This window comes from Crinia signifera, chromosome 7 (genome assembly GCF_055691185.1).
Source record: "Crinia signifera chromosome 7, ASM5569118v1, whole genome shotgun sequence".
Lineage (NCBI taxonomy): Eukaryota > Metazoa > Chordata > Amphibia > Anura > Myobatrachidae > Crinia > Crinia signifera.
In genome coordinates, this window is record NC_139223.1 from 90985937 (window position 1) to 91058025 (window position 72089).

At 44.3% G+C, this 72089-nt stretch overlaps 2 protein-coding genes across 3 annotated transcripts in view; both read left to right on the forward strand.

Annotated features, from left to right (window-relative positions):
• Positions 1–7580, forward strand: part of NABP1 (nucleic acid binding protein 1) — a 15788-nt gene extending 8208 nt beyond the window's left edge. Inside the window, exons 3-5 of one of the 2 annotated variants that reach the window (XM_083153491.1) lie at positions 5924–6014; positions 6925–6964; positions 7150–7580. In XM_083153491.1, coding sequence (XP_083009617.1) covers positions 5924–6014; positions 6925–6964; positions 7150–7340 — 322 coding nt within the window. In that variant the 3' untranslated portion in view covers positions 7341–7580. The remainder of the gene's footprint in view (positions 1–5923; positions 6015–6924; positions 6965–7149) is intronic. The other variant, XM_083153490.1, reaches the window with a different exon arrangement.
• Positions 7581–49864: 42284 nt separating this feature from the next.
• LOC146020392 (uncharacterized) lies at positions 49865–57354 on the forward strand. Its single transcript, XM_083153492.1, has 2 exons — positions 49865–50304; positions 54633–57354. The coding sequence occupies exon 2, from the start codon at positions 54991–54993 to the stop codon at positions 56974–56976; it is 1986 nt and encodes a 661-aa protein (XP_083009618.1). The 5' UTR covers positions 49865–50304; positions 54633–54990; the 3' UTR covers positions 56977–57354.
• Positions 57355–72089: the final 14735 nt, after the last annotated feature.

The following is a 72089-nucleotide window of genomic DNA, read 5'->3' on the forward strand; positions in this document are numbered from 1 at the left end:
TGGGCCACCTAAAAAAATCCAGTGAAGCCCGAGGGCCACTAAACTCTACTGCAGTATTTCGGACAGCCCCATAGAATCACAGCTCTCCTATAACGTCAGCACAGTCCTTCATAGATAATTGGCACAGCCGCCCATACTCAGCACGTAACCCCCCCCCCCACACACATACCCCAATAGTCATCAGCAGCCAATTTGGGTTCCAGTGCAAACAGTAAAATATGTGCCCCCCCCCCCATATATAATTTGATATTGAATAAATTGCACGCGCCGTAGGTGCGCTCCCAAAGAGGGGTGTGGCCTTATTATAAGGGGCGTGGTCTAATTCTAAAGAGTGTGAACTAGCAGGAAAACAATTACCTGACACCTCTTTTGCAACCTGCATGACCAGGCATTGGTTACCGCAGGAATGGTCGTTGTCCTCACACGCTTAAGTTGACTGAAGGCTGCACAGTGACATATAAACATGAAGGCCCACACAGTGAAATAGTATGCCTCACAGATCAAGCCCAAACAATGAAAGGCTACTTAAATCAATATACACTGTTTATCCGTAATGCCCATTACACATTGTGCATCACACCATAGTGTCCATTAGACATTATGCCACACACCGTAATACCTGTTGTACTTTGTCATACACCGTAATGCCCATTACACATTATGCCGCATACGTGATGCCCATTACACATTAATCCACACAAAATTATGCCCATTATGCCACAGACCATAATGCCAGCAGTACTCCTGCTTATACATATGATGCCCCAGCAGTGCCCCTCACCCAATGCCTCAGCAGTGCCCCTCACCCAATGCCCCAGCAGTGCCCCTCACACACAATGCCCCAGCAGTGCTCCTCACACACAATGCCCCAGCAGTGCTCCTCACACACAATGCCCCAGCAGTGCCCCTCACACACAATGCCCCCAGTAATGCCTGCAGCTTTGCCAGGCCCCCTGCTCCCGCCTGCTGTACCTCCTCAACCTGCAGCTTTGCCGGGTCACCTGCTTCCACCATCCATGCCGCCTCCTGCAGTTTCGCCGGCTCCCCTCCGCCAGCTGTGCCTCCTCCTCCTGCAGTTCCTGCGCCAGGTCCCCTGCTCCCGCCAGCTGCGTTGCCTCCTCCCGAAGCTTTGCCGGGTCCCAGCTCCCACCAGACGTGCCTCCTCCTCCCTCAGCCACACTGGATACACTCCTCTGCCCTGCCTGCAGCCAATGAAAATCGGGTAGGCGGCACCCGGGGGGACTCCATTACGCTGCCTCCCTCGGCAGCATTTTCTTTTACTTTACTGTGCATGGCGGGCAGGGGCCACTGAGATCAGCTCCGCGGGCCACTTGTGGCCCGCGGGCCATGGGTTGAAGACCCCTGTTCTAGACCATATTGGCATTTTTTTCAGGTGTTGACCTATTTCCTGTCTACAAACAGTGGTCGGCCTAGACATTGTCGACCTGTTCCACACCCGACACTCTGGTTTTCTACTAAATTATAATACTGTACATGAATTTCCAAGATCTCTCAAAAGTAGCACTTTTTTTTTTTCTGGGTAGCCCATGTGTGGCTCTTCTGCAGTTTGTACAAGGGCATTTAGCCTGGTCAGCCAGGTGTCTACTTATACATTATACCAGGCATTCCCAACCACGGTCCTTAAGGCACATCAACAGTGCAGGTTTTAGTGATATCCAGGCTTCAGCACAGATGGTTTAATCGGTATCACTCGGGTACTAATTAAGTCACCTGTGCTCAAGCCGGGATATCACTTAAGACCTGCACTGTTGGTGTGCCCTGAGGACTGTGGTTGGGAATGCCTGCATTATACTGTCTAGCTCAGGCATGTCCAAATTGTGGCCCTCCAGCTGTTTTGAAACTACACATCCCAGCATGCCTTGCCATATTTTTAGCATTCCCTAGTAACCACTGAGGCAAGGCATGATGGTACTTGTAGTTTCAAAAGAGCCTGAGGGCTATAGTTTGGACATGCCTAATATGGGAAAAATTACACTGTAAAGCAATGGAAATTGTGTACTTTGATTTGTGACTCACTCATCAATTTAGTATCTTTAACGAATTCCTGAGCACAAGCATAGAAGTTCAGATTTTATCTAATTCAGATTTGAAGTGATTAAGCAATCACTAGGAAGAACTGTGCTTTAACAGGAAAGAGGTTTAACTTCAAATCTGAATTAAAATGGACTAATTTGGTTAATCAATAGGTTTTAATTTTCTGTGTTTGTTAGACCTTCTTTCATATGATCACTTGTTCACTATAATTTCATTTGACTTTTTCTTTACTGTGTAAACTGGTTAATGTGAAAGGACTGACAGTGTGGAAAAATGAAGTCCTCTATTTATTCACAGGCCAGGTACGGTGCAGGCAGCCGCAATGCGAGCTTCCACACACTACCCTGACCGGAGGGACCACCCTCTAGGGCTGTAAAAAAGGTAACCCAACTACCATGCTAGCTCTATCCTGTTTCAGTAATGTTGAAATAATTTGGATGGTTTAGCTGGATGATGTGCTTGATGCGCTTACATTGTAAATGGTTTGTGTGTACAATTTTTTTTTTTTTTGTATTTTTTTTTTTGTTACTAATAGAAGGGAATTTGACATTTAAAATCACAGTATGCTTAAGGTTTTTGATTCACAATATAAACATTGCAGGTTGTGAGCTTGGATGTGAAAGTTTTCAGGTGATTAACTGGCTTTTCCATACTTCATCCACTGTCAATTAGCACAGACAAACTTTAACCCACTTCTTGATAGGCTAGTTCAGTGGTTCTCAAATTCAGATTCAAAATCAGGCAGGTCTTGTTTTCCAGGCTACATGTGGTATTGTCAGGTTGCTAATATACTGGTGCCCTTGGTGATCTTGAAAACATGAAGTGTTTGGGGTCCTGGGGATCAAATTTAATAACCAGCGTTAAAGGATTTTATTTTATCTTATTCATAGTTGCAACCAAAAGTTCTCTACTTATGGTTGCCTTGTAGATCCCATGCAAGATGAATCTAATAGAAATGCAGTTCGCTAGAGCTGATCCTAAACTTTAATAGAGACATATGGGAAGTATTAATAAATCTATAGCTAGCAATCAGAATCTAGCCAATGTAATTTAGTTTTGGCAACCAGATTGTAGCAAGTACTGAGCAATAGGAAACCTTTCCACTAAAGCCCCATACACACTAGAGCAGTGGTTCTCAACCTCGGTCCTCAGGGACCACCAACTGTGCAGGTTTTGCAGGTCTTCTCACAAAATCACAGGTGAAATAATTAGCTCCACCTGTGATCATTTAAAATGTGCCAGTGAGTAATTAGTGCACCTGTGTATGTGAGGTGACCTGGAAAATGTGCACCGTTGGGGGTGCCTAAGGACTGAGGTTGAGAACATCTGCACTAGAGGATATTTGAATAGATATTGCTCAAAGGGGCTTCTAGTTTATATAATTTTTTAAATTTTGTGTGTGTGTCGTTAACTGTGACCCCTCCTGTGCATCATTAACAATCCTTCTGTGACTGAAGATACTGATCAGTTTGGATATATAGCCAACAACCTGTGTGTTCAGTGGGTCCTCGTGATGTCAATGAATGATATAGTTCACTGCTATTCAGTGTGTAAACTTATTTCCCTGCTCTTGTACAGAATACTAGATTGGCTGCAGTGCAGGTCGTGTCCTGTGTATCTGGCTATAGTTTGTTAGTCAAAATCCCTGATTAATTTTGTCAGATTGCCATTTTACGCAAGGAATACACAATCTTATTGGAGTTTTTCTGGTACTTGTGTATTATCCGGGCGCCCGATACATCGCATCGCATGCCACTACTTAAGGCGTGCGATGCAATTGTACCCGATTTTGAGCCTTTCCCGGGAAGAGTGTACAATTTTAATATCGCATCGCATGCCTTAACTAGTGGCATGCGATGCGACGTGATTATACCCGATAATACATTGTACAGGCACCCTGATGCCTGATTACAATGTTAAATGCACCCCCATACCCGATTTTTTTTTTTTTTATTTTTTTATTTTACACCCACCCTGATGGGCGATTACTATGTGAAATGTCCCCCCCCCCCTGTTAACGCCACCCCAGTTTCAACACCAACCCAAAGCGTGGCGAGCGCAGCGGTACGCGTCCTCCAACCTTTTCATACCCCCACTATCCACGTCGGCGTGGAGTTGATTTTATATAGTGTGGCGAGCGCACGCGTATTACTTCACATGTATTCCGCGTCCCCTCGCTGCGCTCGCCACACGATATAAAATCAACTCCACGCCGGCGTGGATAGTGGGGGTATGAAAACGTTGCGGGCTCGCTGCGTTCGCCATGGTTCGGGTTCGCGTCGATACTGGGGTGGCGTTAACAATGGGGGCCATTTAACATAGAAACATAGAAATCACCCATCAGGGTGGGAGTACAATCAATTATCGGGGGGGGGGGGGGGGGGGCATTTAACATAAGAATCAGGCATCTGTGTGCCTGTGCGATGAAAATTCGGGCTGCATCGCATGTGATATGATTGGATGCGATGCAACATGATTTTTTAAGGTGCGATGAAAAAATCGGACGCCCGGATACTGTTTTTCTAAATGTTTAACTTTAGCTGGGGAAAACCATCATTTTGTTCTTATCCTGTGCCATGATTTCATTTTAAAAAGGTCAATTCAGAAATAGTATTTGACAAACCTAATGAGAAATGCCTTAAGTTGGCACTTATTTCTTTGCTGGAGCAAGTGCAGGAAAGAGGCATGCTCTTCCTGCTTTCTCTAATAGCTAAGCACTCTCCAGTTGGCCTAGAGTTCATGATCTGGTGCATGCAGTGGAATAACAATGGGTTCAGACCTCTTTTGCAAGTGCAAAAAAATTACCCGTCCCCTCACTGGCGCAGCTCTTGTTCACTTGGAATTGTTCTGGCATTTACATAAATACAAGTAGGAAATATATAAAATAGATAAAGTTGCTTTTAATCTCTAACCTAATGGCAAAGGTCAACCTAAATGTTCCAGTTTACAATTGTTTTCTCCAAATATTAAAAGGGATTGTATCTTGCTGCAAACTAGCCAGGGATAACTAGTTGTAATTGCTGTAATGTCCTTGAGATGAATACCCCTTTTTTCCATTTACAAGCCGGGTCGCACCCGGATTTTGTACTCTGCTCCAACCTGGCTTGTGAACCCTTTTCCATCTTTCACCAACCCGCATAATGCCGGGCAGGTGACATCATTGGGAGGCGTGGCTGGGGCGGCGCTGGGAGATGAGAGCATTTCCCGCTGCTTGCTTTTGCATTGCAGTGAACAGGACCTGGGTCGCATCGGTTACCAGATTACACTGCACAGTGACCCAGGTTGACTCGGTGTCAAACCCTGGTCGCTACCTGGGTTGGAACTGCCGGGTCTCACGACCTTTCAACTGGGAGCGTTTCCACCTGTCTACAATCCTGGGTTTGGCGCGCTCTGGATAATTAGGCTAGTAGAAAAGGGGCATTAGATATACAATGTACTGATACATGTTTGCAAGTTGAAGATAATTATGGCATCACAAAGACAGTTTTGCCTTTTTGTTCCTTGTTCTCTATCGAAAGTGTTATGACACTTCATTAGCCATTCTAGAACTTCAAATATAAAGTCATCAATTAAGTGAGGGCTGAAGTATTTAGTAACTTGTGCTTGGCTTTCCTGTAAGAGTACCTTTTGGTGCATAAATGTTGAAGATATTCTTTTGCAGCTATACTGTTACAGTACCAGTGTATGGGAATTAGGAACATTTCTTAGCTAATGCTATTGGTGGTCAGAAACGAACTTGAGTAAAGGTAATTCTACAGGGCCCGGGGATATACACTGTATTTGTAAGAATTTACATTATACATTAGATCCAATAACTTGTACAGGTTTTGTTGCATTATGCCTAAATGTTTTTTTTTCCCCCACTTAGATTTTGTATGGTGTATTCCGAAGTGCCTAATTTCAGTGAGCCAAACACAGACAACGCTGGCCAGCCACCAAAGCCAAATCAAAACAAAGCTGTAAGCGATAAAAAATTTGTTGTGACTTTACATTAAAGAGCCATTTAAACAGGAGTCCTGACAAATTTTGATCTATTGAGTAAATTAATCTGTTTAGGATACTTATACTCCTTTCCCACTGCAGCTCTTAAACGGTAAATTACCATTTTATTTTTTTTATAGCCTTTTTTAAAAGGGTAGAGCTGCAGTGGGAATGCTCCAGGTTGCTTTACCTGTTTAACAAATACCGGTATTTGTTAAACAGGTAAAAAGCAGTGTTTTACCTGTTTAAAAGCCGGATTTTTTTGGCAGTGGGAAAGGGGTATTCATTCTACCCGTAAAAAAATAAATAAAAAAAAAATCAGCATGGGCCAGCGGGGCCTTTAATGCCCCGCATGCTGGGACTTGTGGTTCTCCAAGTCCCAGCGTGTGGGGGAGGCTTGCTGGGACTCATAGTTCCACAGTATAAGACAATAGTTTGTTCTATTTATTTCTTTGTTCTTAAAATACGGGGGGGCCCCTAGTCATTTTGTCCCTCGTATTTTGGGAACCGGCCCTGTCTGGTTTCCTGTGTGTTTTTTAAGTGTGAATGTGCCAAAAACTGCTTTTAAACGGTAATTTACCATTTTAAAGCTGTAGTGGGAAAGGGTCTTTATGGCTCTTACCCATTTAAAAATAATGGGTCATTACCCGTTTAGGCAGTGGGAAAGCAGCATTAAACATTAAATTTTGACTGAAATGGTCACTTCGTGTTTTTTTTTCCCAGTGAATATTAATGCCAAATTTTCATTCAATTGTAGCCAGCATTACTATTTTCATTAGTGTTTTCTTTGTGTACATGTTTCCATAGAGCACTCATTTTTGTTTTTGCGTTTGATACAAAATTGTATGTAGTTGCAACTTGTTTCAACGTCTTCCCTTTTTTTCCCAGGTACATGGGGATCAAGGGAATAATTCCCCTCCAAACTCAGGTAAGAACTCCTAGTTTAAAACCTTTCCCTGGGAATACTTAGGAACCATGTCAGTTGGTGGCACCCAAATTTGAGGCAACTTTTTTTTTTTGCGCCCCCTCGGGTCTCTGATTTATGTCCTAACTTCTTGTAAGTCTTTTATTGGTGGTTGCAGTTCACCACTTTAATTCTATCCTTCTATGCAGGTAATGGCCCACAGTCTTCATCAGGATCCATGACTTCATACTCTAATAATGCAACATCTTACAGTAACAATAGTAGAATAAATGGACGAGGACCTTCAGCTCAACTGCTGAGCACTCCACCAGCTATTATTGCTCAGACAGGAATTGGCAGTATGAGCAATGGGAGAGATCCAAGAAGAGGCAAAAGATGACATGTATAGCTCATGACGCTACACTCTGTACTCTACTTGAACACTTTGTGCACTTTTATGTATGGTAAAATGTGAACAGTTGTATATTTTATTTTTTTCCCCCTCTTGTATAAAAATACCCGGTACTTGTGAGTTATCCGGGCGTCCGATTTTTAAATCGGGTCGGATCGGGACATCGCATCGCATGCGACCATCGGATGCGATGCGATGACCCGATTTTTCCATAGGAATCAATGTTAAAATGGACTGAGTCCATTTTAACATGGAATTCAATGGGAAAAAGGGGTCCTTTTCATACCCCTACTATCCAAGTGGGCATGGAGTTGGATATAAACCTGTGGCGAGCGTAGCGAGCCACCGAGCCCGAAGCGTGGCGAGCGTAGCGAGCCCCGCGAGGGGACACGGAATACCGTCCCCTCGCGGGGCTCGCTTCGCTTGCCACGCTTCGGGCTCGGTGGCTCGCTACGCTCGCCACAGGTTTATATCCAACTCCATGCCCACTTGGATAGTAGGGGTATGAAAAGGACCCCTTTTTCCCATTGAATTCCATGTTAAAATGGACTCAGTCCATTTTAACATTGATTCCTATGGAAAAATCGGGTCATCGCATCCGATGGTCGCATGCGATGCGATGCGATATCGTATCGCATCGCATCTGATTGTATGCCTTAACTTAAGGCATACAATCAAAAAATCGGACGCCCGGATAACTCACAAGTACCAAATACCCTTAAGCTGCAGACTGACTAATACTATTGCAGCATGGTCATATTAGAAGATAATGTTTAATTTCATCAGAATTACTATAAAGTTACACTAAATCCATTGAGGATGCAATCTGTATAGTTAATATTACTGTTTGGATCTGTCAATATAGATATTGCAAAGTCTATCAGGCTACATCAAGATCTAAAATGAAGATTGTTTCTATCTTGATGTTTGTTTTTTTTCTTTTCAAAGAGAATGTACTTACTGTAAAATAAAGCATATATAGGGTTAATTTTATATTTTTATTTTTTTTATTTACAACCTGGTGGTATGTAATCAACTGTCATAAAATGAGTGATACTATTACACAATTCTGGTCTAGCGATCTCATATGGTTGTTTGCAACCTTATGTACAAGTTCTTGGAACGGACCATTCTAGTGTATTCTGCAGCCCAATGAAGACCAGAGGTAATTATCCAATATAAGCTGTAACCTTTTAGTCAGAATGGGCTAGACGAGGCATGGGCAACCTGTGGCTAGCCAGTTGTTGTGGAACTACACATACCAGCATGCATTGCCACAGTTTTCGCATTACCAAATAGAAAAACCATGGTGAGGCATGCTGGGACTTGTAGTTTTACAATAGCTGCAGAGCCACAGCTTGCCCATGGTGGCAAGGCTTCACTTTTTTTTTTTTTTCTGGCATTTATTTCAACAAATATTAACCAACTTGCGGAAGCCTATGTGTTAAACCGTTTTCTGCCTATTAATAAACAGTTATTGGAACCAAATGCAAAATGTTGCTCTTCATTATTTCCGAAATCTTCTATGAAAGACACTGCTTTTTAAATAGCCGAGTGAGATTTACATGATCATACAAATGGATACAATACCACTGCATACTCCGTTATCTCCGATTAAACTGGTCCAAACTCTGTGTTTTAGAAAAACCTCATGCTTAATCCAGTTTTCAGTAAATCCTGTGTTTTTTACTGGGGTGTGCCGTTTTTGTCTTGGGTGACTGAATAATCTACCCTAGGTGAAAAAGACTATGGAAACATTGGTAGAAATCACAAAAATGGACTGGTTTTGCTTCCGATGTTCAAGAGGGCACTTAAAAAGACTTTGAATAATACTGTGTAGTTGGATGGAGCTTGTTGGTGCTGTATTGGAGTATAGACTTTGTGGAATATACTGTATAAACCACACCATATTACACAAACCTAATAATAATGCCTCATTTTTCATTGTGTGCTGGTTTAAAAATTGAGGCTAATTACTATAATTGACACCTGTCTAGTACAATCTAAGAATATAAAGGTCTTCTCTACACCTACAGTATGAGCAAAGCATTTTGATAGTTCATGTGGAGTTGGATACATGTTGCGACTAATCTCAAACGTATAAAATGCATTCCAGTACAAAATTTCACATTTGCTAGACTAAAAAATGAGATTGGTTCAACTTGGTAAATGCTATGTCACCCATACATCAAAATGTCCGGAAGCCCTGACAGTCAGGCTGGAGAAATAGGAATATTTAAACAGGTTTTAAATCCTCTATTCCCCTATCAGAATATGGTTTGGAGTGGCAAACATGTTTAAAATAACAGTTTCAATATCCCAAATGATCAATGGCTGCCAAACTGGTCCGGTTATTGGGGCTGCTGATTACTACTGCTTACTCCAGCAGTTGTGCCTAGCATAGTACAGGATGGTGTTTATTTACTAAGATGGGATCCTCTTATAAGGTCTAGAAGGTGCTTATAAATATGTAGATTCTGATTGGTTGCCCATAGGAACATTCCATCTTAAACCCTGAGGTGTGAGTATCTCTCACACCAAATACAGGTTGAGTATGTGTGTGTGTAAAAAAAAAAAAAAAAAAAAAACGTAAAAATCCCTTATCCAAAATGCTTGTGGTACCAAGCATTTCGGATAAGGGCTTTTTACGGCTCCCTCGGCGGCCTTCAGGATCTTCAGCGGTCCCAGTGGTGCATTGTGCGAGTTGATGTCACTGGTGCACCTGCGCAATGCACTCCTGGGGCTGGAGAAGATCCTGAAGGGCGCTGTGGACATAGGGGGACTTGGTAATCTGAAATATAAAAAAACAAAACTTGTTTTTGGATAAGAGCTCTCCGGATACGGGAAACGCTACCTGTAGTAACAAATGCACAAACATTCATGGCTGTAAAAGTAAATATGTAGTTAACTAGGTAGTGACATTGAAAGAAATATAATTATAATTAAAGGGATTTTGTTTTTGTTTCTGAAAGCCTAATGTTTCAGAATATTTTAAGAATAAAGTAGAACTTGTATAAGAATCATCTTTGTCAGTTTAGAGTTACACCATGTAGAAAGAAAACCTTGACCAAGAGGAAAAGGGTTGTGTTGGTAGGTGCACTAAAAGGGTTTTTAGAACATCCCTTTTTTTATTTTTTTAGGAAGAACATTAAAAAAAAAAAAAAAATATATATATATATATATATATATATATATATATATATATATATATATATATAGATAATAGCCTGGCACTCTCCTTGTTAAAGGTCTCTGTGGTCCGGTGCTCTCTGTCCCTTTGGGGGGAGGTATATGCTGCAACGAATAGGCACTCTGGACACTTTCAACATTCAGTCAAATAGAAAATAAGACACAGCTGACACTAGCTGCAGTTGTCAACGTTTCGGGTTACTACCCTTTATCAAGACATAAAAGAAATACAGAGTGGTACTTACATATATAGCCTGTGGCTGTGACAAAAACCCGTGCTGTACAATTAACTCTAACACGCTGCAGCAGGGAGCCGGGTGACGTCATAGATGCGACTGGGCGTCGACGGTTCCGGACTCCCACTAGTGGGCGTGTCAGAGGGTGTGAGTTACCATCACCTAGGTGATACAAAAATAACAAATACATTTAAAATTTTCAGACAGTAGCAGGATAACCGTATCATGTGTATAACAATGCTCTAATGACTCACTTTAAACGGACTCATCAATGATTATACTTATGTAGCTAGAACATATTATGAAGACAAAGTAAGTGGTCCGTGGTATAGAGATAAACTATAAATTAAATAGAGACACTAACGGAGGGAAAAGCAGTATGACACAAACTGACTGGGAGCAATTACAATGTTGCTCAGGCTGAGGTGAATGATGGGCTTAATTGGAATCAGAACAAACCAGTGCAATGACCTTTAAGCAAATGGGCTGCACAGCTGTAATCAATAATCACCTTATTACAAACGGAAAACATGAATCAAATGTTGAAGCTAGGATGAGGCAGATTCACAGAAAGCAGGTGTATGAAAAATATTCATTTAAACCAAGTGGTTTTACTGTTTGTAGCCTATATATCCATTTTGCTTCTAGTTGTAATAATAGACTGCCTCTGTCACCTCCTCTACTATTAGGTGGAATGCAGTCTATAATTTTGTATCTGAGTGTGGGCAGAGAATGTTTAAATTCTTTAAAGTGTCTGGCCACCGGTTGGTCAGACCCTTTGCCATCCAGGGCTGCACGGATACTTGATCTGTGCATGGCTATTCGCTCTTTGAATTGCCTAATGGTCTTTCCTATATATAGGAGACCACACGGACACTTTATATAGTAGACGATGAAACGGCTGCTACATGTTAAAGGATGTTTGATCGAAATTCTTTCACCAGATCTTGGATGGAAAAAGTGGTCACCAACCTCAAGGTTGGAGCAAGTAATACAGCCTAGGCATTTAAAGTTGCCATTTTTGCGGCTAAGGAAATGGACATTGGCAGTTGGTTTTAACAGGCTAATATCATTGTGTACTACTTTATCTTTGATATTCTTGCCTCTCCTGTAAGAAGGCAAGATCTTAGTATTTTTTAAGGCTGGTAAATTCCTATCGGTGGAAACAATTGGCCAGATTCGTTTCGCTGTTTGCATCAGCGCTTCACTCTGTGTGGTGTACCGCTGGGTCCACACAATCCTGCTGTCATTATTAGTGTTGGTAGTGGAGTTCAGGGTCGTTGTCCTGTCTAACTTGAGTACTTTTAATTTAGTATTCCTCAAGAGTTTGTATGGATAACCTCTGACTAGGAAGTCTTTGGTCATTCTGTCTATTTCAATTTCAGCATCAGCAGTATTACTGCAGATCCTGCGTGCTCTCAGAAATTGGGAATAGTGGAGACCCCATTTGAGGGAAGGTGGATGATGACTAGAACCATGCAGAATTGTGTTTCTGTCTGTGGGTTTTTTGTGTAAAGTGGTGATTATTTCACAGGCTTCATTTATTGTTATTTTAACATCTAAGAAGTTGAGTGTCTCAAAGCTACAAGAGTAGGTGAATTTAATGGATTGGTCCTGCGTGTTGATCAATTTCATGGTGTCATGGAAGCTGCTCTCATCTCCTGACCACAGTATGAAAATATCAATAAATCTCAGATATAGCTTGATGGATCTGGCAACAGAGGGATTGGCAAAAAATAAATCTCTTTCTATATCATACATGAATATATTTGCTAGGCTCGGGGCGACACAAGAACCCATTGCCACCCCAGAGCACTGCAAATAATATTCACCGTCACACATAAAGTAATTCCTTGACAAGGCCAAGTCAAGCAATTGTAGAAAAAAGGAAACATCAGGGCCACCAAAGCACTCACTGGAAACAACTGCCCTCCTTACTGATTGTAATCCCCTATCATGGGGGATACTGGTATAGAGGGAAACAACGTCAACAGTACATAGTAAATATTTTTGATCAAGGGGTGACAACTTAATTAACTCTTTAAGAAATGAATTAGTGTCTTTTAGGTAAGTGGGTTGTTTTTGCACCAAGGGCTGAAGAAAAAGGTCAAGGAATTGGGCCACAACATAGTACAATGAGTCTCTGGCCGAGATGATCGGTCTACCTGGTGGATGAAGAGGGTCCTTATGGAGTTTGGGGATAGTGTACAATATCGGAGTTTTAGGGAATTCAATTTCTAGAGCTTCACCAATCTTGTCGGGGATAGTTCCATTTTTCACTGCTTCTTGCAGAATCTGGTCAAGTTCCTTTTTGTATGTCGCTGTTGGATCACCTCTTAGTTTCAAATAAATCGATTGATCTGCCAATTGCTGCCGAATTTCTGCTTTGTAATCCACAAGATTTTGGACAACAAGGGCCCCCCCCCTTGTCAGCCGATCTCACAACTATGTCATTGTAGGATCCTAGGGCTTTTAGGGCTGCTGATTCAGTTGAAGTCATGTTGATATTGCTGTTAGAGGTTTTGTCATCCAGATGTTCTATGTAATTGTCCATGTACGAGGTAAAGGATTTGATAGAGATGTTTTGCGAGCTGGGATCAAATAAGGACTTTTTCTTTATAGTAGGTGCTGGCATCTGCGGGCTGTTGGACTCTGAAAAGTATTCACGTAGTCGTAAACGTCTGTCAAATTTATAGAGGTCCACTTTTTCTTCAAAGCGATCTGGTCGGCTTGTTGGAACAAAAGAAGTCCTTTATTAAGAACTGAAAATTCATCAGCTGTTAACTCTCTGTCAGAGAGATTGAAGACTAGGTCCTCTGGGTTTCTGCCCTTTTTCGCGATCCTGACCCACTGGCCTCCACGCCGGGTTCTAGCTCGTCGTTTGGGCCTCGTCTCGCTCGTTTTAGTACCCCTAAAGGGGGTCTCTGTGCTCCTCTGCTCCGGGCTCGCTGGTTTGGGGCCCCTGCACATTCTGTATCAGAGGAAGATTGGCCTCCACTCGATCTCTCAGTATCGTATGGTTGCCTACGACGGTAGGTTCTTCTTTGATTATATTGAGGTCCTTCGCGGCTATAGGCCCAACTGTACACTTTGTATTCAGTGTAGTCGCGGTTGACCACTTCACACTTCTTTTTTTTTAAATCTATCAATTCCTTGCGGTATTGGTCTATTTGTGATGTCAATTTGGCCAGCCAATCTGCTGATTTATCAGCTTTGATGTTGTTGTTGTGTGAATGTTCAAAGATATCGATTTTGGAACGTACTAGGTCCAGCTCACGTTTGGACTCCTCAACCACTAGCAGGATTAAATCGTAGGAGCATTTATTGAGGACCGCAGTCCATTTGCGGCAAAAGTCAGGATTGGTTCTTCCTATTGTGGGTATGTTTTTTATCCGGAAGCCTCTGGATATTTTTTTCTTGCGGAAGTAATCTGAAAGAGTAACTCCGTGGAGGTAGACGCCAAGTCGCATCTATGACGTCACCCGGCTCCCTGCTGCAGCGTGTTAGAGTTAATTGTACAGCACGGGTTTTTGTCACAGCCACAGGCTATATATGTAAGTACCACTCTGTATTTCTTTTATGTCTTGATAAAGGGTAGTAACCCGAAACGTTGACAACTGCAGCTAGTGTGAGCTGTGTCTTATTTTCTATTTGACTGAATGTTGAAAGTGTCCAGAGTGCCTATTCGTTGCAGCATATACCTCCCCCCAAAGGGACAGAGAGCACCGGACCACAGAGACCTTTAACAAGGAGAGTGCCAGGCTATTATCCATATATTCATCCGAGTCAGCATCCAGTGCAGACACGGAGCCACGACACCCCCATACTCTTCTTGCCTTGAAGTGACCATATCCCGTTCTTCAAAGACCAATTTTTTTTCCTGAACAGTGGTTATTCGCATCCACAAACCAAGGAATGACAAACCAGGATACAGTACCCGGTTTCAGAGACATTACCCTCCCGGTGGGAGAATCATTGGTACTAACTGACTCTGATGCTGAGCAGATTTTGTTCACAGACAAACTCAAAGACGTGGGATCCGGAGATTCCATTGAACAACTTGTTGCACAACTCATCCATCTGAAAAAGAGAGAAGTAGATTTCTACCTCCACGGAGTTACTCTTTCAGATTACTTCCGCGAGAAAAAAATACCCAGAGGCTTCCGGATAAAAAACATACCCACAATGGGAAGAACCAATCCTGACTTTTGCCGCAAATGGACTGCGGTCCTCAATAAATGCTCCTACGATTTAATCCTGCTAGTGGTTGAGGAGTCCAAACGTGAGCTGGACCTAGTACGTTCCAAAATCGATATCTTTGAACATTCACACATCAACAACATCAAAGCTGATAAATCAGAAGATTGGCTGGCCAAATTGACATCACAAGTAGACCAATACCGCAAGGAATTGATAGATTTAAAAAAAAAGAAGTGTGAAGTGGTCAACCGCGACTACACTGAATACAAAGTGTACAGTTGGGCCTATAGCCGCGAAGGACCTCAATATAATCAAAGAAGAACCTACCGTCGTAGGCAACCATACGATACTGAGAGATCGAGTGGAGGCCAATCTTCCTCTGATACAGAATGTGCAGGGGCCCCAAACCAGCGAGCCCGGGGCAGAAGAGCACAGAGACCCCCTTTAGGGGTACTAACACGAGCGAGACGAGGCCCAAACGACGAGCTAGAACCCGGCGTGGAGGCCAGTGGGTCAGGATCGCGAAAAAGGGCAGCAACCCAGAGGACCTAGTCTTCAATCTCTCTGACAGAGAGTTAACAGCTGATGAACTTTCAGTTCTTAATAAAGGACTTTCTTTTGTTCCAACAAGCCGACCAGATCGCTTTGAAGAAAAAGTGGACCTCTATAAATTTGACAGACGTTTACGACTACGTGAATACTTTTCAGAGTCCAACAGCCCGCAGATGCCAGCACCTACTATAAAAAAAAAGTCCTCATTTGATCCCAGCTCGCAAAACATCTCTATCAAATCCTTTACCTCGTACATGGACAATTACATAGAACATCTGGATGACAAAACCTCTAACAGCAATATCAACATGACTTCAACTGAATCAGCAGCCCTAAAAGCCCTAGGATCCTAAAATGACATCGTTGTGAGATCGGCTGACAAGGGGGGCCCTTGTTGTCCAAAATCTTGTGGATTACAAAGCAGAAATTCGGCAGCAATTGGCAGATCAATCGATTTATTTGAAACTAAGAGGTGATCCAACAGCGACATACAAAAAGGAACTTGACCAGATTCTGCAAGAAGCAGTGAAAAATGGAACTATCCCCGACAAGATTGGTGAAGCTCTAGAAATTGAATTCCCTAAAACTCCGATATTGTACACTATCCCCAAACTCCATAAGGACCCTCTTCATCCACCAGGTAGACCGATCATCTCGGCCAGAGACTCATTGTACTATGTTGTGGCCCAATTCCTTGACCTTTTTCTTCAGCCCTTGGTGCAAAAACAACCCACTTACCTAAAAGACACTAATTCATTTCTTAAAGAGTTAATTAAGTTGTCACCCCTTGATCAAAAATATTTACTATGTACTGTTGACGTTGTTTCCCTCTATACCAGTATCCCCCATGATAGGGGATTACAATCAGTAAGGAGGGCAGTTGTTTCCAGTGAGTGCTTTGGTGGCCCTGATGTTTCCTTTTTTCTACAATTGCTTGACTTGGCCTTGTCAAGGAATTACTTTATGTTTGACGGTGAATATTATTTGCAGTGCTCTGGGGTGGCAATGGGTTATTGTGTCGCCCCGAGCCTAGCAAATATATTCATGTATGATATAGAAAGAGATTTATTTTTTGCCAATCCCTCTGTTGCCAGATCCATCAAGCTATATCTGAGATTTATTGATGATATTTTCATACTGTGGTCAGGAGATGAGAGCAGCTTCCATGACACCATGAAATTGATCAACACGCAGGACCAATCCATTAAATTCACCTACTCTTGTAGCTTTGAGACACTCAACTTCTTAGATGTTAAAATAACAATAAATGAAGCCCGTGAAATAATCACCACTTTACACAAAAAACCCACAGACAGAAACACAATTCTGCATGGTTCTAGTCATCATCCACCTTCCCTCAAATGGGGTCTCCCCTATTCCCAATTTCTGAGAGCACGCAGGATCTGCAGTAATACTGCTGATGCTGAAATTGAAATAGACAGAATGACCAAAGACTTCCTAGTCAGAGGTTATCCATACAAACTCTTGAGGAATACTAAATTAAAAGTACTCAAGTTAGACAGGACAACGACCCTGAACTCCACTACCAACACTAATAATGACAGCAGGATTGTGTGGACCCAGCGGTACACCACACAGAGTGAAGCGCTGATGCAAACAGCGAAACGAATCTGGCCAATTGTTTCCACCGATAGGAATTTACCAGCCTTAAAAAATACTAAGATCTTGCCTTCTTACAGGAGAGGCAAGAATATCAAAGATAAAGTAGTACACAATGATATTAGCCTGTTAAAACCAACTGCCAATGTCCATTTCCTTAGCCGCAAAAATGGCAACTTTAACCCCTTCCCGACAATTGACGTACATTTACGTCATGGTCGGGAAGTACTTCCCGACACATGGCGTAAATGTACGTCATGGCATTTAACTGTCACCGCGTCTATAGACGCGGTGACAGTTTCAACATGTCTGCTGTCCCTGACAGCAGACATGTCCGTGCATGCCCAGGGGGGGCTGCGATGCCGCCCCCCCCGTCGGCGATCGCTGTGATTGGCTGTTCAGTGTGAACAGCCAATTACAGCGTTTTCTGTGTCACCGGCGAATAACGTTCGCCGGTGACACGCGATCGGAGGTGATTGGTGCTGTAAAGTACAGCACCAATCACCGCGGGGTGTAAGGGTGACACTGGTGTCACCCCACCTCACCCCGCCCGCCCCCAAAGGCCGTGATTGGTCCGTCGGACCGACGGACCAATCACAGCCATGGAGGGGGGTTTAAACTAACGGTGACTGCACTGCAGACGCCATTCCGGTCTGGAATTGCGTGCAGTGCGGTCACCGTGCCAATCTGCCGCGATATACTGACCAGAACCTTGCAAAATACTTACCTGATCCTTGCAAATATCTTTGCTGCTTCATCTGTGCTTGTAGTGTGCTGGATGCTTCCTGGATCCTGTTACTTGTGACTTCCTGTGAACTTGTGCTGCTGCAGTGTAATAGCGTTAGTTAGATAGAGAGAGATAGAGAGAGATAGTGTCAGATAGTGTCAGAGAGTGCTGTATTTTGTGCTGCTGCAGTGTGATATAGTTATAGAGAGAGAGATAGAGAGATATAGAGAGAGATAGAGAGAGAGAGAGATAGAGAGAGATAGAGACAGAGAGTGCTATATTTTGTGCTGCTGCAGTGTGATAGTTATAGATAGATAGAGAGAGATAGAGATAGTGACAGATTGTGCTATATATTTTTTATATAACTGACTGCTGCCCCCCCTTTTGTGCTGATCAGTATAAATTAACTGATCAGCAACTTTTTGGGGGCGCAGGGTATTTTTATATATATATATATATATATATATATATATACCTGTCACTGCTGCTGCTGCAGTGTCATAGAGTGTTAGATAGTGAGAGATAGAGAGATAGAGAGAGATAGCGACAGAGAGTGATAGAGAGTGCTAAATTTTGTGTCTGCTGCCCCCGCCTTTTGTGCTGATCACTATATCTGAGGTGATCAGCAACTTTTTAGGGGTGCAGAGGTTTTTTTTTTTTTTTTATATATACCTGCCAGTTGCACTGTCAGTTGCACCTGCTGCCCCTCACTGGTAATCAGTGTCGCATCACTGATCACCTTTTTTTTTTTTTGTGTGTGCTGTGGGGTCTTTTTTTAATTTTTTTTTTACACACACTGTGATTTTGTGGGTGTCCTGTGGCCGCTGTGCGCGGATCAGTGACGTACATCACTGATCATCTTTTTCGGCACAGGGTTGATCTATTTTTTTTTTTTTTTTTTGATCAAATTCTTGTTGCCTTTCAGCGCTGTTCAGTGACGGACGTTACTGACCAACATCTGTGCTCAATTTTTGGCGCAGGACCTTTTTTTTTTTTTTTTTAACCCCTTCAATTTTTTTTTTTAACCCCTTCAATTTTTTTTTTTTTTTAACCCCTCCATTTTTTTTTTTTTGTATAAAGTATTTTTTTTTTCTGCACACTACATACACACTACACACTACATACCCCCCGGGTTGAAATAAAGTTTGTACCCCCCCCTACACTATACACGTGTTGAAACATTTCACTACCAGTAACACAAAAATAAAAATGGCATCCCAAATGTCATCCCAAATGTCATCCCAGTCATCCAGAAGAATGTATTCAGCGGAGGAGGCATATGCCCTGCTTGCTTCTGACTCTGACACAGCCAGTGATGCAAGCGGGGAATTTGAAGGATTCGCCTTAAGCTCCTCTTCCTCCTCTGGTGATGAGGGACCCCCTCAAAGACGCCCCCGTAGAGCAGCTGAGACCCCCCCCCCAATAATTGATCTCGTATGGACCCCACCACCAGACAATTTTGAGCCCCAGGTTCCTGAGTTTTTGGCCATGCCAGGAATCCAATTTGATTCCACAGGTCTCAGAGAAATTGACTTTTTCAAATTATTTTTCTCTGATGATTTTATAAATTTAATGGTGGACCAAACTAATTTATATGCCCAGCAGTTTATTGCTCAAAACCCCACGTCATCATTTGCTAGGTGGACCCCTGTAGATGCAGTAGAGATGATGACGTTTTGGGGTCTGGTGTTTCATATGGGCATAGTAAAAAAGCCAGAAATTAGGCAATATTGGAGTACAGATGTTCTGTACAGCACCCCATTTTACCGTATGGCCATGCCCCGGGCTCGATTTGAGACGATCCTTAAATTTTTGCATTACAACGATAATGCACAGTGCCCACCCAGAGATGATCCCACCTTTGACCGGCTATTCAAAGTCAGGCCGGTCATTGATCATTTCAGTGCCAAATTTGAAGACATGTACATCCCAGATAAATTCATTTGCATAGACGAGTCCCTTATACATTTTAAAGGAAGGGTTAAATTCCGCCAGTACCTTCCCAGTAAGAGGGCAAGGTATGGCATAAAAATGTATAAGTTGTGTGAAAGCACCTCAGGGTACACCCACAGGTTTAGGGTATATGAAGGGAAGGATTCAAGAATTGAACCGCCAGAATGCCCCCCCTCCCTCGTAGGTGTTAGTGGAAAAATTGTCTGGGATTTAGTGCACCCCTTCCTGGATAAAGGTTATCACCTCTATGTGGATAACTTTTACACCAGCATCCCCCTGTTTAAGGCCCTTGGTTCAAGAGGTACAGCAGCTTGCGGTACTGTGCGCAAGAACCAAAGAGGCCTCCCAAAAACGCACATTGCCCAAGTAATGAGAAGGGGTGAAAGCAGGGGAATATGCACCGAAAATATGTTGTTGGTCAAATATAAGGACAAGAGGGATGTCCTTATACTGACAACAATTCACGGAGACAGTACCACCTCCGTCCCTGTACGAGGTACCAGTACCCACACCTCAAAACCTAATTGTATCCTGGATTACAATAGGTACATGGGCGGAGTGGATCTTTCAGATCAGGTACTGAAGCCGTACAGTGCCCTGCGGAAAACAAAAATCTGGTACAAGAAGCTGGCCGTGTATATCATCCAGATGGCACTGTATAACGCTTACGTGCTATTCCGTTCTACCGGCCAGAGGGGGACATTTATGCACTTTCAAGAGGAAGTCATAAAGGGCCTAATATTTGGGAACCAGCAGGCTGAGGGCCCCAGTACTTCTAGTACTGGCCCCCGTATTGTACCAGGGCAGCATTTTCCTGATGAAATCCCCTCCACTGGAAAAAAGGGCAGGACACAAAAAAGGTGCAAAGTTTGCTATAAAAAGGGAATAAGAAAGCAAACTATTTTCCAGTGTGACACTTGCCCCGACAAACCCGGCCTATGTATAAAGGAGTGTTTTAAAATATACCACACATCTATGGATTATTAGGTTCATAATTTCACCGTGCTTCGGGGGTCTTGCTAATGCCACATACCACCCACCATTCATTCCACCATAATCTGAGCCGCAAAATCCAAAAATCACTCCTTCCCTTCTGAGTCCTGCCATGCACCCAACTGGTATTTTTTGGTCACATGTGAGGCATTGCCGTACTCGGGAGAAATTGGGGCACAGATTTTGGGGTGCTTTTTCTCCTTCATACCTTCTGAAAATGAAAAATTTTGAGCCAGAACTGCATTTTTGTGTAAAAAAATGTAATTTTTCATTTTCACTGCCCACTTGTATCAAAATTGGTGAAACCCCTGGGGGTTTGAAATGTACACTATACCCCTAGATGAATTCCCTGAGGGGTGTAGTTTGCAAAATGGGGTCACTTGTGGGGGGGTTCCACTGTATTGGTGCTTTGGGGGTCTTGCTAATGCGACATAGCACCCACCATCATTCCACCAGAATTTGTGCTGCAAAATCCAAATATCACTCCTTCCCTTCTGAGTCCTGCAACTTTTTGGTCACACATGAGGCATTGCCGTACTCGGGAGAAATTGGGGCACAGATTTTGGGGTGCTTTTTCTCCTTCATACCTTCTGAAAATGAAAAATTTTGAGCCAGAACTGCATTTTTGTGTAAAAAAATGTAATTTTTCATTTTCACTGCCCACTTGTATCAAAATTGGTGAAACCCCTGGGGGTTTGAAATGTACACTATACCCCTAGATGAATTCCCTGAGGGGTGTAGTTTGCAAAATGGGGTCACTTGTGGGGGGGTTCCACTGTATTGGTGCAACATAGCACCCACCATTCATTCCACCAGAATCTGTGCTGCAAAATCCAAAAATCACTCCTTCCCTTCTGAGTCCTGCCATGCACCCAACTGGTATTTTTTGGTCACATGTGAGGCATTGCCGTACTCGGGAGAAATTGGGGCACAGATTTTGGGGTGCTTTTTCTCCTTCATACCTTCTGAAAATGAAAAATTTTGAGCCAGAACTGCATTTTTGTGTAAAAAAATGTAATTTTTCATTTTCACTGCCCACTTGTATCAAAATTGGTGAAACCCCTGGGGGTTTGAAATAAACACTATACCCCTAGATGAATTCCCTGAGGGGTGTAGTTTGCAAAATGGGGTCACTTGTGGGGGGGTTCCACTGTATTGGTGCTTTGGGGGTCTTGCTAATGCGACATAGCACCCACCAAAATTCCACCAGAATCTGAGCTGCAAAATCCAAAAATCACTCCTTCCCTTCTGAGTCCTGCCATGCACCCAACTGGTATTTTTTGGTCACATGTGAGGCATTGCCGTACTCGGGAGAAATTGGGGCACAGATTTTGGGGTGCTTTGTCTCCTTCATACCTTCTGAAAATGACAAATTTGGAGCCAGAACTGCATTTTTGTGTAAAAAAAATAATTTTTCATTTTCACTGCCCAGTTGTACCACAATTGGTGAAACCCCTGGGGGTTTGAAATGTACACTATACCCCTAGATGAATTCCCTGAGGGGTGTAGTTTGCAAAATGGGGTCACTTGTGGGGGGGTTCCTAACTTTTAGCATCTTATGGTGCCTAGAAACCTACATTGTGCCTAAAAAATAATCTCATAAAAAGGAGGCTCCAAAATCAAGTAGGTGCTCCTTCTATTATGAAGCCTGTGGTTTGGTCACCGTGCACACTAGGGCCACATATAGGATTTTCAGTCACATTTCTCTAGTAAAATGTACTGTGTTCCTTAGAAAAATTTATTAAAATTGCAAATCTGCAAAAAAAAAGAAATTTTGAAATTTCACCTACACTTTGTTTTAATTCCTGTGAAACACCTAAAGGGTTAAAAACTTCCAAAATGCTGTTTTGAATACTGTGAGGGGTGCAGTTTTTGAAATGGCATCATTTATGGGGGTGTCTCACATACAAGTCCCTCAAAGTCACATCAGAACTGAACTGGTCCCTAAAAAAATCAGTGTTTGAAATTTTCTTGAAAATTTGAGAATTTGCTATTCATATTGTAAGCCTCCTAGTGTCCCAAAAAATTAAAAGGAAGTTGAAATAATGATGTCAACATAAAGTAGACATATGGTCTTTGTTAGTTATTAACTATTTTGAGTGGTATGATTATTTGTCTCACAAGCAGAAAATTTAACATTTTGCAAATTGCTAAATTTTCCATTTTTTTACGACATTTTGGTATTTTTCACAAAAAAACACAGACTGCATCGACCCAAATTTACCACTAACTTGAAGTACAATGTGTCACGAAAAAACAATCTCAAAATCACTGGGATAAGTAAAAGCAAAAAAAAGTTATCCCCACTTAAGTGAGACATGTCAGATTTGAAAAAAAGGGCTCTGTCAGGAACGCAAAAACTGGCTCTGTCAGGAAGGGGTTAAATGCCTAGGCTGTATTACTTGCTCCAACCTTGAGGTTGGTGACCACTTTTTCCATCCAAGATCTGGTGAAAGAATTTCGATCAAACATCCTTTAACATGTAGCAGCCGTTTCATCGTCTACTATATAAAGTGTCCGTGTGGTCTCCTATATATAGGAAAGACCATTAGGCAATTCAAAGAGCGAATAGCCATGCACAGATCAAGTATCCGTGCAGCCCTGGATGGCAAAGGGTCTGACCAACCGGTGGCCAGACACTTTAAAGAATTTAAACATTCTCTGCCCACACTCAGATACAAAATTATAGACTGCATTCCACCTAATAGTAGAGGAGGCGACAGAGGCCGTCTATTATTACAACTAGAAGCAAAATGGATATATAGGCTACAAACAGTAAAACCACTTGGTTTAAATGAATATTTTTCATACACCTGCTTTCTGTGAATCTGCCTCATCCTAGCTTCAACATTTGATTCATGTTTTCCGTTTGTAATAAGGTGATTATTGATTACAGCTGTGCAGCCCATTTGCTTAAAGGTCATTGCACTGGTTTGTTCTGATTCCAATTAAGCCCATCATTCACCTCAGCCTGAGCAACATTGTAATTGCTCCCAGTCAGTTTGTGTCATACTGCTTTTCCCTCCGTTAGTGTCTCTATTTAATTTATAGTTTATCTCTATACCACGGACCACTTACTTTGTCTTCATAATATGTTCTAGCTACATAAGTATAATCATTGATGAGTCCGTTTAAAGTGAGTCATTAGAGCATTGTTATACACATGATACTGTTATCCTGCTACTGTCTGAAAATTTTAAATGTATTTGTTATTTTTGTATCACCTAGGTGATGGTAACTCACACCCTCCGACACGCCCACTAGTGGGAGTCCGGACCCGTCGACGCCCAGTCGCATCTATGACGTCACCCGGCTCCCTGCTGCAGCGTGTTAGAGTTAATTGTACAGCACGGGTTTTTGTCACAGCCACAGGCTATATATGTAAGTACCACTCTGTATTTCTTTTATGTCTTGATAAAGGGTAGTAACCCGAAACGTTGACAACTGCAGCTAGTGTGAGCTGTGTCTTATTTTCTATTTGACTGAATGTTGAAAGTGTCCAGAGTGCCTATTCGTTGCAGTATATATATATATATATATATATATATATATATATATATATATATATATATATATATATCTCAGCACATCCAGTTCAAAAGAAAAAAGATTTTTATATATCTTGCGAAAAGGCGTAAATACAAAGCTGGACACACCATGGATGATGATCTTCAAATAGAAAGTTAGTCCATATAAAGCAGGGCTGGGCAACACCGGCCCTCCAGATGTTGATGAACTACACATCCCAGCATGCCTTGCATCAGTTTCAGCATGGCCACATAACAAAACTAATGCAAAGCATCCTGGGATGTGTAGTTCATTAACATCTGGAGGGCTGGTGTTGCCCAGCCCTGATATAAAGGGTTACTGCAGTCAAATGGCACAAGCATGGTGGTCCACTGATGCCCGACGACCGTTTCGGTGTATTCACCGTCGTCGGGAGCATGGTGAATACACCGAAACGGCCGTTTATATGGACTGTAACTTTCTGTTTGAAGATTATCATCCATGGTGTGTCCAGCTTTGTATTTACGCCTTTTCGCAAGATATATAAAAATCTTTTTTCTTTTTAACTGGATGTGCTGGCTTCCTTGTTTATCCTAACTTATCCTTATGTGGCCTGGGCACTCTGATGCTGCTCTATTAAGTGTGCGAACTAAGTTGCTACCTAGATAGCAGAAGTAGGCGCCAACAGGGATGCTTATGCTAATAGCTGCCACTTAAAAAAGGGTTTGTCAAACCCAATACCAAGAGAAAGAAAAAATATATAGGGGAAGTGGCGCTTGTTTGATGAAAAAGATTGATATATTTATTAATAAAATATAAGGATACATAAGTAACTGACAATAAAATGGGGATATCAAATTTGATATTACATATACATAAATAAAAGAATAAACTGGACCGGAGTATATTAAAGTGCTGAAGATTGGTGTGTGTATATGCACACAGGGAAATGACTGTCCCGTTTCGGTTGTGGACCTGTATAAACACCGATAATAAAAATTAGAACTGAATTTGGAGCAGTTTGTTGCCCAGCGCCGTTAGAGGTTATTAATCCCTTGTGATGGCATTGCAGCAGTTGTCCTCAGATTGATGTTTAGCCGCTCACAGTGACTGGGCTTACTGATGTCATCTGGGAGGTGGGGTGGAGGCAGCACTGAGGTGACGCTGCTGGATCCTCCATAGAGGCAGCAGCAACCTGGGTCCGACTCAGGAATAACACTGCTTTTACCCTGGGTCGGGTTGCTGGACCTGGGATATGGTCTTTTCACACAAAATGCCAACTTGGGATGACCGAGCAACAACCTGGGCTCAACCTGGGTTATTTGTGCAGTGTGAAAGGGGTATTAATAACCTCACTATGCAGGCTTTGGTACACAGTATCTGTTATACCCCGTACTCACTGCCACAAAAACCTGGGTTTTTGGCAGGGCAAGCAGTCATTTCCCGTGTCCTGTCTCAGTGTGAACGGGTAAACAAAGGATTAACCAGCGCTGGCTTGTTTCTCAAATAAGGTGACTGTTTCTTTCAAGTTAAAAATTTAATAAAATTAAAAAGACATACATATATCAAATGTGTAGACACAATAATAACTATAATGAATAAATTAAAATAATTCGATTCCCTTGTGGGACATTTATGGACTCTTATATCTATAGCTTTATAGACCTTACACCCATCTGACATATTGGACTCCTGGGGACTATTGCTTATTCACAAGCTCCACTGAATATGGGACATACCTTCTCTGTCTGGTCATCCTGCCTATAACAACTTTGGATTGGACCTGCAGTGATCACTTCAAACATACCAAGGTTTCCTCTACCTCCCCCATGGCAGCCCTCACTCATGGGTTTCTCCCCTCTGGGTAGTGCATTGGAAAGGAAGAAAGACGCCAGCACCCATAAAAGGGCCCCTCCTCCTTCCTCCTGTGTCTTTTTTTCCTTTCCGGGTAAGTGCAGGTACAGGTAGCATGGCAGGTGGACACTGGCTTACCCGGCTCAGGCTCGTCTCTGCGGCAGCCCTGGCTCCCTGCAGAGGACGATATATCCAGTCGGAGCACCCCGCTGGATTGGATCAAGTGGCCGCATGCGGACCCCCCCGGGGGCAGCTACAGGCGGTGGCGTTCGCAGGAGTGGCGCTAATGGCGGCGCGGGATAGTGTCTGCCGCGTCACTGCCTGGCCCGCGTGCATCTGCACAGAGCGGGCGGACGTCGGCGGCAGTGCGCGGCGCCGGCGGATGACGCGCTTCCGCCGCGAGCGGAAGCGTATTTAGCTGGCGTCTGTGCTCAAACAGACTGCAGCAAGTGTGGAACACAGTCAGCGTGTCGCCGCAGTATCTGAGGTCTCAGAAAAACGGGGTAAGGCGCCGGTAGGCGCATGCTTGGTTACTTATATGTTAACTACATAGCGGCTTTATCTAGGACTTAGGCAGTCAGTGGGGGAAGAGATTTAGTTTATTTTTTCCCCTTTCGTTGCTTTCTTTAGAATTAAGTGCGCACTGCTGCCATGGAGGATGATGGGCGTGCTGTGAGGAAATCAGGGTAAGCCATTGTCTTAGAGGTGTCCACCTGTAGCCTATACGCCCGCATAAATAATGGTGTGGTTCTCTCTTAGGTCAGAGACCAGCAAGGATAAAGAAGTCAGGTCCAAGCATAAAAGACCTCACTTAAACAAGTGTGCAGCATGTGAAAAAGGGTTGCCTGAAAAGCATGTGGGCATCCTATGTGAAGGTTGTAAGGCCCCCCAGCAATTGTAGCCAGCACAAATGTCTAGCCTGGTAGAAATGTTAACAGCTGCATTGGCAGAAAAGTTTGTGGCTAAGGAGGATGTGGAGAAACGGTCATCTAAAAGAAAGCATGTCATCATCAGTGAGGACTCTGATGACTCGGTCCATCAATCAACCAGTGCGGTCATGCCAGAGTTTGATTTGGATCAGGCAGATGAGGTGCCTAGTCAGGATAAACTAGAGACTGAAGTAAACCCTGACATGATTGATAATTTGCTAAATCTGATTTACAAGTCCTTGAACATTGATGATCCACAGGAGGATTTAAGCCTCCAAGAAATGTTGTTTAAGGATAAAAAGCACAAGGGTAAAGTGTTCCCATTGTCCAATACTCTGAAAGAGGTAATTTCGGAGGAATGGAAACACCCGGACAAACGGGTGGTAATTTCAAACAGGGTTAATAAAATGTATCCGTTTGACAAGCAGCAGGTTGCCTCTTGGGAGGTAGCGCCAAAGGTGGACGCAGCAATAGCAAGACTGTCCAGGAAAACCACCCTGCCCCTTGAGGAGGCCAATATTTTTAAAGACCCGATGGAGAGAAAAATTGAGCTGGGTCTCAGAAAGCAGCAGTTAGTCGCGGGTACTGCTTTGAAGCCAGCAGCAGCTATGGCTGTTACTTCCAGAGTTTTGCGAGGGTGGTGCCAGCAGCTGGAAAGTGACACGCTGGATGGTCTCAAAAGATCCGAATTGCTTAGGATGGTGCAGGACGTACAGCTCGCTGTGGAGTTCTTGTGCGAGGCATCATTAGATTCCGTGCGCCTAGCAGCAAGAGCAGGGGCTACGGCAGCAGCCACTAGAAGAGCCCTCTGGCTAAAGCCTTGGGCGGCAGACGTACAGTCTAAAAATAGACTGCTCTCAATGCCCTTTCAGGGTGACTATCTTTTTGGGAAACAGTTGGATGACTTGGTTTCCAAAATTTCTGGGGGTGAATCCGTATGGTTACCCCAGGATAAGATAGCCAAGAAGGCTCCCCCACCGAGGTTTAATAGATATCAGCAGGAGTTTAGGGAATCTCGGGCATATAGACCTGGGAGACCTTACAGAAGAGGATCCTGGATTTCCAGGGCCAATTTTCGAGGCCAGGGGAACAAGGAGAGCAGATTCTCTTCCAAAAAAGACCCCCAATGACGCCAACCCACAAGGAGTGGGAGCCAGGCTGCTGAAGTTTCAAAGCACCTGGCAGGAATCCACCTCAGACGAGTGGGTTTTAGAAGTAGTCCGTTCGGGCTACAAAATAGACTTTGTGAGAAAACCAGGGGAACTCCTGGTCCAGTCTCCTATTCCAGAGGACATGGAAGAAAGGAGAGCGTTGTTGTCCAGTCTAAAAGAAATGCTGGATCAAAATGTAGTCAGTATAGTGACAAAGTCACAAGAATTTCAGGGATGGTTTTCCCGTTTTTTTGTGGTGAGAAAAGCCACGGGGGGATTTCGAACTATCCTGGATCTACGCAGACTAAACAAATTCATAAGAATAAAGTCGTTCAGGATGGAATCAATAAAGTGGGTCATTTTGGACCTCAATCAAAACGACTTCATGTCTTCAATAGACCTCAAGGACGCCTACCTACATGTCCCAATTTTCGAAGGACATCGGAAATTTCTAAGGTTCAGGGTACAAGGGGTTACTTATCAATTCAACGCACTCCCTTTTGGCCTGGCAACCTCTCCCAGAACTTTTACAAAGGTTCTAGTGGTCGTAATCGCATGGCTAAGGCGAAGGGGGATAAGACTATACCCCTACTTGGATGACATCCTGATTGTGGCAGAATCAGAGGCGTTCCTAGTACAACATACGGCAGAGGTAGTAGAATGCCTAAAGGCTCATGGATGGCTGATAAACGAGAAAAAGAGTCGTCTCGCTCCAACACAAAAAATACAATATCTAGGGGTGATCATAAATACCCAAGACCTGAAGGTGTCTCTGACAGAAGTCAGAAAAGAGAAACTGTTAAGAAAAGTTAAGTGGATGAGAATGAGGACGGTGGTCTCATCCCGAGACTGCATGGAAACTCTAGGCCTCATGTCAGCAGCTCTGGAAACAATCCCATGGTCTCGTTTCCACATGAGAAAACTCCAGTCATGCTTCTTAATGCAGTGGGACAAGAACAGCAGGGGATTAAACCAGCGGATAACCCTGTCAAACGCAGCGAAGAAAGATTTGGACTGGTGGTCAGATACGGAGCGTCTGGCATCAGGAAAAAGTTTTGCGGCACAAAAACAGGTGTTGCTCACGACAGACGCCAGTCAGTATGGCTGGGGAGCAACGTGTGCCAGCCAAGTGGCTCAAGGTCGCTGGTCAACAGGATGGCAATCAGCCCACTCCAATCTAAGAGAGATGGAAGCAGTGTATCGGGCGTGTATTCACTTCCAGGGCCAAGTATGGGGCAAGGAATTAATAGTAAGATCCGACAATCAGGCGGTCGTGTCCTATATAAACCATCAGGGGGGCACAAAGAGCAGAGCCTTGTTGGAACAAACATCCAAGATATTCGAGTGGGCGGAGGCTCATGTAATAAATATTTCAGCGGTGTTCCTCGCAGGGAAGGACAATGTGGTCGCAGACCGGCTAAGCAGGGAAGAATGTCGGCCAGGCGAGTGGTCCCTCAACAGTACCGTATTCAACATGTTAATAAAGAAGTGGGGCGTTCCGCAGGTAGACTTGATGGCGACAGAAAAAAAACAGAAAAGTGCCAGTCTACTTTTCAAGGTTTCGGGAGCCTCAGGCAGCTCAAGTGGACGCCCTGACAGCGGTGTGGAACATGGACACAGCCTATGTGTTTCCACCAATCCCCATAATTCCAAGGCTACTGAAAAAAATCCAGAGAGAGAATGTGGAGGTCATAGCAATACTTCCACATTGGCCCAGGAGGGCGTGGTTCAGCACAGTATTCAGGTTGGCAGTGGACGAGCAGTGGAGACTACCATCAATTCCGGATCTGCTATCGCAGGGGCAAGTAACAACGGCACAACCCCCGTCTTGGAACCTGACGGCCTGGTTACTGAAACCAAGACGCTAGCAGCAAAAGGGTTCGATAAGGAGGTCATTGGGACGCTAATTCAGGCCAGGAAAAGCTCGACAATGAAGACATATTACAGAATATGGAAAAGATACATGTATTGGTAAGAAGTGAACATAAAGATCCAAAAGTGGTTGCCACAATATTGAGTTTTCTACAACAAGGTCTTCAGATGGGCCTCTCAGGTAGTACCTTGAAGGTGCAAATATCGGCACTGGCTTCCATGCTAGACTGGGACGTAGCGAACAACAGAGACGTACGTAGGTTCATGCAAGCGGTAAAAAGGCTGAAACTAAAAATTAAAAGTCCTCTGCCACCCTGGGATTTAAATTTAGTGTTAGGAGTACTCATGGAAGATCCATTTGAACCTCTGCATGAGATATCACTAAAATGGTTATCATGGAAAGTCCTATTCTTGGTAGCAATAACTTCAGCTCGTAGAGTCTCAGAATTACAGGCGTTGTGGATAGATGAGCCATACCTAAACTTTTATGAAGATAAAGTAACTTTGAGGACGAATCCGCTGTTTGTCCCAAAAGTAGCATCAGAATTCCATGTGAATCAGGAAATCGTGCTCCCATCCTTCTGTTGCAATCCATCTAACAGCAAGGAGGAGCGGCTACATACATTAGATGTCGTCAGGGCCCTAACTGTCTACAAACAAAGAACGGGGGAATTTCGACAGGCAAAGAATTTGTTTGTATTAACAGGGGGAAACAAAAAATGACAAATGGCGTCCAAACAGACTTTGTCAAGATGGATCAGGGAATGCATCCTAAAGGCATATCAAATAAGGCGGAAGGAGCCGCCAGAAGGGCTTAAAGCTCACTCCACAAGGTCGGTGGCCGCATCCTGGGCGGAGAAGGAATCCGTCTCGGTTTTGGAATTGTGCAAAGCAGCAGGATGATCATCGATTCATACCTTCACGAAGCATTACAGGGTCGATGTAATGTCATCGTCAGATGCCAAGTTTGGGAGAAGAATCCTTAGCGCGGCAGTCTTGTAAAAAAAAAAGAAAAAAAAAAAAGGAAGAATCTCTTTTGTTGTTATAGCCAAGCGGGCTTATATTTTTGTTTACGTGAGTATTACCCCCCCTGAATTTATGTACTGCTTGGGTATGACCCATGAGTGAGGGCTGCCATGGGGGAGGTAGAGGAAACACCTAGTTATTACCTGGTAATGGGTTTTCCTCTACTCCACCATGGCAGCATATATTCCCGACCCTCACTGGTTGTTATTAATGTGTTGTGTACTAATCTGTTATGTTTTTAAGCTGGAGAATTCAAAGACACAGGAGGAAGGAGGAGGGACCCTTTTATGGGGGCTGGTGTCTTTCTTCCTTTCCAATGCACTACCCAGAGGGGAGAAACCCATGAGTGAGGGCTGCCATGGTGGAGTAGAGGAAAACCTATTACCAGGTAATAACTAGGTGTTAACCGGACCACAAATTCCACTGCTCTGCAAAATTGCATGAGGATTCGGCCACCTTGCAATTACATGCTGCTATAATCAGAGACATTCCCACAAGTGGAACAAAATATCCCGGATATAGGAGTCCATAAATGTCCTACAAGGGTAGCAAATTATTTTAATTTATTCATTATAGTTATTATTGTGTCTACACATTTGATATATGTATGTCTTTTTAATTTTATTAAATTTTTAACTTGAAAGAAACAGTCACCTTATTTGAGAAACACAAGCCAGCGCTGGTTAATCCTTTGTTTACTTTTTCTATATATCAGGGTCTGACAGTCCCTTAACCAGCCGCTGTTAGCGGCGCACCTTATCACCACAGTCAGTGTGAACGGGTGTTAGTGATATTCCCGGGTGTAAAGCCCGGGAATTACACACTGGTTTTTTGTAGGGTTTTTCCTGGGTAATACCTGGGTGTGTGGCAGTGTGAACAGGCTAGACCCGGGTTTTTCTCACAAGATGCAAAAAAACAAGCTCATTGCGTTGCTCAAAGCTGCTTTTTCAACAGCCAATTAAAGCTGCTCTAAGATTCCACACACTTGTTGGCAGGCAGACCAGGGGAAGCAATGTGAACAGGGCAAACACGGGAATTTCCTGGGTCTAAGGTGCAGTATGAATGGAGTCTGTAGAGCTGAAATGCTGGGTTTTTGCAGGGGCAGCAATGAGAACGTGGTATACGTGAAACATTGTATCCAAAGCCTGCATAGTGAGGTTAGGTATGCTTTCTCATCACTATTCACTTTAACTCCCAACCTCTATACCGCTTTTAGACAGCGGCGGCCGAATAACCCAGCAATTACCAATACAGTTAGATTTACGGGTCTGCAGTAAGGGGTTTCCGGTACTTTCATGCATGCTGAAAATAGCAAAACAAAATATCAGTATATGGACACCTCTGAATCAGGCCCATTGACAATGGTAGATCTCTGCTAAATATGTGAACTAAAAGTAGATCCCGCATACCTCCCAAAATGACCCATTCCAGGAGGGACAAAATGCTCTGCTCCTGGACTTGCTGCCAGTAGTAGTTGCAGAGGTGGGACTGCACCAATGTCACAAATTCAAAAAGGGGAGCCACACCTGCCAGTGAGTCCAGACTGTGGCGTTTAGGGTGGCAGTTGGTGGGGCTCCCCTATCTGAATTGTGGACTGTGCTGCAGCCCTGCAACTGCCACTGACATGAATGTCCAGAAAGAGAGCATCTTGTCCCTCCTGGAATGGGTTATGATGGGAGGTATGATCCCGGGACACAAAAATCTGGCCACCCCTGCTAGAAAACAATGTAACTACAGTGAAAATTGTGTTCATATAAAACCTCACATTACCAAAGATTTATAGGGAAATCCTGCCATAAAATAATACATTAGATTCTGATGTGAATGTAATATAATGGGCCTCAAACCACAAACTGGCCAATCAGGTGGGGTCTGTGATGTCATAATCAGGGCTGTACCGAGGCTGTCTCACTCATTCACCTCACAGGACTCGGGTAGTGCGCAGCTCACCAGCAGGAGGACATACTCACATAAGGTTAGTGACTGGACAGAGATAAGGGCAGGTTAGTGTGATGCGGCGGCAGACTCGGAGCGCGACTACTGTAATATATGACTGATCACCTGACCGACAGGACAGTATTGGATAAAAACAAATCTCCCACCTAGAGGGGAAGTACCATACTAAGCAGTCACTAGGGCTGTGCCTGGGACACCTAAGGGCGGTGTCTGGATGGCGCTGGATAAACCCTGTATGGAGCGGTTAGGACGTGTCGCAAGGCACAAGGTGTCCTATGCTGCATCAAGTCCCCGTACGGATCCCTACTTATTAATGTGCAGAGGTGTGAGAGATGTATATGGCTTTAGCCATTACTTTGTTATTATCTGATACTGTTATAGCTATATCATAGTTTGGGCTCCATGTAAGAGTGATACTAAATTCTGGCAGAATATTGTGTTTAGGATATGCCGCTGGTATTTACCATCACACACAGTATCTTTCCAGCGAGGACCAGCGGTGTCCCCTCCTCCGCTGTGTTGCCAGCAGCCTGCTGGCAATGGGTTACTGACTAATGCACATACATGACGGCCGTCTGTGCATGTGTATAGAGTTCAGACCCAGTGGGGACATAGGAAACAGAGTTAGAGCTGTCCTATATATATCATTGCAGCCCTAACCCCTTATAGCACCAGAGACGAGTCCTAAAGGGGTTCTGGCTGTTTCTTACATGGAGTCCTAATACCATGTGCTAGGGTTCTCTCTCCCCCTCTTTCTCTCTCTCTCCCCCTCTCTTTTCTTGCTCTCCTACCCACTTCCACATATCTATGTATCTATCCTTATTTTCTCTCTCTCACTGAACATGCGCGTGCCCCCCGGTGCCATCAGGAGCTTTCTTCACCGTGTAAAAGGTAAAAATGCAGATATGAGGTGACAGAAGGGATGACGGGTTATACAAGGTTAGTGGGTGGGTGGGTGGTTTGGGCAGACTCTGCAAAGTCTTTTAATGCCTAGAGGGACGGGCAGTCCGTCAGCCATGGGTCCCCAGAGGTTTCCCCCACAGGGGGTTTTTCCTCTCCTGAGTGCTGATGGATGACTCTTCATGAGTCATGTGGCTTCCACCATCTTGTTCCTCTTATAGGACAAGTGTGTAAGAGTTCAGGAACAATCTTGTTCCAGAATTCCCTGTTGTATAATGCAGAGTAAAAATAATATATATATATATATATATTTTACTTAAAATAAAAGTTAGACTTTATTTATTAAATATATTTTGTGTGAATTTGTCTTTATTTATATTAATAAATGCTCCAAAAGGTCAGTAGGTCGCAGTGAGGGCTGGTGGGTAAATAAGAGCAGAGGTGGTAATGGAAAGTAAATGGAGAAGGCTTACACCCTGATCACTGAGGTGACCATAAAAATGGGCAGGGCTTATGGAGTAGACTTACACCCTGATCTCTGAGGTAACCATACAAATGGGAGGGGCGTATGGAGTATGTTTACAACCTGATCACTGAGGTGACAATACAAATGGGCAGGGCTTATGGAGTAGGCTTACACACTGATCTCTGAGGTAACCATACAAATGGGAGGGGCGTATGGAGTAGGTTTACACCCTGATCACTGAGGTGACAATACAAATGGGCAGGGCTTATGGAGTAGGCTTACACCCTGATCTCTGAGGTAACCATACAAATGGGAGGGGTGTATGGAGTAGGTTTACACCCTGATCTCTGAGGTGACCATACAAATGGGTGGGGCTTATGGAGTAGGTTTACAACCTGATCACTGAGGTGACCATACAAATGGGTGGGGCTTATGGAGTAATGAATCAATGCCTCCGACTAATATGTGCTCAAGGTTTGGTAGGGAAACATTATATTTGTATGTGTTGTATGTGAATAATGCAAGTCGGTTATATGATATATGGGATATTAACTCCTGATAAATAATAATAATAATAATAATAATAATAATAAAAATAAAAAATACAAATAAAAAGAAGATTTAACAAAGGAGGAAGAGAAAGCGGAAGAAGAAGAAGAATTCGATTTCTACAGTAATTTCTCCAGTTCGGCACAAGACACGTTACAGATACTGTAACATGAACGTACAGTATTACAGAAGTTTAGGTTTTCAGAGAATACAGAAACAATGAATAAAATACAAAGGTGTGACATTTTGTGTTATCAATGCCAAAGATTATTCCTCCTACGCACATTGGGATTAGGAGAGATCATTGCAAAATGATCAGAACCAGTCACGGCTCTTTCTACACAGGAGAGTCCCAGGCGAGGCGGCCATCTTGGGCGCGCTACGTAAGTTACAATGTGCAATTAGCAATACATGACAATAGGACATACAAGGGTAAAACAAAAAGCAACCTATACCCCTTTCACATTGCACCTACTGTAATTTCCAGGTTCATGCCGGTAAGACCTGGTAATTGGTGCAACGTGAAAGGGGTTATTGGGTCCTGCAACAGGTTACTAAGGTGTGAACAGGTTACTAAGGTTGAGAGACCCATTTCCCGTTCACACCAATGGAGGAGGCAGTGCTTGGAGCAGCGCCAGCACTAAGCGTTGCCTCCTCCCCCGCCTCCGATGATGCTCTGCTACGCCCCTGGGTGAGGTGGCAGTTCGCTGAGGGGATGTGAACAGAGTAAAATGCAGGGTTGCTCCGGTACTGCACCGTTTCAAAGTCCCAGTGCGACCCTGCATTTTGCGATGTGAAAGGGGTAGAACAGGATTCACACTGCAGAAATAGTTCTGCCGCTTACAGAATAAGGAATACGGTCTTACTTTCTGTATCCACATTACTCCGTTACACCATTTTAAAGATAGCTGAAGGGAAAATATCAAACGAGGTTCCAGTCACGGACAATAATTACATATCTGACTGACAGTAAAAAAAATAAATAAGAAAAATTATATTAATTCCATGTTACATTTGGAAAATGTTAAACTGTGAATTGCATATAATATAGGTACGATCCCACGTGGATTGCTGACAGCTCAGGACTGATAACTGTGGGCTGTGGTAATGGTTTATTATTATTATTATAATTTTATTTATAAGGCGCCACAAGTGTTTCGCAGCGCCGTACAAAGGAACAATACAGGGAGACAAAGCTTGGCATAACATTGAATAAGTAACAAAAATACAGTACAAATAAAGAGCGCCACAGTTCAATACACATTACAGCTTAAATGTAAGTAGTGAGGACTCAATCAACATACAACTAGAGGCTAGATGCCAATGATGGAGATGAGTATGCGGACAAAGATGGTCACTGAGTGTTGGAGTATAGGAGAGCTGTGAGTGAAATGTGAAGAGAAGTGGGCTTTGACAACAGGAGGGAAGAGGGCCCTGCTCGGAGGAGCTTACAATCTAGTAGGAAGGGGAGACAGACAGATTACAAGAGGTGGAAGCGAGTGGGTGGTGGTTAGATAGCAGGATGTAAACAGGCAAGGGGTCGGAGAACCAGCTGGTTTATGAAGTGGAAGGGTATGCTTTGATGAATAGGTGAGTTTTCAGTGCCCGTTGGAAACTTGAGAGAAAACAGTGGGGGACAGCTCAGGAGAGGAGAGGTAGATTTGGGTGTCATCCGCATAGAGGTGATATTGGAAGCCAAATGAGTGCACCCAGAGAGGAGGTGTACAGAGAGAAAAGAAGGGGGCCAAGGACGGAACCCTGAGGGACCCCGACAGGAAGGATAGAAGGTGGTGAGGTGGAGCCAGAGGCAGAGACTGAGAAGGAACGGTTGAAGAGGTAAGAGGAAAACCAGTTGAAGACTGTGCCAGAGAGGCCAATGTTTTGGAGTGTGTGGAGGAGAAGAGGGTGATCCACAGTGTCAAAGGCAGCAGATAGGTCCAAAAGTATAAGCAGGGAGAAGTGACCCTTGGATTTGGCTGACAGCAGGTCATTGGTGACTTTCACTAGGGCAGTCTCAGTGGAATAAAGTGGGCGAAAGCCAGATTGAAGGGGATCAAGGATGGAGTGGTCAGACAAGTAGCTGGTGAGACGCCTGTAAACCAGCCGTTCTAGTGTTTTGGAGGCAAATGGGAGAAGAGAGATATGGTGGTAGCTTGTGGGAGATAAAGGGTCCAGGTTTGATTTTTTAAGAATAGGCGAGACCAGAGCATGTTTGAAGGGTGAGGGAAAGATGCCAGTAAAAAGAGATAGGTTAAAGAGGTGAGCAAGGTGGGAGCAGCCAGTAGGGGAGAGGGAACTGAGGAGACGGGAGGGGAGAGGGTCCAAGGGACAGGTAGAGGGGGGAGAGGATGAGATGAGGGAGCGGACTTCCTCAGCTGTAGTAGGGCAGAAGGATGACAGAGTGGGGTAGTTGGGAGGGGAGGATGATTGGGGTGGGTGGGCAGCAGAGGAGGTATGGGAGGAGATATCATGTCGGATTATCTCAATTTTAGAGAGGAAGAAAGAGGCAAAGTCAGTGGCAGTGAGGGATGAAGGGAGGAGGGGTGGTGCAGGGCAAAGTAGAGTGTTGAAAGTTTCAAAGAGACGTCGGGGATTGGAGGAATGGGAAGAGATGAGGGATTTGAAGAAAGATTGTTTGGCAGAGGAGAGAGCAGCCCTGTAGGAGGAGAGAATAAACTTGAAATGGAGGAAGTCTGCCAGAGAGTGAGATTTTCTCCAGAGGTGTTCAGCAGAGCGTGCACGTTTTTGCAAGAATCGTGTTATTTTGTTGTGCCAGGGTTGGGGTTTAGAGCGTCGGAGGGGAACAGTGTGGAGGGGGGCTACAGAGTCGAGAGCAGAGGTGAGAGAAGAGTAATAGAAAGAGGCAGCCTGGTTGGGGCAAGTCATGGTTGAAAGAGGAGAGAGGAAAGTCTACAGGGAAGACAGGACAGTAGGGTCAAGAGACCCGAGGTTACGTCTGGTGACTGTGGGTCTGGGCAATGAGGGGAGAGGGGAGGATGAGAGGGTGAAAGAGAGCAGATTGTGGTCAGAGAGTGGGAAGGAAGAATTAGAGAAATCAGAGAGATTACAATGGTGGGTGAAGACTAGGTCAAGGGAGTGTCCGAGATTATGAGTGGGGGTGGAGGTCCATTGAGAAAGTCCAAAGGAGGTGGTAAGGTCAAGCAGATTAGAGAAGGCAGCATTATTGATGTCAATAGGAATGTTAAAGTCACTGAGGATGATAGAGGGGAGGTCAGAGGCAAGAAAGTGTGGAAGCCACGCAGAAAAGTTATCAAGGAAAGCTGAGCAGGGGCCAGGGGGGTGGTAGATTACAGCCACAAGGAGGTGAATAGGGTAGAAGAGGCGGATAGTGTATACCTCAAAGTTGGAGAATGTGAGGGAGGGCTCAGGTGGGATGGCGCGGAAGGTGCAGTTGGGGGAGAGGAGGATGCCCACTCCTCCACCCTGGCGGCCATCAGGTCTGACCGAGTGTGTGAAGGAGAGGCCTCCATAAGAGAGGGCAGCAGGGGAGGTAGTGTCAGAGGAGGAGAGCCAGGTTTCAGTGATGGCGAGAAGGTTAAAAAAGTGAGAGATAAAGAGGTCGTGGATAGTTGGGAGCTTGTTGCAGACTGATCTAGCATTCCAGAGAGCACAGGAGAAAGGAAGGGAGGGGACAGGTGAGATAGTAATTAGGTTGTGTGGGTTGTGGGTGCGTGTGAGAGGTGTGGAAGTTGAGAGGGGGTGAGACCTGACAGTGAGGACTGGTATGGGACTGGATCGAGGAGCCATATTTCTGTGTAAAGTTGTTCAGAGTAGTGATATAGAATGAGGTTGGAGTGGCCTAGAATGAGTAGTGAGAAGGTGATGTACTGGAGAGCGTGGAGAGCCTACAGGAAGTATAGGTAATGTATAAGTGAGACAGAAGCAGTGTGTGACAGCACCTAATTCAGTGTGGAGATCAGTGTCCAGGTTGTTCAGACTGTAGGTGATGTTGAGTCAGGTAAATCACTGCAGTATGTTGATTGCTGGGGTTACAGATGGAGGATGAATTGTTCTTTGTCCTCCTGTTCATCTCCTGTATATCTCAGATGTTATATTACTATAGTCTGCATACTTTACACTAGAATACTTCACATCTAGAAGACTACACAGCCAGAAGGCCTCACAGCCTAGCATATAGGCCCTTATTCTGATCGGTGCGGATTTCTCCGCATGCGTACGTCCCGCCGATGGTGATCGTCTGCGCATGTGCAGAGGTCACTCTGCGCATGTGCAGGCGATTTCGCCGCACGTATTCTTGACACGCCGCACAGGGGGCGTAGAGGGGCGTGAGGGGATACTTAGCCTCATTACCCTATGCATACGCCCCGCGTTTCATGGGCGTTCCCATGCAAACGCGGGGCGTATGCATGGTAATGAGGCCGTGACGCGTGTGTAGGGGGCGGGCATCTGACATCGCCGGATGTCAGCTGCCCGCCCCCATACATGATTTCACAGGGACAAGTGTCCGTGTGGTCTTGTTTGGCGGGACCTGGTGGAGCGTGCGGCCCTGCATTCGATGTTCGGCGACCATCGAATGCAGGGGCTGCTCCCAAGACGGAGGAGGCGTATCCCCGTCCAATTTCATGCGGATCGCCACATATCCGCGTATGGACGGAGGTGGCGATCCGTATGGAAGGCGGGGATTCGCCTGCACGGTCGTGGCCGCATATTCCTGATCGGGCCGCACCGATCAGAATAAGGCCCATAGTGACTTAATAGCAGTACAGGTCCTAGTGATCCCCACCCTCTAACTCCACCCACACCTAATTGTTTTATCAAAGGTGTGATCAAAGTCAGACCACTGCCCCCACTAATACACAGACATTTCTTGTTTACTATATATTCCAAAGGGGATAAAAAAAACAAAGGTTTGTGATATTGTCAATACCTAACAGAATTTAGTAGTCATGGGGAGCATAAAGTGGAGAGAGATACAATTGTGCAGCAGATTAAAGCCCATACCTAACAGAATTTAGTAGTCATGGGGAGCATAAAGTGGAGAGAGATACAATTGTGCAGCAGATTAAAGCCCATACCTAACAGAATTTAGTAGTCATGGGGAGCATAAAGTGGAGAGAGATACAATTGTGCAGCAGATTAAAGCCCATACCTAACAGAATTTAGTAGTCATGGGGAGCATAAAGTGGAGAGAGATACAATTGTGCAGCAGATTAAAGCCCATACCTAACAGAATTTAGTAGTCATGGGGAGCATAAAGTGGAGAGAGATACAATTGTGCAGCAGATTAAAGCCCATACCTAACAGAATTTAGTAGTCATGGGGAGCATAAAGTGGAGAGATGGTTCCAGTGATACAGACTGTTCGGTAGGTTGCGTATGTTAGCAGCCTAGCGAACATCTGCCCCCCCCCGAAGGCGAGTTGTCTTTAATAAAATCCCCCCTCATTTATGGTTTTCAATAAAACAATCGCTTGTATTCTTGTGCAGTATATATAATACACAAGTTTACTGTATTTTTTTTTTGTGGGGGGGGGGGGGGGCAGGGGGGTGTAAGAGGTTGCAAATTTGAAGCAACTCTGACCAGCAAAACAAAACCTGTTGTTGGGCCAACTTTGGGCTGAGGTCCATATCTGCTGCCCCCCCCCCCCCCATTACGAGAGGGGACGGGCTCCAGCAGTCCTCGGCCGGAAATCTCTGCCATCGCAGCCGGGGCTGCAGCCAGATGGATCTTAGACAAGGCCGCAGACAGTGCCCTGCCCGGAAAGGGTTCGGTGTGTGCTCCCTAAGGTGCACAGACAGGCGCTACCAGGGGTGTTCCGCTAAGAGCTGCCACTTGACAATGGGGTTGTCAATCCCAATGAAACAAGAGCAACAAGAAAAGAAAAGTGGCGCTTGTTTGATGAAAGAGTATACAAGATATTTAATAACAATTAAAAAATCATATCACACAATTACATTGACAATAAAAAATTTAAATGGTAGATACACACTAAGAGCATGGGGGAAGGAGCTGGACCAGAATGAATAGGGGAATATAGCAAGATGGGTATTCCGTCTCAGCTGGTCAGAGATGTAACTGATGTTGGGGGGAAGTTTGATATGCCCACTGCCCGCACTGCTAGGTGCCAATGGAACGGTAAACAATTAGTTCGCCGAGCCCACTCTCACCAAGTGGCTGTACGTGCACATAATGGTATATGTGCATGCGCAGTCGCTCACCATCGATTCCCAGCGCGAACATGCAGGGGAAGGTGGCGATTAGAATAAGGGCCTATGTGTGTAAGAGCGGACAGCAAAACAAAACCTGTTGTAGGAAACATAAGAAGCATAGGGCCTGTGAGCCTGGTTCAGAGGTGGATGCTACATATGTACGTACGTATGTATGTATGTATAGTTGTGGATTCTTTATTCATATCTGCAAAAATATACAGTTACCATCTCTACTGGCAGCAATGCCAAGTGCAACTGTGCCCGCCATCGTACAGTTAGATTTACGGGTCTGCAGTAAGGGTTTTATGGCACTTTCATGCATGCGGAATAGCAAAACTAAATATCAGTATATGGACACCTCCGAATCAGGCCTATTGATAATGGTAGATCTCCGCTAAATATGTGAACTAAAAGTAGATCCCGGGACACAAAAATCTGGCCACCCCTGCTCTATGGGAATATAGATTTAACATCAGACCGAGAGTTAAAAAAGGAAAAACCGTGGGAATCAGTACACTGTAAAATATATATGCAGGAGTAACCTCCCTTCACTGATAAGATCCGGCGGATAAACCGCTAAAATACGGATAATGTATATCTTTGTGTAAAATCAATTATGACACCCTTATTTGTGTATAGCGTGATTTACTGAGATCTAGGGTATATACAGTGTGATATTGGATAAAAGTGCTCACTGTCTCATAGGTAGGACAAAGCACTCTCTTTCAACTTGGCTGGATCTGTCAAATTAATATCGAATACGCAGATATACGGGATAATTTCATTTAAAGTGATATCAGCTAGTACACTGAGGCGAACTAGAAGGACCAAGTTTTATTATTGCACTTCTAGGAGTAGAAAAGCTCCTCCATTTGTCAAGTGTAATGTCCATCAAGTATAATAAGCCTGATCAAGCTATTTAACTATGAACCCCCGTGTAAAAAGGAAACTGCCACTTATATAAAAAATGATTGGGCAACAACCAATTGAGATTCGAAAACACTGAACTCATAAAACCTAACACACACACATGTATTCCACTCTTTCTTTTTAACATATTTCACGTATATTTTCATCTCTTTATTCACAAATCTATCTTTTAATATTTCACCACATCAAGGTTATCAGGTCTCTTTTCTATATGAGACTTTTTTTAAAGAATAACATTAAAAGCTAATTTTTATGCAAACAAATTATTTGGTCCTTTAGTGCACCCTCAAGATACTTTTTCTTTGTGGGTGTTTATGTCTCCCAAGGTGCATAACCTTGCATTTATCCACATTGAATTGTATTTTCTACTTTTTTGCCCACTTATCTAGTTTATTAAGACAGGGGTTCCCTGTCTTAATAAACTATCAGCACAGATGGTTTAATCAGAATCACTCAGGTACTAATTAAGAGGTAGATTTATCAATAGCTCCATAACATTCTTTATGCATGCAGGTTCGCTTCACTACTTTATCGTGGTGAAGCTCACCTGCAATTCGCCCGAATGTATTATTAGTTTAGTGTACGTTATGGGAGTGCGTTATCCCCAGCCGACGGGGATACGCTTCCTCCCATAACGGATGTGCGCTCCCCCCCTGCTGCCAAGTTCTGCGCATGTGCCGGTTACCTGGTCTTGCGATGTGTACCGGCGCATGCGCAGATACATCCATCAGACGGTGGGGACCAGCAGGCGCCGGGGAGAGAGAGCACTGTCAGCCGGGGAGAGGACCGATAAAGTTTATTGAAAGTGACAAAAAAAAAAACCCCACCCGAAGCGTCCACCGCCAGATCTGAGGGGGATAGCGAAGAATAATACATCAGGTATGCCTATATAGCACAGTACTTGAAAAAGTACATGCGTTGTGACACAACCCCCGCACCGCCGCCGTAACACCGCCCGCACAGCGGGTATGATAACTGAGGGGAAGCGCTATCCCCTGCTTTAGCACACAGGGATAGCGCAGAAACCCCATAGCGCACCATGATAGATCTACCCCTAAGTTACCTGTGCTGAAGCCTGGATATCACTAAAACATGCACTGTTAGGCTGTGTACACATGGGGGCGATTTTGTCTAATATCACGGGCAATATGGTCGCTGAGCAATATGGGAGTGTGCACCTGCGATATATCGCTGGGTGCGCACTCCCGTTTTCTCCCCCGTAGTGATCGCTGGTCGCAGGAACATGCTCCTGCGACCAGCTGATTTCCACTGCCGGGATCCCCAGGCAGTTTCTTTTTCATCAGCGACCATCTCTGGTCGCTGATGCAAACGGAACACGGAGCGATATATCCCCCCGTGTGTATGGGGCTTTAGTGTGCCTTGAGGACCGTGGTTGGGAATGCCTGCCCTAGAGTATCAGAATTTTTTCATGGCACCCCTAGGCCAAAAAATAATAATTAGATTGGGTTTATATGTGATTATTAGGGTCAGTTATTTGGTAAAGGGCAGGATTTGCTTCTGTTTGTACACATTTTATGATTGGCAGACACCAGCACTGTTTTTTCTCATAAATAATTAACCATTAATAATTTGAGTTGATCCTGGACCACCAACCCAGGGCACCCCTGCATGTGTCCCGAGGCACCCCAGGGAGCCACGGCACAGAGTTTGGGAACCACTGTATTAAGAGCATTCTGAAGCGGTTGATATAATTACTGTACTACAGGGGTCCTCAAACGATTTAGCTCTGGGACCCCATCAGACAATAAAAATAATTACAGGACCCCACATCACATGTGTAGGCAGCAGACAGCACATAAATGGCAGCATTGTGGAGGCACAAAATTATGTGAAGAGCCTAAAATAACAGACAATTCAACAGATTTCACTGTTGAAGGGAAAAGGAGAAGAGGGAGGCAGACCAGTGCACAGGTTAAACAGAATAAGGAGTCACGGCAATGGTATATGTTGAGTCTACAGTAACTGAATCATGCGAGAGAGAGAGAGCATGCTCCCTCAGTACATCAAGGATGTGGAGGTGCACCCTAGAGAGTAATAATTGTTTGCAAAGAAGAGGAGGAAAGGCTCTCTCTGCATTAGCACCCTCAGATAACTGCACATTTACCTTATTTAAAGGTCCATAGAACATCTAAAGTATATCTGTTTTTTTTTCATATTGCAACTGTTGCCTTGATGTATATTACTGGAGCATTTGTTTTAAATATTCTGGACAATCTATAGACCTAAAAGATATATACTAGCTAACATGATTTAATTTTATTTGTTCAAATTGTAGGACAGAGGCATAAAGTATGAAAATGTCTTTGTTTAAAAGAAGGTAACAGTTCAGGCAGGACTATACTTATGAACCATAAATCTTTTCCTTTTGGCATGTTTTATGTTTAACTAGCTAGCAATTTCAGATATAGGCTTATATTTAAGATAAGATTATTTTTAATGAGGTTCATCAGTTATATTTACGATGAGAAGTGTTACATTATTACCCATGGGCAGTGAATATTTTCTGTAGACTATACACAATTAATATGAGTTGTGCTTTTTAAAAAGAATATATTAAGTCTGTAATTACAAAACGTATATCCAATGTCAATACATTATCCAATACTGCCCTCTACTGCTTTACATTTTTCTAATGTATATGTGATTTTTTTGGAACTTACCACATGAGCAGTTTGAAAATCAGATATGGAACAAAATAATGAAAACCTTACACAAAATAAATCAGAGTACCCTGTTGTGCCCCAGATGGTTCAGTTGATGGCACAACGTGTCCTGTCTAGTTTTATTTTTATTTTGTATATTAATTTCTCAAACATTATTTGTTTTGTGTGCTGTGAATCCTAACAGCAATTTTTTTTTTAAAGAAGTTAAGTATACAAGTTTGATGTGAAATGTTTTCTATGCAGTCTTGCACATAAGTTTATTAAATGTATCTGTGTGTCACACCCATATTGTGTAGGGTATTGACAGAGGCGTAGCTAGGGTGGAGCCGGTGGAGCACATGCTCCGGGCGCAGACATGTCACCTGGCGCCGGAGCTCTGCCACCGGCTCCTCCGCCCTGCTCGCCCGCTCCCCAGGGCAGCCGCCAGGCACCTTCTACCACTGTGCCCTCCTGCGCCCTCCCGTGTGTCCATCCGTCCGCCCTCCCGTATGTCCGTTGCCTGCCGCCTTCCCCTGCACAGTGCACACACTCCTCACTTCATTGACACAGCATTGACACATGTCGACTCATGTGATTTGTGCGTAGTGTTGTCCTAACATGACAGGCACACTTGCATTAAGGGTGTAGATGTTTAGAAGGAACCTAATTCCACATATTACAGCATGTGTATTTGGGCTCCCAAACAATGCAAACAATCCTACTGTACCTTGGAATGGTGGCAAGTGTAGAAACTGAACCTTCCAATGTGTATCTGGCATGTGTGGCTTGCAGTTACTCAATTGGTTAATGAAAGTAAATTGAGAGCAGCATTGCTTAGTATTGCATGCAGGTGTCAGTATTTTAGGTTAATTAGCCGACCGATTGCGGGCCTACTCAGCCGGATGGTCTAAGAAGCTATAAAGCAGTTTTTTGGACAGATGCTTTGGGGTCAAGCAGAGCAGATGCACATCCGGGCAGTATCGGTGAACACCCCCGTGTACGCCCTGGGATACGCCCAGTTTCGGCTTCTTCCATAGCCTCACCCACTAAAATGCCCACATTACGCCCACTTTGTCCGTCCGTAATCAGGACGACTTTTTAATCAATGGGTCCCATCCGAGAGCGGTGTGTTGTTGCTGCACATGCGTATTGCGTATGGTGCGCATGCGTCCTGGGCTAAAATCCACGATCTGTCTGCACACTATCCGACTTAATCAGAATAACCCCCTCTGTCTTCCTGTTTGACCCCTGATCTGTTCTGCTGGTAGGTAGGATTCGGAGATTGTTAAGTGTCTACTGTGAGTGGGGTATGCCCGTCCATATCTTCTCCACCCATATCTATCTGAAATTACCTCGTGTATACGGAATGTTATGTAATCATTGGTTTTCTCTGTTGGTTTCTTCCTATATTGCTGGGAATATATTGAGAGAGAGACACTCAAGGTGTCGATAAGATCCACTGTGACATCGACGCTTGATACACTATCCCAATCTTCTGCGCCTTATGAGTCCGGAACCCCAATTTTGTTGTGTTGTATGGTATTGTAAAGTTGTTATTGGGTGATAACTGTGGGCTAATACAGACTTGAGGCAGCAACAGCGCCAGTAGGCGCCCATATCCTATATTTTGACATTCTGTAGACTTCAGTTCAAGCCCCAACACACCAGTGGCGTAGCTAGAAATTTTTCTCCCCCCTGCCAAAAAAATTCTGGCGCCCCCCAAGAAGGGGCGAGGCAATTCACTATGGGCACTGCTGGCTGAGTTAACAGGCGACCCAGGCTGCAGTGAGCGCTGAGCATATGCATGGGGCGGGGACACACTCATTAAATATACACTGTGCTGGGTCACCGCTCATTAAATATGCACGGAGCGGGACCAGTTCAGCACTCACTGCTGCCTGGGTCTGTCAGTTCAGCCCAGGCGCCCACCACAGACCCTGCTGGCACCGTTTACCCAAGCCACCGCAGGGTCTGCCACATATATAGCTATGCCACTGTCACCAATTGGCTGTCAGTAACCCAGTGTTGGCATCCTGACCCCAGAATATATTGTATGCAAATTACCCCTTCTATATATACATATAGTGTAGCAACCCCCCACACACACCCACATCCATTATACGTATATGCCTATCACCCCCTACATCATCCATTATACACACACACATATATGACTATCACCCCCATTTTATATATATATATATATATATATATATATATATATATATATATAAAAAATCGATGGGGGTGATAGTCATATATGTGTGTACCTACCTATCCCACTGTAAAAACACCCTTTGTACACTAGTCACCTCCCACACACACACGCACCTCTTATGCTTGTTAGTTACCTACATTGTTTTGCTGCCTGAGGCTGGGCTGCCGTGAGGGCAGGGAGTGAAGTGAAGCTGCTGGCCAGGCAGACAACAAGCAGGGGATGGTGGGGGCTGAGCGGCCTCCTCCGCATCATGCTGCTTTCCCTTCACAAGGAGCTGGGGAACCTCTGAGTCTGCAGTATACAGGCACGCACACCCGGCAGCTCCGTGAGTCCGTGGCTGCACAGGGAAGAGGAGGACGCTCAGCCCCCACCATCCCCTGCTTGCTAGGCAGAAAGCAGATTGGTCCAGGGGCAGCTGTCACCCTGCCCTGTCATACACTGGCCGGGCGGCAGCAGCAGCAGGAGGCTGTGACGTATGATAGAGCTTTTGCTCTATCAGCCCCGGCCGCTGCTAGGACATCAAGCGTCTGACTATTTAGTGAGAGGCTTCCGGCGCCCACGCAGCCCCCGCTCCTCCAAGCAGTGGCGGGGGCTGCCTTACACAAGCTACGCCCCTGCAACACACCCTCTCCCAACCCTCTCCTAGACTGGAGTGAAGATGGCAGGTGCAGGAGCCGCTATTTAAAGCATTGCGAGAATCTGGCGCTGGGCAATGACGTTTTGCCCACGCGGCCGCATCTGAGTCAGACGGGAAGCTCTGTGCTCCGATCCGGGCTCGGATTGATGACATTCGTGCGGGCTCAGATCTCGGAAATCCGAGCCCGCAAATCCCTAGTCTAAACATGACTTATTTGTTTCTGCCACTAATTCTTGTAACATTAATATTACCATATAATTAAGTATCCTAATATGCCCACTGCTCTGAGGATGATAAGAAGTGTGGAAGGCTTGTGTGACCCCTAGGTGTGATAATATACATCCTAGGATTTCTCACATGAAGTGTGTCCCTCTGTCACTTTCAATGATGTCTGGTACTCCATATCTGCATATTACTTCCTGCAATATCTTCTTAGCAACTGTCTTTGTGCTGCTGCACTGTCCCTCAAGTCTTTATCTTTAAGTTAACCTCTTTAACTCCAGATATAGGTACATAGAAAATAAAAATATGAACAAAATATGTGTAGATTTGTTTCCTTTTTCCTCAGGTGCAAAACATTTATTCCCTCGGGAAGAAGGAGAGTGATCTTTCTTTATGTGAGCGTACCTTACTCACCCAATAATAGGTGGAGGTACACATATAAAGGTTTCTTTAGGCGTGAAGAAACTGAGCATACTAGTGACGTGATAAATTACAGATGGGCGTACCCCCACTCACGGTGTTTCCTAGGTGTATGGGCCCGTAGCGGGTTATTTTCCTTGTGTCTCCTATTGCTTAGAAGACTCAAGTTTCTCCATCCGGTGACAATATGAAAAGTGAGCAAAAATACACAATGTGTGGAATTGCTTTTAACACTGTATGCAAAGAAACTATAAGTGTTTACCAACAGGAAGTGATATACAGGGAGCAAGGAGGACAGTCAGCTGTGTAACTAACTGACACTGTAAACTGATAACTGATTCTGCTGTGTGTGTAAATGTGTACTTGTAGTACTACTGTCTCCTCTGTGCTGGGACCTGCATCTGGTGCTACAGATGGAGCTGGCCTCTTCTTTGCTGGCGCTGTGCCAGAATCTGGTGAAGAGGTGCCCCATCTGACTGAGACGCGCGTGCATCTCACACGCACGCACGTCTCAGTTTACCATCGGCGGGGGGGCGGGAACCCTGTCCATCTCCGCTTCAGGGAGACGAACAGGGTTGGGGGGGGAGGGGGCGGCAAGGTGGCGGGGACCCCGGGCGAACCTCGGCGAGGCGTGCGCATCCCCTTATGGCAGCTGGCGAATCTTCCGCCATCCCCTGCAAGAGCGAGACCCGCTCCATCTGTATGCTGTATATAATAATATTGTATTATATATATAGTCCACTGGTGCTGCTAGTGCCTGCACTGAATAGAGACTGCCAGTACCTACTCAGTCCACTGGTGCCACTGCCAGTGCTACTGCCTACCTACTTAGTACCTACCTAGGCTATTATATTTAATTAATAAATAATACCTGTCCTGCAGTGCTGTAATAAATTCCAGGCTGCTGGTGCCCTGCCAACCAGTACCTACTGCAATATAATTATTATAATATAATTCTGCTGGTGCCTAGTATTGCCGTATCTACTTGTCTGGTGCCTAGTACTGCCATATCTACCGTCTGGTGCCTAGTATTGGCGTATCTACCGTCTGGTGCCTAGTACTGCCGTATCTACCTGTCTGGTGCTTAGTACTGCCGTATCTACCATCTGGTGTCTAGTACTGCCGCATCTACCTGTCTGGTGCCTAGTACTGCTGTATCTACCTGTCTGTTGCCTAGTACTGCCGTAGCTACCTGTCTGGTGCCTAGTACTGTCGAATCTACCTGTCTGGGGCCTAGTACTGCCGTATCTACCTGTCCGGTGCCTAGTACTGCCGTATCTACTGTCTGGTGCCTAGTACTGCCGTATCTACCGTCTGGTGCCTAGTACTGCAGTATCTACCTGTCTGGTGCCTAGTACTGCCGTATCTACCGTCTGGTGCCTAGTACTGCAGTATCTACCTGTCTGGTACCTATTAATGCCGTATCTCATTCTCTATATATACTACCTGTCTGCTGGTGTCTAGTACTGCCATATCTACCTGTCTGGGGCCTAGTACTGCCGTAACTACCTGTCTGGTGCCTATTACTGCCGTATCTACCTGTCTGTTGCCTAGTGAAGGGTTAATCAGCCATCTTGTTTCTCTTTGAAGGGTTAATCAGCCATCTTGTTTCTCTGTGTTATAGTCTCTGTTCTTGCTTATCTCAAGAAGTTATGTTCTGGCTTGTTTCCAGTTCTCGCTTGCTAGCCCGTACTTTGTAACTTTCGTCAGGAATAGTACATTCTGTGATTTCTCATAACTTACGAATGCTACACTCCCCTGTAAGGCGACGTATAAGCCACCCCACCTCTATGCTGTTATTCCCCTACCTCTGCACCAAATATTAACCAATCATGTAATTGAACCAGCACTGTATGTTATGTATAAATATGTCGTTTTGTCATCATTAAATCAGAGCTAAACCTTGTATCTGTGGTCATCGTTACTGGTCATATCATATAAGGTTACACTCTCACGGAGCTCTAAGGGGTCTTCACACTGAGGTCAAATAAGGTAATTAATAGATAAGGAAATCGATACATCGGCGCATGATCGATTTCCCAACAGAGCTGGGGGCTCGCCGCGGGATTCGAAGTTCATTCCTACACGGTTGTCAGCAGACTCCAAAAGTCTAATCTGAGACCGCTGTGAGGTTACGGACAAACTCGATCCTGAACCTATGACTCTATCCCTGGGGGATATCGGATGTCAGTTCATAGAAGTTAAAATCTTCTATCTTTGTTTTGTGTACACACTGATCTAGGATCAGATACCGTACTTGGTGTACGAAGAGACCACGGGTTTTTATCCAAATAGAACCTCATTTTGAACACCCACTATTTCATTGGCCAAATTTCTTTACTATGTTTAGTTTGAAGTATAAGTTTTTCTTATTTCAATATCCTTGTGTGATTGGTAAGTATACACACTTGTGATATCTGTATTTCTTTGTAAACCGTGCGGTTGGTAAGTTCACGCACAATAACTCTATTGTCTCATTGATTACTGTATGCCAACAGACTTGCGGACTTATGTTCTCCCCTTCGGAGTAACGCAACGTGAGGCTTCATATACAGTTTTCACATTATAACCACTGGACTCTATCCACTGTCACGTAGACAGTCTGTGGTTCCACTAACAAACCATATATAAATAACAATTTATGAGATGTCTAAAGTGAATACATGATTCTATAAGTGTTTGGATAAAGACTAACCCTCACAGTCTGCTGCAACAGGTTTTACCTGCCTCTCTGTGACGGTGCCCCTGATCTAATACACTTTGAATCTTTTCACGCTCTCATATTACATGTCAGATTATGAATGTCCACCGATAGGAAATTGCAATAGTTGCCAAAGTAGTTTAATATTGTGGTATAAGAATCCAGAATATTATCCAATATTGGTATCTGTCAACAAACAAAGGATAAGATTTAAATCCACAATTAAAACATTCTCTAATGGCACTGTGTGTGAGGCAGTCCTCATAGTAGGTTGTCACTTACGCACAGAAATCACCAGTAAATATATTGATCAACTCTATCCTTTCTTCGTGACAGATCTACCAATCAATCTTTTCACCTATCCCATTATTTGCCCAAAATCTATTGAACAAATAAAACAATTACCAGAAAGTAGCCAGATTCTAAACTTCATAGATCTTAGTGAAGATTATAGTCATCAACAACAAATCAAAAAGTGGAAAACATTCACACGGAATCATAATAGAACTGTACATAAACATGGATTCAAAACAAAGTAAAAAGACTGTAACATATCCACCTCCCCTACCTAACGAGACATGCCCACAATTCAGTGATCATTTGTATGAGAAAGAATCAGCTGGTTGTTTTGACATGAGGAAAACTGCAGTTTCCTCTACTCACAACTTCCAGAACAGTAATAAGGGTCCGCCCAATAGACAAAATAGGGGACCCCCACAAAGTAACAGGAGACCTTTAAGGCCTCCACAGAACCAAACCTTTCGTGCACCACCATACACCAGGGATTACAACAACACTGGCGCAGTTCATAAACAGACTACTTGTTTCAACTGTGGCCAGAACACACACTGGGCTAGAGATTGCCCTTTCCCTTCTCGGAAACCACAACAACCTTGCACGCCAAGACCCCAACAAGGGCTTTCCCGACAGGGTCCTACACCACCTCAAGAAAGCGTACTTTTCAGAGTTGACTGGACCGACCCTACCCATTGACGGGGCCCGGAGGAGGGTATTCCATCTTTTGTACAGTTCACTACTCACTGGGAAGATTCTCCCCTCATCACATTATATGTAGATGATGAGGGACTGTCCTTCCTGGTGGACAGTGGGGCCACTACCAGTGTTCTATGTTCCCTTAACTATGATGGTGAACTGCAAAAGACTGTTCCTATTGCACCCATAGTACCTGACATCAATTCACTCATCTCAGCCATCCCTGCAAACGCAGCTTTCTTTAGTGTCATAGACTTAAAAAAAAAAAAAAAAAAAAAAAAAAAATGCGTTTTTCAAGTATTCCTATTGACACAGAGACCCAATTACTCTTTGCTTTTTCATTTAAAGGTAAACAATTAATGTGGTGTCGTTTACCCCAAGGCTATATTGACTCTCCCGTGGTCTATAGCATAGTCCTCCAAGCCACATTGGCTCCATGGCACCCCCCCCATAGTTCTGTCCTGCTACAGTATGCAGATGATCTGCTTCTCTGTAGTGTCACCGAGGAGGCCAGCCGGTTAAATGGAATTTCATTGTTAATGTGGACACAAAGTGTCAAGAGCAAAATTGCAATGGTGTAAAACGCATGTCAATTACCTGGGTTTTGTACTCTCTGAGGGAGAAAGGAAAATCAGTCCACAACGCATACAGTCTGTATTGGGCCTGGTCACCCCAACTACCCAGAAGGATATGTTGTCTTTCTTGGGTATGGTAAGTTACTGCAGACAGTGGATTTCTGATTGTTCCTACTATGATAATATCTTGAGACAATGCACACTCAAAGACAAACCCAAGGTTATACAATGGTCAGATGAAATGTATTCTGCATTTAAAAAATTGAAAGAAATGTTAGTACAGAGTCCCGCGCTTGGTCTCCCGGACTATATGTTATCATTTCACTTGTTTGCAAGGGACACATGTACAACTATGGCGGGTGTACTGACCCAACTTCACGGAGGCAAAATGCGCCCTGTCGCATTTTTTTTCAAAAGTAATGCCTGTCACTGTGCAAGGAATGCCAGCTTGTCTTCGAGCACTGGCTGCCTGTGCAATGGTTGTTGAGATGTCCACATCACTTACATTAGGACATCCTACTGTGTTACATACCACACATAATGTCCTCTCCATCCTCAAAGGTCTACACACACAACACATGTCTGCCCAAAGACTCAGCGGCTATGAAGTACTCCTACTAGGGAATCCTTCTCTCACTGTAAAATACGCAACAAACTCAGAAGGACCTGTCCCTGTACTAAACGCACTTTTAGGTCTTAAAGGACCTGACGACGAGGCGCCGCCTCAACATGACTGTACTCTGACAATTGACTCAGAAACTTCACCCAGACAAGACATGTCGACTGTGCCTATCCCCGATGCCGACATAATATTTGTTGACGGCTCCTGCAGCCGTCCCAATGACAACACGTACCAGGCAGGATATGCAGTGGTTAAACTTCCAAACACCACCCTTGAAGCAAAGACAGTCCCCTTACAGTCAGCACAAGCTGCAGAACTCATTGCACTCACTCGAGCTTGTCACATTTACAAAAAACAAACCTGTCACAATTTACACAGACTCCAAATACGCTTACGGAGTTGTTCAGGCAACGCCGAGGCTTCACTGGCGCTGATGGGAAAGGCATATCACATGCGCAACTCATCACAGATCTCTTACACGCAATTACATTACCATCTCAAATTGCCATCCTTCATTGTAAAGCACACACTGGAGGAAAGGATGACATCAGCAAAGGCAACGCTCTCGCTGATACCGCTGCTAAACGTGCTGCCACTACAGCAACATATAACCTCACTCTTGCTGTCATCTCGCCTCCTTCGCTAGATGATACATACCTACTGACAGAATTACAGGCTGCTGCCTCTAATTCAGATCTATCAGATTGAACATATCCAATATTGCAGAAGAATCCACGGACTGGATTAATCTGCAAAGAGGGGAAACCATGTATACCCCAAACCAGTGCATCATTGTTCATAGTACATTACCACGGAGTAGGACACCATAGTATAGTAACAACTACTTTACTCCTCTCCAATGATTTCTACATTACTAATGCCAAAGAACTTGTAAAACAGTACATCAGTAGATGTATAGTGTGTCTTAGAAACAACCCAAACAACCCAAATAAAGCAAGACACCAACATCTAGAATACCCAACCACACCATTCACACATCTTCAAATAGATTTTACACATATCAATAATGCAGGAAGCTTATCCCACTAAATCAGAAGATGCAAAAACAGTAGCCCGCATACTCACGCGAGAGATCATTCCGCGCTGAGGATGCCCGCTCCAAATCAATAGCGATAAAGGTTCAGCCTTCACAGCCAAAGTCACAGCAGAACTAGTCAAAGCACTGCAAATAGAATGGAAGTTTCACATTCCATATCACCCACAGAGAATGACTCCACAAAAGACTCTAGGTTACTCCCCCTTTGAAGTACTGATGGGCAGACCTTTCCCCACTCCCTGGGCAAAGAACCCTTTAGTTACCACAGAAGGAGACTTAGAAATAATAAGAGAAGAGTATGTCAGATCCCTAATACAGAAACTTAATGAAGTTGAACAAAATGTTATCTTTAAGAATCCTTCTCATCCACAGATACCCACTCACCCATTTAGGGTTGGAGACAAGGTCGTTGTAAAGATCCTACCCAGAAATAAACATCCAGGAGATTTCACCTACGGTCCAGAAACAGAAGTGGTCGCGGTTACCAGGACGGCTGTCCTCACCGACGAAGGACCAACGTGGATCCATGCATCCAGAGTGAAGAAAATTCCACCTCCACCACACGTCAACATAGAGGTCGACACCGATCCCGAGACTGACACAGACGGGACGAGAGAGGTAATAACGGGGGCCAGTGGCTCTGACCTCCAACCTGGAGAAGACCTGCCGGCTGGAGGTGACGAGGAATCAGGGGTACAACATTCTGAAGCCGAGGACGACGCTACAGGATATGACTCCCCCCACCTTAGCCCTAGTGATTTTACTCGGGCTTGTTCTTTATAATTGTTTTGCTGAAGTTGATATAACCCAAAATGATGGACGCTTTACCTTCTGGTATAATTCTTCTAGCACGACTGTCGCTACTTTTATATTTTCTTATTGTGATATTGTATCTTGTTCAAACAATCAAGGCGGGAATCGAGGAGAACCACCGCTGCCCTGGCTGTGTAACATCCACCACACACCACACGCTGTAAGTCACGTATATATCTGTGTCACTAGTACTTACTGGGGAGATTCTTGCAACTCATGGGGGGCTGTTGGGTGGAACACTAGAGCAGATACCACTGCCTTTGATATCAGCCAAAACTGGGGATATCACCCCGATGTTGGCCTCCAGAAATGGTCCCATGGTCGATCCTTACTAACCCGTATGTCCCTACGAAAAAAGGGCACTTGCAATAGCCAATTTATCATTAACCTAGAAAACCCGGCCCCCGGCGATGCCGGACTATATGTCATGGGTAAATATCAATCAGGAGAAAGCGGGGGCCCAAGGGGAAGATTTCATTTAAAAGACATGTATGATAACCCAGAATACACCGCCCTCAAAACCACTGTAAAACCTAAAACACCACCATCATTCTTTAAACCACATGTCACTACTTTTAATGAAATGTTAGCCATTAACAACCCCACTTACGAAGACACTATAGCCATAGAGACTGGGTTATCTGACGTAAATTATTGGCTAGAATGGATGAAATATAATGCACGTAAAGTTAATCAAACTGATTGTTATGTGTGTGGAAAATCCAGACCCCACTTGGGTACGGTGCCCATACACATACCTTCAGACCAAGATAAATGTTTCTTTAGCCTGTATACTGATACTATTGTAGAAGAAACCAAATGTGAACAATGGAAGAAAGAATATCCCATAATGGTAAAGAATACCAATCCTGGTAGTACCATAACCATTTATCCTGGTAATTATACATGTTATTACTCAAACAGCACTGCACAAAACACTGTAGATCTGAAATTGTTTCCTGATGGGTATTGTGCTGAACGAAGACATATCAGTATACCCACCATGAAAAAATCATTAGGAGACATTTATTTTATTTGTGGAGACATGAGACTCAGGACAAAGCTGGACAATCCTTGGAAAGGAGAGTGTGCCCTGGCAAAGATCATTATGCCCATACACATTCTCCCAGCCGATTTGTCTGAGCCTCCTCCCACAAATAAACCTACCACAAACTCCAGAAACAAAAGAGAAGCTCCAAAGGAAAGCTTCGATCCACACATATACATAGACACTATTGGTGTTCCCCGGGGAGTTCCTAAAGAATTTAAGGCTCGTGATGAGGTCGCTGCCGGCTTCGAGTCCCTGCTTCCCCAGGTAACCATCAATAAAAATGTGAACTGGATAAATTACATATATTATAATCAACAGCGCTTCGTTAATGATACTAGGGACGCTTTGAAAGGTATTGCTGAACAGTTAGAAGCTACATCACAAATGACATTTCAGAATCGCATGGCTTTAGATATGATGCTTGCCGAGAAAGGAGGAACCTGTGTGTACATAGGTAAGGTTAATGGATGCTGTACTTATATCCCAGACAACACAGGTCCTAATGGAAAAACTACCCTAGCTATTAAACATCTAGAAAATTTATCCATCGAACTCAAGAAGAACTCAGGTATCACGGACCCCTGGAGTAGCTGGTTCGGATGGTTAAATGATTGGAAACACGCACTAACACAAATAGGCATATTTATCCTCATTGTAATTATTGTACTTATGATAGTAGGATATTGTGTCTTTCCCATATGCAAGAAGATTGGTTCCAAGTACCTGGATAATGTAACACCTGCTATGTACACTGATCTTGCCAAAAGCCCTCCCTCACCAGAAGATTATGGTGAATATGTCAAAATTCACCGTACCAAACAAGATGCCATCTACAAGAATCAAATTGTCTAAAAAGGACATTGATTCTAAGAGGGGATTGAAGGGTTAATCAGCCATCTTGTTTCTCTTTGAAGGGTTAATCAGCCATCTTGTTTCTCTGTGTTATAGTCTCTGTTCTTGCTTATCTCAAGAAGTTATGTTCTGGCTTGTTTCCAGTTCTCGCTTGCTAGCCCGTACTTTGTAACTTTCGTCAGGAATAGTACATTCTGTGATTTCTCATAACTTACGAATGCTACACTCCCCTGTAAGGCGACGTATAAGCCACCCCACCTCTATGCTGTTATTCCCCTACCTCTGCACCAAATATTAACCAATCATGTAATTGAACCAGCACTGTATGTTATGTATAAATATGTCGTTTTGTCATCATTAAATCAGAGCTAAACCTTGTATCTGTGGTCATCGTTACTGGTCATATCATATAAGGTTACACTCTCACGGAGCTCTAAGGGGTCTTCACACTGAGGTCAAATAAGGTAATTAATAGATAAGGAAATCGATACATCGGCGCATGATCGATTTCCCAACACCTAGTACTGCTGTATCTACCGTCTGGTGCCTAGTACTGCACTATCTACCTGTCTGGTGCCTAGTACTGCCGTATGTGCTGTATAATTATATGGGTGCCCCATGTGTCCCGTATCAGTCCAGGGGTGCCCCATGTGTCCTGTATCAGACCAGGGGAGCTGTCCTTTTTTTAATGAAAAGAAAAAAAAAGGTGTTTTATTTTTTATTTTTACTGCAAGGACTATTAAATGTGCTGTATTAGTCCAGGGGTGAGCCAAGAGTGCCATATAATTCAAGGGGTGTTGCTAAGTCTGCCGTATAATTCCAGGTGTGCTGCTCTTTTTTTAATTAAAAGAATTTAAAAAAAAATCTTTTTTTTTACTGCAGGAATGTTGTCATGTCTGCCGCCATGTGTGCCGTATCAGTCCAGGGGTGCCTGCATGTGTGCGGTGTAATTCCATGGGTGCCCCCATGTGTCCCATATCAGTCCAAAGGTGCCCGCATGTGTGCCATATAATTCCAGGGGTGAGCCAAGTCTGCCGTATAATTCATGGGGCGCTGCCGAGTGTTCTGTATTAGTCAAGGGGTGATGCTAAGAGTTCCGTATCAGTTCAGCGGTGATGCTAAGTGTTCCATCAGGGCCGGCGCTACCCACTCAGCAGAGGATGCAAAGCAGGTAGGCGCCGTGCAGGAGAGGCGCTGTCCCTGCTGTGCATCCTCTGCTGTCCTCCGTGCCTGCCGGCTGCTGCTGCGCCTGTCACACTTCATCACAGGCAGCAGCGTCGGAGGCACAGAGATCCCTCCTGGCTCATTATCAGCTGGTCATCGGGAGGGTCCGAAAGGGGGCGGAGCTACACTGACAGAGGGGGCGTGGCTACACGGACCAGAAGGGGCGGAGCTACAAGGGAGCAAGGCTGACTGAAGACACCAGGAAACAGGAGAGGATGAGCTGCCAGTGCCACCATTGTAAAGTGTGAGTGTACTAATGTCGGCAACTGATGTGGGCACGTGTGTGGGCAGCACTACTAATGTCAGCAACTGGTGTGGGCACATGTGTAGGCAGCACTACTAATGTCGGCAACTGGTGTGGGCACATGTGTAGGCAGCGCTACTAATGTCGGCAACTGGTGTGGGCACGTATATAGGCAGCGCTGCTAATGTCGACAACTGGTGTGGGCACATGTGTATGCAGCACTACTAATGTCAGCAACTGGTGTGGGCACATTTGTAGGCAGCACTACTAATGTCGGCAACTGGTGTGGGCACATGTGTAGGCAGCGCTACTAATGTCGGCAACTGGTGTGGGCACGTATATAGGCAACGCTACTAATGTCGGCAGCTGATGTGGGCACGTGTATAGGCAGCGATACTAACGTCGGCAACTGGTGTGAGCATGTGTATAGGCAGCACTACTAATGTCGGCAACTGGTGTGGGCACGTGTATAGGCAGCGCTGTTAATGTCAGCAACTGGTGTGGGCACGTCTATATGCAGTGCTACTAATGTCGGCAACTGGTGTGGGCACGTGTGTAGGCAGCGGTACTACTGTTGGCAACTGGTGTGGGCACGTGTAGAGGCAGCACTACTAATGTCGGCAACTGGTGTGGGCACGTTTGTAGGCAGCACTACTACTGTCGGCAACTGGTGTGGGCACGTGTAGAGGCAGCACTACTAATGTCGGCAACTGGTGTGGGCACGTGTAGAGTCAGCACTACTAATGTCGGCAACTGGTGTGGGCACATGTAGAGGCAGCACTACTAATGTCGGCAACTGGTGTAGGCATGTGTACAGGCAGCGCTACTAATGTCGGCAACTGGTGTGGGCATATAAGAATAAAAAAGTCAGAAGCAAAGTAGCCTCTGACTGAAGAGCGCTTTGATGTGTTTTGCTTACTTATAGCAGCTGCTTAGATGGAGTGGGTCAATCCCCAAGAAAGTCGAGACGAAAAGAAAAAAAGTGTGGTAAGCAGCGCTTAAAATTAATGATGGGTGAATCAAATGGTTAAAAGTAAACACATTTAATAAAATACAAATGAATAAAATAATGGCAATGGTTATAATGTTAAAAACAGTTTGAAATAGTTAATCCAGATCTCACGTGGTTATAAGTCCGCAGTCAAAGTCTGTGTAACCTGTGGTGTCCCCACAGTCAGTGAGGACAATAAGGGACTCGGTCCAAGATTGGCGACCCTTAGAGGGTAAGTGTGGTGGTTGAGGGAGTGGCTGATGTGGGAGCCCAACTTCTACCTCACCGCCATTTGTATCCAATTTTGATTGGGTTGTGGAAGTCCAGAACAGGAAAGTCTTGTATTTGGACAGGTGTATAGATGAAGTCCAATAAACCACGGATCTGGAGAATAAATGAGCACCACCAACGCGTTTCACTGGGCTGCTGCCAGCTTTATCAAGGTGTGGGCATATGGTTACACAGTGCTACTACTGTCGGCAACTGGTGTGTGCACTACGTATAAGCAGAGGTACTACTTTTAGGCAACTGGTGTGGGCATGTGTATAAGCAGAGCAACTTCTTTTGGCAACTGGTGTGGGTGTTATGTATAAGCAGAGGTACTACTGTCAGCATCTGGAGTGGGTATATGGTTACGCAGCGCTACTACTGTCGGCAACTGGTGTGGGCACTACTTGTAAGTAGAGCAACTACTTTTCGCAACTGGTGTGGGTGTTATGAATAAGCAACGCTACAAATGTGGGCATATGCAGGAGTACTCGGGGCATTATGTGTAGCATAATGTGTGTCAATGTCATATGGACATTATAGTGCATGGCATATTATGTAAGGGGAATTACAGTGTGTGGCATAATGTGTAATGGACATTATGGTGTTCTGCATATTGTGCAAGGGGCATCATGATGTGTGGCATTACGAATAATGTGCATTACTGTGTGTGGTTACTATAATGTGCTTTGGGTTTTGAGGTGTGAAGCATAATGTGTTATGGGGATTATGGTGTTATTGGTACTTTTATGTGACCACGCCAATTCCCCATGAAGCCACGCTTCTACAATTTTGCACTGTCCCTGTTTTTTCGCACATGGCACCAAAATGTCTAGTTACGGCACTGGTGAATAAGATTGTGCTACTGTGTAGTGTAATTTGGAGTGGGAACATTATTGTGTGGCCACACCCCTCCCTTTGTAAAGTTTGGGTGGGCGCAAATTTATAGTTTGCAGGAGGGCGCCGAACCCCCTAGCACCGGTCCTGTGTTCCATATCAGTCCAGGGGTAATCCTAAAGGTCCCCATACATTAGTCCGACTTGTCCTCAAGTTTTGCAAATGATACATCGCATGCGATGTATCATTTGCAACTCCCGGGGAGCTGCAATGTGGAGCGAGCATGGGGGCTGGGGACATCGAGGTGGCGGGCGGTGGATGCTGCAAGGCAGCTGGGGGGACGGACGCACCCTGCTAGTAGTGCAGACGCTGCGGGGGACACAGGCGGCAGTAACATAGAGCCGGGCGGGGGGAGCCGGGAGCTGTCAGTACTGAAAAAAAAAAGCCCATACAATGAATGGGCAGCCTGTGATTGGCTGAGCGCTCTCTCAGCCAATTGCTGACAGGCTGAGAGAGTGCTCAGCCAATCACAGGCTGCCCATTCATTGTATGTTTTTTTTTTTCAGTGCTGACAGTTACCGGCTCACCCCGCCCGGCTCTATGTCACTGCCGCCTGTGTCCCCCGCAGCGTCCGCACTACTAGCGGCGTGTCCCCCCCCTACCCGGACGGAGCATGACAGCTCCCTGCTCCGGATCCCCCTGCCGCCCCCCTCCCTCACCGGCGTCTCCCGCCCCCCTCCCTCGCCGGCGTCCTCAGAGTCCCCACGGCTGCACATAAGATTTATCTTATGTGCAGCCGGTCCGACGTCCCGACTCTGACCCGATGCGCATGGGACCGCGCATCGGGTCGGACCGGGTGTCAAAACCTGCGATTTGGTCTGATTTCACTGCCCGATCCATCTGGATCGGGTGAAATCGGGGCCAAATCGCATAGTGTATGGCGGCCTTAAGTGTTCAGTATCAGTCCAGGGGTGATGCTAAGTGTGCCAAATCAGTCTAGTGTTTGTGCTGCACACTTGTGTGGCTTAGCATAGTTATCCAGCTACCTCAGTGCAACCTTTTTTCCTAAAAATAATATTGTGAGGTGTGAGGTGTTCAGAATAGACAGGAAATGAGTGGAAACTAATATTATTGAGGTTAATAATAGCGTAGGAGAAAAAAAAAAATATGCGATTTGAGCAGTTTTTATGCTTTAAAAAAAAAAAAGAACCCAAAACCCAAAACATTTAGGGGTGTTTTGGCAAAACCCATTAGAACCCAAAACCTGAAGGTAATCAGAACCCAAAACCCAAAACGCGAAAAGTGGCCGGTGCACATACTTAGTTTAGACTGCATAAGAGGATAGTGGTGCCATGTACCCCCTATGTACGTTCTTTATAAATGATATGGAGAACCCAGAATCGGTAAATAGTGCACAAATGAATGAGATTAGAAAATAAAAGGATACATTTGCTAGTGATGCCAGAGGTGACGGTGAAAGAAGTGATGATAAATGGTTCACCGGTTGGTTTTCTTCGTTAAATCCAGCCAATTGGTTTTAAGGCATAGCGGGATAGTTTGCAGGAATCTTGCAATTAATACGTAAGGTATACTGCTACTAGCAATCAAAAAAGGAAGAAAAGAAAGAGACTTTTCTGGTGTACTCTATTTTCTTATAAGGCTCCACTGAGTGATTTATTTTGGTAGATAAAAAATATATTTTATTATACTTCCCATAAAAACATATTTCATGTAAGACAATAATATTCAATGTACAAAATACTTATAATAATTAAAAAGGGATAAAGATATCAAGAAAAGCGAAAAATAAAAAGTTTGGAAAATTGTCGATTCAAACAGATTGTATACTGTAAGGTCGTGGTGTTGAGATTATTTGTGATTTTTATAATATGGCTAGTATTGCCTTTAATAAATTAGTGATGTTAATCTACTCTTTATGTGTGTCAATTGTAGTTCTTATGCTAGGAAGCCAATCTAGGTATTTATTCAAGATAGGAAAATGTTACATGTGGCATTCAGTAGCAAGTGTAACCTATTCCTTCAAGGCTGCCTGAATCTGATTGCAATGTCTGAGGGAAAAGGAACATTATATAGAACTGTATTTTGTTCAGACATCTCACTATCAGTTATCGTGCTGTATATTTCAACAATTATTGTGCAATAAAACTGGGGTGATTGATATCTGTTGTCTGCAATACATTTGCAAACAAATAGCTACTTTCTACAGCACCTCTGCAACTCAGTCATATAGTATGTATATGAGCATCCATTATTCTTGAGTGACATACCAAATAGTTTATGTTCATATGTGTTTAGATATTTCAACTTCTATTGGGAAAATTTCTCTCTATCAGTGTGTGGCTGCGGGACCGCTGTGTCGACATTCGGATCAAAAAACAGTGAAAAACCCATGTCGACCTTATGACCAGTCGACCTTCCTCATGTCGACCTTTATGCAAATTCGACCTTAAGTCATGTCGACCTTGGCCCATGTCGACCTTAAGTCAGGTCGACCTTCCTGCCAGTCGACCTAGTGGGGTCGACCTAATGACTGTAGACCTAAGTTCATTCTGACAGATGTACCGCTTCCACAGAGATAATGATCTCCAATATTATCACGTTATTATTCACTACAATCATGGTGAATTATCCCTGTACCCACACAAGCTTATGACTTTCTGAATACAACACAATAAACAGACTCCCGTAAGTGGACCCTTAAAAGCCTATAAGGGTCCATTAAATGAAAAACATTTTCACTTTACAAAACTTTTCACAAACTGAAATTAATAAGTGACTCATTGTGTATGAATCGAACACTGTAGATATCGTTGTGAGATCGATCCCCAGTCAGTTATTTTTACTTTTCATTGTTTGCTTGTTCATTGAGGGTTTTTGGGATCTTCTGTACCTGCTGCAGCAGCTCCTGCCCTGCTGTGATTGGCAGGGTAAGGTGGATAGTTGCATACCTCCCAACTGTCACGATTTTGGAGGGACAGTCCCGATTTTCGGGTCCTGTCCCGCTGTCCCACCCGCGGCAGGCATTGTCCCGCTGCGGGGGGGTGACAGTTGGGAGACCCCCAATCTAGTAGAATAGACGCTGTGCGCATGCGCACAGCGTCTATTCTCGTATGAAAATGAGGTCGCGGCTAATTAGCATAAGCCGCGCCCTCATTTGCATACACCCCGCCCCCTTTTCGGGGGCTTCGCCGCGCGAGTGTCCCTATTTCATGCAGACAGAAGTTGGGAGGTATGTAGTTGGAGACTTGCTCTGGCTGCTGCAGCAGCTCCTGCCCTGCTGTGGTTGGCAGGGGAAGGTGGATAGTTGGAGACCTGCTCTGGCTGCTGCTGCAGCTCCTGTCCTGCTGTGGTCGAGTAGTTGGATAGTTGGAGACCTGCTCTGGCTGCTGCAGCAGCTTTTTCCCTGCTGTGGTTGGGAAAGGGTAGATGGAATAAGAATTACATAAGCATAAACTTTCGCCCGTCCGTGGTACGGGCCTTAAGACTAGTATAATATAATATGTTGGTAATAAAAAAAGACAAAAATTATATTTCTGGCCATAGATGTTGCTATGATTTGTCACAACTTGTGAAAATTGGACTGCTGAAATTCCAAAAGGCAGTGGCAAACGCAGGATTTTCAGAAGGGGGTTTCCAGAGGGGCGGAGCAAAGCACGGAGATGGACACTTAGGTGACCCAGTATATGCCGGGTCAGTTAAAGTATTATAGATAGACCAAATGTATAATAATAATATTATACACACACACACACACACACACACACACACACACACACACACACACACACACACACACAACAGCAGTGTAGACCCCTGGGCATAGCAATGTATTGGGGCCCCTACCGATCCTCCAGCGGTAGGGGTGGGGGGTGCTATGAGCGGAAGCTTTGATGTTCTGCGGGTGGTAGGGTATATTATATCAACCGCTCAGCATGTAGGGCCTGGATCAGTAATTTCGGTACTTGTTTCCTAGCACGGCCACAATCTTCTTGGTCGTGTGCCTTAACTTTAAGGCACACGATGCCCACGATGGACCCGATTTTCTTTCAAATCAGGTCCATTTTACCGTCAAATGGAAAATCGGGTCCATCGCGTCGGTCGTGTGCCTTTAATAAGGCACACGACGCGACCGACGCGATGGACCCGATTCTCCATAGGCTTCAATGTTAAAAATATTTTAACATTGAAGCCTATGGAGAAATCGCTTCCATCGGGTCCATCGCGTCGGTCGCGTCGTGTGCCTTAACATGGCACACGACGCGACCGACGCGATGGACCCGATTTCTCCATAGGCTTCAATGTTAAAATATTTTTAACATTGAAATCGCGTCGGTCGTGTCGGTCTTGTGCCATTATAATGGCACAAGATAAGATGGACTTGATTAAGTCCATCTTAACATAGTAATCAATGGGAAATGGGCCAATATGGGCCATTTCTCATTGTATATGGCCCAGTCATGCCCCCCCATTGTAAACGCCACCCCACTATTGACGCCAACCCGAAGCGTGGCGAGCGCAGCGAGCCCGCGAGGGGCGGCGGTGCGCGTCCTCCGACCTTTTCATTCCCCTACTATCCACGTCGGCGTGGAGGTGAGAATAGAATAGTGTGGCGAGCGCAGCGAGCCACCGAGCCCGAAGCGTGGCGAGCGGCCGCGTATAACTTCACAGGTATACGCGTCCCCTCGCGGGGCTCGCTGCGCTCGCCACGCTTCGGGCTCGGTGGCTCGCTGCGCTCGCCACACTATTCTATTCTCAACTCCACGCCGACGTGGATAGTAGGGGAATGAAAAGGTCGGAGGACGCGCACCGCCGCCCCTCGCGGGCTCGCTGCGCTCGCCACGCTTCGGGTTGGCGTCTAGCGTGGGGTGCACTGTACGCCGTTAAATTTGGGGGGGTTGGGAATATTTTACATTGAATGCAATGTAAAATCGGGTCCCAGGGACCCGATTTACATTTCATAAAAAAAAAAAAATCGGGTCCAAAATCGGTCGGTCGCGTCGATCGCATCGCATGCGACCAAATCGCATGCGATGCGATCGACCCGATTTTTCCGACACGACCACCCCGATGTAAATCGGGGTGGCCGTGCTAGGAAACAAGTACCGTAATTTCCACTAATTACCCCTTTACTGCACAGATAATGGGAGATGGGGTGGGAGAAGGGGGCATTGGGCTGAATGAAGGGGGCCTAATACATAACTTCCAGGGTGGTAGAGGATGTTTAATATGCAGAGGAGGGGTGTATAGTGCAGTGGGCTCATTATTCATAATTTTCTGGTGGGAGGACAGCTTGCTTGACTGCAGATATCTCCAGTTACCAGAAATAGATTTCTTAGATTTTAATGGAATTAAAAACTAGAGAATCCCACCTACCAAATGGTGCTGGGGACTAGGGGATCAGAGTTCAGGAGGCAGAGCAATCTGCCAACGAGTATATAAAACTACATACCAGGTGTGTGGAGCTGGAGCAGTAACCAGCTGCTGGAAGGCTGATATCTCTGGTCCTGGGAACAGTAAAGACAAGCTACTAGTGTCCATCAAAGGGGGAGAGTCTCAGCTTTTGGAATATATCATCAGAAAAACTCTAAGTCAGACAGAACCTGAAATATCTGACTGGGAAGACAATTAACAGGCTTGGATGGGGACCACTGATTTGAAGTCAGAAATCTCCGGTTCCCAAGGGCCGATTTTTAAAATTCTTGTACCCATGGAAAGAGGAGACCCTCAGCTTTCAGCCTAGGGCCATTAGACTCCTGGGGGATTTCTGGGTACTCAGAAACCCCCCTGCGTGCGCTACTAAAAGGACCCACACAAAATCAACGTTACCTTTTGTCTCTCTCTCGAAGATTAGTGAATATCTTTATTATTATAATTATTATTAATAATATTATCTGTGTTCTTATTAAACACATCGGCCATTGTTACGTCTGTGATATTCCAGTGATTGTGGGGTGATGGCCAATTATAGGGAATGTTATTAATTATTTCTAAATGTTTACTGATTTTACATTGTGGGGATTATTCTGGTTCACTCACAAAGGCAAATTCCTTCTCAACTGGACAAAACCATGTGCACTGCCAGTGGGGAAAATGTAACATGTGCAGAGAGATTTAGATTTAGGTGAGTTATTTTGTTTCTGTGCAGGGTAAATACTGACTGCTTTATTTTTACACTGCAATATAGATCTCACTTTGAAGTAAAACCCCACCCAAATCGAATTCTCTCTCTGCATAAGTTACATCTGCCCCACCTGCAGTGCACATGGTTTTGTCCATTTGAGAAGGAATTTGCCTTTGCGAGTGAACCAGAATAAGCCCCAGTATGTAGAGAGCAGCCATTTTATCATATCTAGCCTCCAAACATTATGATAGGATAGCCTTTTGTTGGTAGTTTATGCTGTTTTAATTTTACAGCCTGTCTCTGCTTAAGCTATATAGCATGCAGTGGTTAAGCTTCTGGCTACAGTCTAGAGGTTAGAGAATATGAGTTGCTAATCGCTAAATATGCTGTTAATTAAGAGGGAACTATTATAGAAATAAATAATATTGAATTCTAGTCACCGGGATTGGTGAGGATCATCGAATCTCTGTCATGTGATATAATAGTTATATACATTGTCATAAAAGTAATAATATAGCTGATTAAGAAAATACGTACACTGATACAGGTATGTTGTTCTTTTAAGGATAAAGAGAAGTATTATAAAAAACATGTAATGACTGGACTGGCCCTGGATCTTACTGCTTCACTATACCAAACAAATAATTATTACCAGGAAAAATGCCATACAAGACAACCAAAGTGAATAACCTCATGTCCTGATTTTGATATTGGACTTTTAACATAGACTTTCAAACTGTATTTTGCTTTATTATGATTTATGCTTTTTATACTTTGTGTTTCTTTATACTGTATATATGTTTTTTTATATAGTAAAAAATGTAAGGTTTGTTTAAATTAAGGTAACCACAGTCGCCTTTAGAGTATTTAGTTCACTGATGTTCATCATTTGCAATCTGGCTGCAGGAACGAGAGACAGGGAACATTGGTTCCTGAATAGATTTATGGATGCATTCATAAAATGTCATGCATTGGGGCTTTGATAAAGTGATCTTTTAGGAAAGCAATGGTAAGGTAAAAAAGAAAAAGGATGTAAAATTTAACAAAAGAGGGGATTGATAAAGTAAAAATCCATGTTAGAGCTAACATGACTCCATTTTCTTTATTTAAATTATAGATCAGAGGCATATAGTATGAAACTTCTTTGTTTTTTTTTAAAGCAGGTTACATTTCGGTTAGGACTATACTCATTGGACCATACATCTTTTTCTTTTTGGCATGTTATCTGTTAAACTGGAAGTATAATATATATATATATATATATATATATATATATATAAATATATATATATATACTTATATTCAAAATAAGATAATTTTTAATGGGCATTTATATTTATGATGAGAAGTGTTACATTATCTTACCCAAGGCCAGTGAATATCTTCTGTAGACTATACCTAATGTGGGAAATTTACCAATGAAAATACACCAGGATTTGGCGTATTCGTAGGCAGTCGTATGCAAATTTCAGAAAGTTTGCTCCTGATTGGCCATTAGGCGGCCAATAGCCCTATTCGGAGTGAGAAGCACTGAATATAAACAAGTACATTCAGTGCTTCTCGCTGTTCATAGTGGCGTGGGTACTCAGTTTGTTTTTATGCCAAGTACCTGAATGCCTACAGGGAACAAAGAGGATGTGATTCACGTGAAGGAGCTAGTAAGCTCCTACAACAGGTACCCATATGGAGTATCTCCTGGACCAGCGGACGGATGCCTACAGTACTTGCCAAGGTAGGTAAGTATCACTATGTATGGTGTGTATGTAAGTTATACAGTACATTTCTGGGATGTCAGTGTGTGTTTATTTAACTACTTGTACTGTTGTGGAACTACAAGTTCCAGCAGGCCCTTTACTGCCCCGCATGCTGGGACTTGTGGTTCTCCAAGTCCAAGACAGTACATAATAATCTTTATCTATTTTTTACACAAGGGTTATCAGACCAGTGCCCACCATCCTTGGGGCACTGGGACAGCCCCAGGCTTCAGCCCAGGCAGGGTTAATCCTGGACAGGGGGACCCCTTTATTGGGGGGGTCCCCACTCCCCCAGGGTCCCTGCCCAGGTTGACTGGTCAGGGGGTGAATGTTTTGGCCGGGGTAACTTGTATAAAAAGTTTCCCCCAGCTGTGACATTACCCTGCTGGCTGGTTGGGCCCGGTGCTAGTTCACAAAATATAGGGGACCCTCTACTCCTTTTGTTCCCTGTATTTTGGAAACTAGGACTTGCTCTTGAGCCTGCTGTAGGTTGTAGAAATTCTGGGTATCCCCTACTTAAATTGTTCTCTAAATTTCTAGAAGCAGGACCGTCTCTTTGAGCCAGGGGCTGGATACGGTTGTAGGGGAGACCCCACACCATTTTTTTAAATTATTTATTTGAAACATTGTTTTACACTAAAGCTACACTGAAGCTGCGGACTCGTATTTGTATATGAATACGGCGGCATACAGCCACCTACCCCATTGGGAGAATACGAATCAGTAAATAGGGCAGGTTAGTAAATCTGCCCTATTTATGATTTGTACTTTCCCGAAAATACGAACAAACCCTGTCATATAAATACATTGCTGTATCGGTTGTATTTCAGAATCTTAGTTAAAATTTCCCCCAATGTCTGTCTGACAATTATTATGCGTTATGCTTTTTAAAAATAATGTATTGTCTGTTAATAACAGAACTTTGTCAATATTATTAAGTTAGCCAATACTGCCCTCTACTGCTGTGATTTTTCTAATGTATATGTAAGTTTTGGAACTCCAAAACAACAAGACAACTACCAAATCAGTCACGTAAAGTAGAACGCCAATGGCGCAAATCTCGTAATATGACTGATTTTCTCACATATAAGACTAGCAACCACTCCTACTGCAATGCTTTGGACACTGCCAAACAAACATACTGTACTACCAATCTCTCATCTCTTCTCATGCCACCAACCCTAAGTGACTTTTTAACACATTTAAGTCTCTTCTGTACCCTTCCCCCTCCTCCCCCACCAGCTACCATCAGTGCACAAGAACTTGCCTCCTACTTTAAGGACAAGATAGATAACATCCGAGATGAAATAGTATGCTCCACAACCGCTAACCCACTTTCTTCCCCACCTGAATCCTCTGGCACTTTCTCTTCATTTGAGCCCAGAAATGAAAAGGAAGTATTCACACTCTTCTTATCCTCCTACTCTACTACCTCTCCTCTTGATCCAATACCTGCACAAGTCATTAAAAATCTATCTCCTGTGCTTATTCCAACCTTAACTAAAATCTGCAATCTCTCTCTTGCTACTGGTACTTTTGCTTCTCTGCTCAAACATGCAGTGATTACTCCCATTCTGAAAAAACACAATTCTGACCTTAATTTTCTCTCTAAATATCGTCCTATCTCTCAGCTCCCATGCCTCTCCAAGCTACTGGAGAGACTTGTCTACTCTCGCCTTACAAATTTTATTAACTCTCACACCCTTTTAGACCCGCTTCAGGCTTTCGCTCCCAACACTCCACTGAGACAGCACTGACTAAAGTGGTGAATGATCTGGTATCTGCTAAGTCTAAAGGCCATTACTCACTACTTATTCTTCTAGGTCTTTCTGCTGCGTTTGACACTGTGGATCACACTCCTCTTACAAACACTACACTCCCTCGGTCTTAATGATACAGCCCTTTCCTGGTTCACATCTTACCTATCTGATCGCTCTTTCAGTGTTCGCTTCTCTGAGTCTACTTCCTCTTCACTACCTCTGTCAGTCGAAGTTCCGCAAGGCTCAGTCTTAGGTCCTCTGCTTTTCTCAATCTATACTTCCTCTCTTGGAAAACTAATCAGCTCTTTTGGATTTCAGTATCACTTGTATGCGGATGATACTCAAATCTATCTATCAACCCCAGAGTTGTCACCAGTGGTTTTGGGCCAAGTCTCTGAATGTCTCTCTGCCATCTCATCTTGGATGTCTTCTCGCCAACTCAAACTCAATATTTCCAAAACGGAATTACTTATATTCCCGTCAACTAAGAAAAGTTACCATCCTGATATCTCCATCACTGTTGACAACTCAACAATCTACCCTACCCCACAAGCTCGTTGCTTAGGGGTCATCCTCGACTTTAAACTGTCATTTCTTCCCCACATTCAATCTGTCTCCAAATCATGTTACGTGCATCTAAAAAACATATCCAAAATACGACCATATCTCACACAAGACACTACTCAATCTCTTACACTGGCGTAACTATAGCACCGCACTGCTATAGTTACACCTCCCCCCAATCCCCCGCAGGCTTACCTATTTCTCTGGTCCCGGCGGCTCCGTTCTTCTGCTGAGGACCACCACAAAATGGCCGCCCCCATATAGCAGACAGTTCTCTGAAACTGTCTGCTGTATGGGGGCGGCCATTTTGTGACCAGCGCGAAAGGTAAGGCTGCGGGGGATTGGGGGGGTTTGAATGGGCGGCGGGGGGCGCCCCCCTAACGGCGGGGGGCGCCCAAAATGTAGCTACGCCGCTGTTCTCTTATACATGCACTCATTATACCCCGCATTGATTATTGCAATAGTCTCCTAACTGGTCTTCCCAAGAACAGACTCTCACCACTGCAATCCATTTTAAATGCTGCTGCTAGGCTGATCTTTCTTGCAAGATGCTCATCGTCTGCTGATCCGCTCTGCCAGTCCTTCCATTGGTTGCCTGTATCTTACCGTATTCAATATAAAACACTTCTACTCACAAATAAAGCTATTAACCATACTGCACCAGCATATATCTCCTTACTTATCACAAAATATCTCTCATCTCAACCACTCTGCTCTGCACAAGATCTGTATCACTCTTCAGGCAAGCCTATCATATTTAAGTTCTACACGCATAACCCTCTGAGGCACTTATGTATTATTTAGCTTCCCTTCTGGACTTGTAACTTGGTGGGACTGCTATGCTATTACTTGTGCCTGTCCTTGTGTTTCCCTCCTATATCCCTATAGATTGTAAGCTTGCAGCAGGGCTCTCCTACCTCCAAGTCTGTCTGTTGTTACCCAGTTTGTTTTATCACAGTCTACTATTGTAAAGCGCAATGGAACCTGCTGCGCTATATAAGAAACTGTAAATAAATAAATAAATAAACTTGATGTATGAGTAGTTGAAAAATCAGATATGGAACCAAAATACTATTTAAACCCTCACAAACAATAAAGGAGATCAGAGTGATCCTGAAGGCCCATACACATTAGGAGATTTTCATTCCAAAAGACTTGGAAGTCATTCTGGTTGAAACGCTGCCCGCACAAACGCCTGCCCCCCCTTGTACGCCGATTTCCCCACATGCATGGGAATGGATGTTTTGCATAACCGAGTGCTACAGTGGATTCCATGTTTGTATCAATTAGTGCACATTACAGAATACACCAATGACATGTTTGACAAAAC

Bases quoted from the DNA above. Each gene is read 5' to 3' on its own strand.
- LOC146020392 (XM_083153492.1), top strand. From the start codon at position 54,991: ATGACTCCCCCCACCTTAGCCCTAGTGATTTTACTCGGGCTTGTTCTT.